This window comes from Petromyzon marinus, chromosome 36 (genome assembly GCF_048934315.1).
Source record: "Petromyzon marinus isolate PM22_M1 ecotype Great Lakes invasive population chromosome 36, UKy_Petmar_22M1.pri1.0, whole genome shotgun sequence".
NCBI lineage: Eukaryota > Metazoa > Chordata > Hyperoartia > Petromyzontiformes > Petromyzontidae > Petromyzon > Petromyzon marinus.
Window position 1 is genome coordinate 2,646,092 of NC_133702.1, and position 72,089 is coordinate 2,718,180.

Genomic DNA, 72,089 nt, shown 5'->3' on the forward strand with positions numbered 1-72,089 from the left:
GATTTTCTTCAGGCGTCCTGCGCTTGAGCTTGGTTCCTGCATGGGGCTTCTTCCCTGTGCGTGTTCCACCTCTAGGGGCATCTGGGATGGTGAAGACCCCATCTTGCCACCAGTGCTCTCCGCATCTCCCCCAGGCGTCGGTGCAATGTCCGACTCCAACTCTGGGAGAGCTTTAAAGGGACTGACCTCATCCCCACTTGACTCTGGAGACAACGAAGCCGAATCCTCCATAAATTTCCTCTTCAGAGGTCCGGCTTTCAATGAGCCTCAGTCTCCATAGCAGTAGCTGGTGTTGGAGCGCGGTCTAACGCCATCTCCCACGATCTCTGTGGTGAGGGACCCTCTCCTGAGTCACTTGTTGGGTGTGCTTCTTTAGCACCCTTTTCCACCGCTGTTGGATTGGGCATTTGCTGTCTTTGGACAGTGTTTTTATAACATGCCCCTCTGCTTTGCATAGGTTGCATTTTAGCACGTCCCTGCAGTAAAACAGCCTATGGGCCCTTCATCCATGCATGACCACAAAGGAGCCCTCCTCAAGCTGCCCATTGGACACCAGCATGTAGACCTGTCTTCTAAAAGACAAGACATGCCGCAAGGCAGGATTTTTGAGGCCCAAAGGCACACGCTGTAGATTGGAAGTCAGCGTGCCCATCTTAGCCAGGTTATCTTGGATGTCTTTATCGGGAATGTAGAGGGGGACGTTGGATACGATTACGCGTACCGATGGCGACGACAGTGGCTCCAAAATGAGGTGACAATCGTCAACCTTCAGCCCCTTCTCCATGGCGGCGTTTGCCACCTTTTCGGACTCCATGAAGAAAACCAACCCTTCCGCTCACCTTGGAGTGCGTACTTTATCGAGCCTCCAGGCACAATAGCGCCCAGCGCTTCCACGTAGACTTCGAGCGGGACATCGGTGGAAGCCGGGCAGCGGATCCGAGCCTCGCGTGGAGGCTCCAGCTGCTGCTGCTGCTGTGGGCGCCTTGCAGGCCCCAGAGACCGGCCTTGCGTGGAGGCTCCAGCTGCTGCTGCTGCTGCTGCTGGCCCCTTGCAGGCCCCAGAGACCGGCCTTGCGTGAAGGCTCCAGCTGCTGCTGCTGCTGGCCCCTTGCAGGCCCCAGAGACCGGCCTTGCGTGGAGGCTCCAGCTGCTGCTGCTGCTGCTGGCCCCTTGCAGGCCCCAGAGACCGGCCTTGCGTGAAGGCTCCAGCTGCTGCTGCTGCTGGCCCCTTGCAGGCCCCACAGACCGGCCTTGCGTGGAGGCTCCAGCTGCTGCTGCTGCTGCTGCTGTGGGCGCCTTGCAGGCCCCAGAGACCGGCCTTGCGTGGAGGCTCCAGCTGCTGTGGGCCCCTTGCAGGCCCCAGAGACCGGCCTTGCGTAGGCGCGGCAGCTTTCTCGTATGTCGTTGCGGGTCGGGTGGACATCTTCACTCGTGTGAGATGCCACACACAACTACTAAAGTAAACCTCTCTATTTTATAAAACCAATAATTTTTTTTACCGAAATTAAATTAAAAAATAAATATATAAAGATGGTCAATCCTGTGTTATGACCACCTCCACTTAATAGAATTACTGCTGTTCACTCAAAGCCCCACTGGAGAGAGGGTGACATTATTTAAAGTCCTCAGTATTTTACAAAAAGGAAAGAAAACGGAAAAATGTAAAAAAAAGCGCAGAAATAAAAATAAAATAACGTCAACACGCTCACAGCACAAACCAAGAGGGCCCTAAAGGGGATGTTAGCACTGCACTCACACCGACTCGTGTGGTAACAGTGCTAACACGTGGTGTCAGTTGAACACGTCATTATGACGAACACGGGCGTGTCACACGTGGAAGCACACCAGACAAAGGAACGAAAAAAAAATCCACGAAGCTCAAAAGTTGCTTGAGGAACAATGGAACTCAAAATCGAAATAAACACAAAGAAAAGCGTGATCATGAAATCAACTAGCAAATTAAAGTGGAGGATTGTGCGGAGAACAAAGACACCAATGGACTGCAGTGAGCGCAGCCACGCCCCGAACTGTGAAAACAACAGGAAAGAACAAAGAAAGAAAAAGGAAGTCTAAATAAGCAAACAAAGTGATCACAAACGTGTATAAAGCAAGACACTTACTGTTGGAGAAAAGAAATCCCGAGAAAAGGGTGATAAAATAAGGTTGTCGAGGTAAGCCCAGGAGCTCTGGGTGAAACACGTCTCTCTCTCTCTCCCCTGCCTCCTATTAAATCGTCCTCTACTAAACTGGAGTGTTTTTTTTTGTAATCTGCGGTCTAATGAGCAGTGTTATATCGCACTTTTCCTGAAAATTGCATTTGTCATTTATAAAGTCCAGGCAAGTGATGAAGAAACGTCTTCTTGAAATGCCTCTCGGCAGCAAAGACTGACTTTGCATCAGAACATGGCTCTAGAAGAGAATACCTCAGTAGGTGCATCTTCAATAAGCATGTATGAATGCATAAACTATAACACAGCATTTATGCTTGCCATGTAAAGAGTATTTTGCCGAATTCCAATCGTCCAAATAATATATGCCCATCGTACTCTTAAGGGATTATTGTTTGGACTGACTTAAGTGGAAACGTCTAAATTAAATACATATTACCGTAAAATCATTGGTAACTGGGCTTACAAAGCTTTCTTCACTGACGAAGGACGTTGAATAACAAAGAGGAGAGTGAGCAATATTTATACTCAGGGTTCATGCAGTACTAGTTCTGTACTTTTTGTTTTGTTGTGTGTACCGTACGTATATATACTCGAAACATCTTTGTCTAGGGTGATAAGTGCCACAAACATAGCAAACACGCAATGGGGCATATACATGTGAAATCTATAACATCTATAACCAAGTAAAATACTTACATTCCTATATTATTCAATCATTTGCTAATATCTCGTGTTGATGATAACGACGATTACGAAGCTGCTGCTGTTGAAGATTATAATATTTGGTGGATTACTTTTCAAGCAATGACCACTCGGGATCATGGGCACATGTCCAAGTTTTGCGAATGCTGACTTTTTTTGTTTAACTCGCCACACTTCTGCGTGAAACCAGTCACTCGTTTGAGAAGCTGCGCGTTTCCTCTGACTGCCGTTATTCCAGGAACTGTCGCCCTCTCGATTATTCACGAACCAAGGTTGCCACGGACTCTTGGTGATAAATAACGCTGAACCGGAGTCCGTCCTCATGGGGATGATGGATGTGAGTGTCGGGGCGGTAAAATTCCCTGCTCGCCGGCTGTGATGCACGTCACGTCATTCATCTCTGCCTCGTGCCGTTGCGCACACGTGGTGAAGATTTTTGTTTTATTCATCACAGAATTGGCCATAGTCATGTCTCCCACTCTCCTTGCTAAATCTGCACAGACGATGCCCCCGGTTTCTTGACTAATGCGGCTGTCTGTGGCACAAACGCGGCGTGTTCATCATTGGCTGGGTTTTGTTTTTACTGATGACCTGCTCAGTATTTTTATTATGCGTGATATATATTTAGTCTATCAAATTCAGCTTGTCTTAACACTGACTGCAAACCTCTTCCTGTACAATGATACAGGTAGCCGCCAGCTATTTATATATACTCGGAAAAAGCTGTCATATTTTTTTTTAATTCATAAATGCTTTCGCGGTTCAATTTTAGCAATGACCAGCCAAATCAAATTAGAATATTAAATCATACTTTGTGTGCATTATGTATCACACATATGAAATCAAAGGAATGTTATTATGGAAAGACGAAATGACAAACTGACTTGCAAACTCGCACATGATTAAATATGTATTGGCTATCGCTGAATCATATCAAGGAAATATGAGCACAAATATATATATAAAAAATCGATGTATTTTTTTTTACAGATGGTATGCACATGAGCAGTGGAGTTACCTTAAATGTACAATTTAACTTAACTCTGCAACACTTCATTTTTGGAAAAGTTTTGTGTAATAGGTTAAATATTTGACGTATATCAGTGTAAGACGCTGCCGTGTTGTGTAATGGTCAGCACACTGCAGAGGTCAGCACACTGCAGAGGTCACCGGTTCAAGCTCCCAGCGTGGAAGTTGAAACATTGGTCACGTTTTTTTTTGTTTAAATTACGCTGCCTCTGTCCACACAGCAGTATGAACTAAACTCTATATTTTTTATTTGACCAGGTAAGGCCCACTGAGCTATATAGCTCTTTTTCATAAGCAAACCTGGCCAACAATGTTGCTCAACCAAGTGGCTTATCATCGTGTGGACATTTATAGCAGCCAAATACTCTACACGCACGTCGATTACAAATGTGGAGGGCAAAAAAACCCGGAGGACCCAGAGAAAAATCCACACGACCACGGGGAGGACATGCAAACTTCAAACATACAGGCGTCATGTTTTGTGTTTAGTTGGTTGACCTTCCCCGCACCTCCGATGAGCACGGTTGGCTACGTACGGTGCAAAAGAGGTTCAACATACTTACCATACTGGCTTCAGGGGTTGGGACCGAACTCACGACCCCCTGGCGAGCGAGTTAACATCTCTTCTCTCGTCTTGCGCTGGTATGAATAGGTGCGGCACGCTGAGTCGACCCGCATGTCACGTGCCTGTTGGCGTAAAGTGGTGCTACTCCCGCCTCTTCCAAAACGTCTGGCCAGCAGGAAGAGACGGCCACACGATCATTGAGAGGAGCTCTCCATCGATTTTTCTGGTGGAAGGGCTTCCACGTAAGCAATACTTTGCAGGGCTGCACCTCCCCTTTTTATATCAGTATTAATTATAGGTAGTTGGACGAAGGCATTTTTTTTTCGTTATATAGGCGCTAAATATAAATAATACATTCAGAAATGTTCACGTCAGGCTGCTGGCAAGATGCCAAATCATGGAAACAGCTTTTGAAAACAAAAAAAATCTCAATCTGCCAATACGATTCTAATTCCCGAAAATAAACAACGACGAATAAACCACGAATAAATCACGAAAATAAACAAATATTGCTCCACATCTCGACGATGAGCGCATTCAGCAATTCCCCGGTGGTTTCTTTGTCAGCCAATTGTGCCCGTTGGGGAATACATCCAGTTATTGTAACCGGCGGGCACCGGGCAGTGCAACGACGCACGAATGCGCTCTCGCGAAGCACGAACGAGGGAAGAGCTTCCGCACATTTTCTGTAATTGATACTCGCCGAGCGTCTCAACAAGAATTACAGCTCTTGGAGGTCGTGCGATTTCATTGTTCGTGTACTGTGATGTAATCTGATTGAGTTGCAAGCACGCGTCAGCTTTTCCTTTTTGTTGCCCCGGGTTTAGCGCGGTAATGTGTCGATGCATACGGGGAGGTCAGGGTGTCGCTAGCTGGTGCAGAGAGAGAGGCAGTGAGAGAGAGAGAGATTGAAGCCTCGAGGTGTCACGCACACCGATCGGCATCTATCCCAGGGATATCTTGCCCTTCATAAGTAGCACCTTACCTGACCTTATCCAATCGCTACAGAACTCGTGGGTGAGACGTTGAAACCAAGATACTGAGCGCAGATAGCCATAAACCAATGTTCACATCCTGATATGTGAGGCTGATAGTAGCCTGAGGTTGTTTCAAAAGACACAGTGTGTCATTATTTTGTAAACTCTTGTAACAGCAGTCCGGTTTGGTCATGCTCCATCAGGGGACTTGACTCACAGTCAGAAGGTTGTGAGTTCAAGCCCTGGTTGTGGAGTCGTGGATAGATAAAGGGCTATAAAGCAGTAGTATTATTTTATTGTTATTGTAAACTGTTATAACTATCAAAAGGGATAAATTGCCTTTGACTGTGGGTCGGTTCCTTGACTAGAAATCCTGCCATTGCCGTTATCTAGGCAGCCTGTCCTTACAGTCTTTATCACCGTATTTGATGTTTGCCTTGATCTTTATAATAAAAACAGTTATTAATTTACTAGCCTTTGTCAATGTACTGCCTTTGATCTTCGAATATGTCTGGAGCGGTATGACAGTGGCTTCCACTTTGGTGGTAGTGATAATAATAATTCAGACTTTTTTTTTTTAGTGTGCGCTAACACAAGTCAGAGGCTCAGGGGAAGGCCCAAGCATCACTCGAGTTCTCTTCCACGCAGATGCCTCTTCAGCTGTCTCTGGGAGGTGGCAGTGGATCGCTCATTGTGTACAGCAGGAAGGCAGTGCATTGCTCGCATGGTGAGCAGAGATAGCAAGGGGACGTTCAGTGAGCACGTTGTTTTTGTGTGTGTGTGTCGGTGTCACCATCGACCTTTGTGATGTCGTTTCTGTGTGTATGGCGCACTCCTCTGGGTTCGGGAATCGTCCGTGACGAATACAGGGTGCCTCGAATTTTTTTAAAGACTTATATGGGGGAGGGGGGGGGTCAGACATTTGTGACGCCGTGTGACGAGGGGGAGGGGGTCAAAAATCGTCCAAAATCGCGTGACGTCATTTATGGACGGCCATAAAAAAGTATATTTAATGAGGTAGAACGTGTTGTCTATAATTATTTAAAGTTGCGTATTTTGATGTGACGTTACATTTCTCAACCTCCCCCCCCACCTCGTCACACATCGTCACAATTGTCTGACCCCCCCGCCCTAGGTGCGTGACGTCATTTATGGATGGCCCCCAATGCACTGTAACATGATAACAAATTCTAGATTTGAAGCTTTCGTGACTGCAAGGATTCATACTCTGGTTTGTTTCGGTAAAGTCACGTAAGTAAAATAAAATAAAACAATTAAATTGCGACGTTTCAGAGGCAACACAAGCTTCCGTCTTCAGGTGGAACAGTCACAGCAAGATCGCTGCATCAAGTGGGGAGGCTCTGAGAGCCTCGAGCTTAAATACAGGTTAAGGGGGGGGGGGAGGAGCCAAGTAGGGGACATTGATGGGGTGCGGGGCTAAGTTAATCCGTCTTTTGTTATGTTGAGGGTGCGGGGTATGCGGTGGGTCACTGCACGGGGGCAATGTAAAAATGGAAACAAAATGGGGAAAAAAAATTGACTTGGTTTATGACATCTTTGCAGTGGTTACTGGAAGGATGTCATAAACCAAGTCAGAACTTTAGCTACCTTATAAACGCACAGCATACTCTTTCCGAATTTTTCCCATTTTGTTTCCATTTTTCCATTGCCCCCGTGCAGTGACCCACCGCATCCCCCGCACCCTCAACATAACAAAAGACGGATTCACTTAGCCCCGCACAATATCAATGTCCCCTACTTGGCTCCTACCCCCCCTTAACCTGTATTTAAGCTCGAGGCTCTCAGAGCCTCCCCACTTGATGCAGCGATCTTGCTGTGACTGTTCCACCTGAGGACGGAAGCTTGTGTTGCCTCCGAAACGTCGCGACTTAATTGTTTTATTTTATTTTACCTACGTGACTTTACCGAAAAAAAAAACAAAGAGTATGATAACAAATGTAATGTTAATAGCTTCAAAAAGTCAAAGAGTCTCCACTTGTTCACCATCGTTGTCGACACAAACCTGGAATCTTCTCCAGGTGGTCTCCAGAGCCCTGAGGCAGCAGCACATGTCACGTGGTATTGTTGCAAAGTCTCAGGAGTGTTAAAAAAAATAATTGAATCACCTTGTACTTTGACTGATGACACAGGAGAACAATCTTGTGCTCAATTAGCTGAGTTCAATTCCAGGCAATGGGAAAATATCAGCGGCGCCTGTTGCAAAGCATACCTCCGGCAACTCATCCCTTCGTGTGCTGTACCGGCCTTCATAGGTGCTCGCTGACAGTACTTGTCGCAAAAGTTTGTTCAGGTTTTAAGGGGGAATCTTTGTCTCGTGTGCAAGATATATTTAGCTTGAATGGTTGGCTTTGTCCATTGGCGGGGAGATTATCCTTGGCACTGCGGTTTTGTGTGGAATGAGACTGGACCGACTCTCTGGGGAGAATTCGGCAAAAGGCCTCCGCACAAATCAGGGCCCGGTGTTTTCCTTCTCAAATGGCACAAATTGGGTGTCAGCCTCGAACCTGTTTCAGAAGCATAACATTGCCACGGCGGAAGCCAGTCTATGCATAGAATGGACGCTGAATTCAAATAAATACAGCATTGCAAATACTCGATTGCAAATGTTGATGAAAACACAGCATTGCTTCAGTGTAAAATTAGTGCAGCCACTACGTTAGTCACCTGTCATTAATTAATGGCAAGTAACTTGTAGGATATTTATATTTTTGCTATTTATTTCGTGGAAGACACTGGCCTTGTGTTTTCTAAGCAACGGTCTAACGTGCTCTCTACATTGAGTCCATACAGAGGAATGCAAACATAATTTCTTAATTGAGATAGATTTGATCATTAGCACAACAACCCAAATTGACTTCGCAATGCAACCTTTGTAAATGCCACAAATCATCGTTATTGTTTTTATTATAACAACTATTTTGCCAAAGATACGCTAAAGTTGCAAGGAGTTGAGAGTCTTTGGCTTTTACTACGGTGATCGATCACATTAACGGCACTCTTCAGCGCAAGTCGAGTGGAAACAATTTAATTACATTTTGAAGCATTTAAAATACTCCTTGTGGCCTACTACGGGCACAACACAACTTCCCGGCACAAGACTTTGTTGCACAATGATGTTGCAATGTTCCTTCGCATGGCCCAAACCTAAATAAAGCCGTCGGGTACTGCCTTTGCGTGTTCCTATCATCGTGTTCAAATGGCACTTGCTATTTCCGGTGTTATCTTCCGTCGCGGTTTAATTACCTTTTATAACTGCAACGGCGTGAAAACGAAACGGACACCCACAGGCGTGTATGCAGACATCAGGATGAATGCGTGCATTAGCTTGGAGCGAAAGTTTCAAGTGAAGTTTTGCTGTGGTTGCTCTTTAAATGGTGAAACTTTGGAGCCATAAATGTAACTCACCTCCATCGCTTGGCTGCATTGAAAAAGAAAAGCATTTCCCTGATAAATGTCGATGGTGTATAATACTTATTAATGGTGGAATGGTACATCACTTATTTTGCTTGCTCTTATTTTTTTAAAATACTTTTATTTAGAAAGATAAAAACCTCGGCTCGTACTTGTAGAATACTTGTAGAATATGGAGAATGTCAGAGTCATATGTTCCATAATAGAGGTTTTTGGGTTTGATCGCGTAAATATATAAATGTGTCGTTAAAACCCGCCACCACCCGACACAGCCAACTAGTAAGGGTTGTCACGTAAACAGAACGTGGCCAATTCGTCACTAGTACAGCACACCGGTGTGTTGGAGAGCAAATTCACAACATTTACAAACTGAGTACGACGTTTTGCCAATAATTACAACTAGCTTCATCAGGCGACAGCCAGATTTGTGGAGAAGTCTTATTGTTTCGTTCCTTATATAGAGGCGTAGACGTGTGGACCACGCAGCTGCGCTCTTACACAATATGGGGGGGGGATTACTGAGGCAACGTTAATTATGCATGTGCATTATGCGAGCCCTTTGAACTCGTTCTTCCTGTCTATTGTGTGGATTAAAATAGCCCTACCAACGGTAATCCCTGTTGAAGTACGCTGCCATTTGTAGGTATGCATTTATATAATGTATTATTTGATGATTCGCTTCCACGCAGCACTAAGGCGGTAGCTATCCAAACAGTTGCCCTGTTAGGTGCCTCTGCATTGACGGGCTGGGGTCTCACTAACATGGCCACCTCTGCTCTCGATGCTTCTGGCTGTGTGATGGGCTGTGTGTCTCACTGGCGCGACCACCGTTGTGGTGGTTCTCTTGCGTGGACGCGCTTGCCTCTCAGAGCGCAGTTGGCAGCACGCAGCTTGTGTTATACAAAGACATGACATCAACTTGCTAATCCCCCTAATCTCCCTGCCTAATCTCTCCCATCAACATAGTGCTAATTTCCCATTAACACTGCTGTTGTGCGCATATGCGGGGATGATACTCTTATGCGGCAACGGAAGCTCATTTCATGCTAATCTCTCTCCCTAATCTCTCTCCCTAATCTCCCCCATTAACACAACTGACGTGCTTGCGTCCGGGGATGGAATTCCTTTCTAGCTCAGACCCCGCTTGCTTGCCCATCACCACATATATACTCTTGTTGTAACAGCTCTCTCGCTGTGTTTCTTCCTGGTTCAGCAGTTCCACTGCTGGATTATTTTTTTCCACCTGAGGACGACCGCTTATGTTGCGATCGAAACGTCGCGAAATATTATTTTTTATTTTATTTTTCTACCTACGTTACTTTACCGAAAGAACCAAAGAGTATGGATTCCTGCAGTCACGAAAGCTTCAAATCAAGATTGAATATTTTTTATTGTTAATACCATTTAATTCTAGCTGGTACCAAATAACCGTTATGAATAAACAAAATATACAGCTGAGAAATATTTTATTTTCACCACACTACATCCAAAACATAGAAAGTTGTTTCGCATAAATATGTAACTCATAGTTTTTTTTTAATTTCCATTTATATGTAGACTTTTAAATAGTTAATCGTGAAACGGCATTTTTTTATTGCACTGTGTCTCTATGCCAATACAATACAGTGGTAGTTTTTTAGTTTGCACGGTATGTATGGCCACAAAGATGAGCCATTGTGTGCATTGCTAGACGAAGGCCTCAACATATAGTGTCAGCCACGGGAACTGTTTAACCATGCTTCACCAACCACGCTAATCAGTGCGGTTTGGTGAAAGCGGCACCGGGAATCGAACTTATATGACTCATCTTCTTTGGTTCTTTCGGTAAAGTCACGTAGAATGAGAATAAAATAATAAATTGATAAAATAAAATAACACAATAATATTCTCACGACGTTTCGGCCACAACACAAGCGGCCTTCATCAGGTGAAGGGAGCGAGACTGTCTGGTAGGACAGCGCTGGAGTGAGAGAGCCACGTTCAGATCACGGCTTTTAAGCTGTGTGAGAGGAACAAAGAGCCTTGACGAAGGAATTAGCATAAAATTTAGCATTGAAAAGGCTGAATGATTAGCTTGTGACTGGTCACAGAAATAGCTATGTTAAAAGTTACAGCATACACATCCGCAGAGGCACCCATTGTTAAAAGGAATTAGCATAGAATTTAGCATTGAAATAGCTAAATTAAGGCATTCGCTTGTAACTGCTACAGAAATAGTTACGTTGAAGTCAGAGCATACACATTCACCGAGGCACTTAGTACAAATCAAAACAGGAGAATTTAGCATTGAAATAACTAGGCGAATTTAGCATTGAAATAACTGGGTGATTTGCTGGTGACTGGTCACAGAAATGACTACACTTCTCAGCTATTCACAGTACTATATAGTGAACCAATAAAAACTAAAATATAAATTACCTTCATGTTATCAATAAACTCTATATTCTCCAATCAGCTAAGCTACCAACCATAAGTCGTTATATATCACAATGCTATATGGCGAAAAAATGGGTGGATTCTTACCCTCAAATTTCCGTACCACGGATAGCCACGGGCCCCGTTCAGACGGACGAGTTCGTCCATGGTCGGAACAGAGGAGGGGGAGAGAGACAGCTGCGAAGCCCTAGTATACTCCATGTTGTAAACCATACCATTAACCGTGGTGTGAGAGGTATTAAGAGGCAATGCTGGCGAAAGAGCTGCGGTCTGAAGGTCATCGTAAAATTACAATTAATTAAGAACAGAAATGATTTAACACATCTTTCCAGTGGTTACTAAGCCTGAATCCATCTTCTCGGTTGAAATTGTCTCTGTGCTTGTATATGTGAATGGCCTCATGAACGAATCTCTCATGGTAGCCAGTTGGTTTGCAAAGAACCTCCGTCTTGGAGAAGTCAATGTCATGTGAGCCCACTGAATTGTAACAGTGATCTGCCACGGCCGAGGAGTTCGTCTTACCGTGTTTCAAGTCTGCTTTATGTTCGCGGATGCGGTCCGAGATATGTCTTTTGGTTTCTCCAATGTAGCTACTACCACAGAGGCACTTTAGTTTGTAAACGCCCGGGTACTGTATGTCTGGAAGAGCATCTTTTACAGATGGAACTAAATCACGGATTTTGTGTACTGTGTTGAATCGGACCTGGATCTTGTGTTTATTCAGGATTTTGGAGATTTTTTTAGTGACCCCTGCAATGTAGGGTAAGGTGATGGTTTTGAGTGGCTCCACAAGAGGATCCTTCTTCATGACTGGAGTGATGGCTTTGCGGATTGTGTAGTCGGAGTAGCCATTAGCCCTGAGAGCCTGGTGTACGTGCTTGAGTTCACTGGTAATGTGTTCCTGGTCGGAAATGCATTGGGCTCTATGGTATAGAGTCTTGATGAGGCAGTTCTTCTGGGATGGATGGTGGTGGGAATCCGGTTTCAAGTAAGCATCTGTATGGGTAGCTTTCCTGTAGACAGAGTGGCTCATTGAACCATCATGTCTCCTTTTAATTAAGACATCCAGAAAGGGTAGTTTGCCATCTTTTTCGACCTCCATGGTAAATCTGATGGCTGGGTGTATGGAATTGATGTGGTCGCGGAATTGGTCTAGAGCAGGCTGGCCATGTGGCCAGATGACAAAGGTGTCATCAACGTACCTCTTCCATAAGGTCGGGCGTAGAGTGGCAGTCTGGATGGCGTCAGTTTCAAATTTTTCCATGAATACGTTGGCTACAACCGGAGATAGGGGGGAGCCCATTGGGGTGCCCTCAGTTTGTTTGTAGAAAGTTCCATTCCAGGTGAAGTATGTGTTGGTTAAGCAATGTCTCACCAGGGGGGGTACATCAGTATGCAGTCCTTGATGAACCAGGTCTTCAATGATAGCGATGGTGTCAGGTACCGGGACTTTGGTGAACAAGGACACCACATCAAAACTGACAAGCAGGTCGTTTGGGGACAGGGAAATGTCTTTGATTGTCGATACCAGGTGAGTAGAATTTAGTACCGCAGAGGTGGTTTTTCCAGTGAAAGGTCGCAGTATATCAGCCAGAAAACGTGCCAGTTTTTAGGTGGGGGAGCTGATAGTAGAGACGATGGGACGAAGGTGTGTATCTTCTTTGTGTATCTTTGGAAGGCCATATAATCTTGGTGGTCTGGCAGCAGAGGGTTTCAACAAGAACTGTTTGTTCTCATCAATTAATGCTGTTGAATCAGAGATAATTTTGTTCGTTTTGGTGACCAGGCTGTTGGTGGGATCTCTTTTTATTTTTGTATAGCTGCCATCGTTGAGTAGTTCTTGAATTTTGTTGTTATATTCTGTTTTGTCCATGATGACAGTGGCATTGCCTTTGTCGGCTGAGAGAACGACAATATCATCCCTCTTTTTTAATTGAGATAATTCAAAACGTTCGTCTTTGCTGATGTTGCTAGGTGGCAACTTAGCGTTTTTGAGGGTTGCAGCGATTTCAGATATTGCTACGTCTGCAGAGATGTGACTCAAGCCCTTGAGTGCAACGTCGACATGGGCAATGATATCATTAACCGGTAAGTGTCTCGGTGTGACAGCAAAGTTTAGACCTTTAGCTAAAACGGATTTCAGACCATCAGAAATGGAACTGTTACTGCGATTAATTACGACTTTGTTGACGTCTATCTTTTCGGTGTGTGGATCCGATTTTTTGCTGGAGAGGTGATTGAATTTGGAAATCAAATTGTCCCTACATTTGTTCGACATAGTGGCAGCCGAAGAGGTAGTCATATTGTCTGCATGTTCCCAATCCGATGTAGACATTGTTGCTGTCAATTTTAAGTGTGATTTGTAGAGTGTCTTGTCTAACTGATCGAGTTCGGTGCGTGTAAGTCTGATTTTTTCCGAGATAAGAGCGAAGCTAGTTCTAGCTAGAATTCGTTTTGCATTGAGAGAAGTTGCAACAGCAGAGGTTAGTGTAAATGCGGTTGGTATTACCTTAGAGTCGCGGCATCTCTTCAGAAAGGTGAGAGACTCGATTAGTTGAGCCTTCTTATCCCGAAGTCTGTTGAATGATCTTAAGGATGTGTGGAATCCCTCCCCGTAGAGGCGGTTAAATTTCGATTTAAAGCTTTCGTGACTGCAATGATTCATCTTCTTTGGTTCTTTCGGTAAAGTCACTTAGAATGAAAATAAAATAATAAATTGATAAAATAAAATAACACAATAATATTCTCACGACGTTTCGGCCACAACACAAGCGGCCTTCATCAGGTGAAGGGAGCGAGACTGTCTGGTAGGACAGCGCTGGAGTGAGAGAGCCACGTTCAGATCACGGCTTTTAAGCTGTGTGAGAGGAACAAAGAGCCTTGACGAAGGAATTAGCATAAAATTTAGCATTGAAAAGGCTGAATGATTAGCTTGTGACTGGTCACAGAAATAGCTATGTTAAAAGTTAAAGCATACACATCCGCAGAGGCACCCATTGTTAAAAGGAATTAGCATAGAATTTAGCATTGAAATAGCTAAATTAAGGCATTCGCTTGTAACTGCTACAGAAATAGTTACGTTGAAGTCAGAGCATACACATTCACCGAGGCACTTAGTACAAATCAAAACAGGAGAATTTAGCATTGAAATAACTAGGCGAATTTAGCATTGAAATAACTGGGTGATTTGCTGGTGACTGGTCACAGAAATGACTACACATCTCAGCTATTCACAGTACTATATAGTGAACCAATAAAAACTAAAATATAAATTACCTTCATGTTATCAATAAACTCTATATTCTCCAATCAGCTAAGCTACCAACCATAAGTCGTTATATATCACAATGCTATATGGCGAAAAAATGGGTGGATTCTTACCCTCAAATTTCCGTACCACGGATAGCCACGGGCCCCGTTCAGACGGACGAGTTCGTCCATGGTCGGAACAGAGGAGGGGGAGAGAGACAGCTGCGAATCCCTAGTATACTCCATGTTGTAAACCATACCATTAACCGTGGTGTGAGAGGTATTAAGAGGCAATGCTGGCGAAAGAGCTGCGGTCTGAAGGTCATCGTAAAATTACAATTAATTAAGAACAGAAATGATTTAACACATCTTTCCAGTGGTTACTAAGCCTGAATCCATCTTCTCGGTTGAAATTGTCTCTGTGCTTGTATATGTGAATGGCCTCATGAACGAATCTCTCATGGTAGCCAGTTGGTTTGCAAATAACCTCCGTCTTGGAGAAGTCAATGTCATGTGAGCCCACTGAATTGTAACAGTGATCTGCCACGGCCGAGGAGTTCGTCTTACCGTGTTTCAAGTCTGCTTTATGTTCGCGGATGCGGTCCGAGATATGTCTTTTGGTTTCTCCAATGTAGCTACTACCACAGAGGCACTTTAGTTTGTAAACGCCCGGGTACTGTATGTCTGGAAGAGCATCTTTTACAGATGGAACTAAATCACGGATTTTGTGTACTGTGTTGAATCGGACCTGGATCTTGTGTTTATTCAGGATTTTGGAGATCTTTTTAGTGACCCCTGCAATGTAGGGTAAGGTGATGGTTTTGAGTGGCTCCACAAGAGGATCCTTCTTCATGACTGGAGTGATGGCTTTGCGGATTGTGTAGTCGGAGTAGCCATTAGCCCTGAGAGCCTGGTGTACGTGCTTGAGTTCACTGGTAATGTGTTCCTGGTCGGAAATGCATTGGGCTCTATGGTATAGAGTCTTGATGAGGCAGTTCTTCTGGGATGGATGGTGGTGGGAATCCGGTTTCAAGTAAGCATCTGTATGGGTAGCTTTCCTGTAGACAGAGTGGCTCATTGAACCATCATGTCTCCTTTTAATTAAGACATCCAAAAAGGGTAGTTTGCCATCTTTTTCGACCTCCATGGTAAATCTGATGGCTGGGTGTATGGAATTGATGTGGTCGCGGAATTGGTCTAGAGCAGGCTGGCCATGTGGCCAGATGACAAAGGTGTCATCAACGTACCTCTTCCATAAGGTCGGGCGTAGAGTGGCAGTCTGGATGGCGTCAGTTTCAAATTTTTCCATGAATACGTTGGCTACAACCGGAGATAGGGGGGAGCCCATTGGGGTGCCCTCAGTTTGTTTGTAGAAAGTTCCATTCCAGGTGAAGTATGTGTTGGTTAAGCAATGTCTCACCAGGGGGGGTACATCAGTATGCAGTCCTTGATGAACCAGGTCTTCAATGATAGCGATGGTGTCAGGTACCGGGACTTTGGTGAACAAGGACACCACATCAAAACTGACAAGCAGGTCGTTTGGGGACAGGGAAATGTCTTTGATTGTCGATACCAGGTGAGTAGAATTTAGTACCGCAGAGGTGGTTTTTCCAGTGAAAGGTCGCAGTATATCAGCCAGAAAACGTGCCAGTTTGTAGGTGGGGGAGCTGATAGTAGAGACGATGGGACGAAGGGGTGTATCTTCTTTGTGTATCTTTGGAAGGCCATATAATCTTGGTGGTCTGGCAGCAGAGGGTTTCAACAAGAACTGTTTGTTCTCATCAATTAATGCTGTTGAATCAGAGATAATTTTGTTCGTTTTGGTGACCAGGCTGTTGGTGGGATCTCTTTTTATTTTTGTATAGCTGCCATCGTTGAGTAGTTCTTGAATTTTGTTGTTATATTCTGTTTTGTCCATGATGACAGTGGCATTGCCTTTGTCGGCTGAGAGAACGACAATATCATCCCTCTTTTTTAATTGAGATAATTCAAAACGTTCGTCTTTGCTGATGTTGCTAGGTGGCAACTTAGCGTTTTTGAGGGTTGCAGCGATTTCAGATATTGCTACGTCTGCAGAGATGTGACTCAAGCCCTTGAGTGCAACGTCGACATGGGCAATGATATCATTAACCGGTAAGTGTCTCGGTGTGACAGCAAAGTTTAGACCTTTAGCTAAAACGGATTTCAGACCATCAGAAATGGAACTGTTACTGCGATTAATTACGACTTTGTTGACGTCTATCTTTTCGGTGTGTGGATCCGATTTTTTGCTGGAGAGGTGATTGAATTTGGAAATCAAATTGTCCATACATTTGTTCGACATAGTGGCAGCCAATGCATTTCCGACCAGGAACACATTACCAGTGAACTCAAGCACGTACACCAGGCTCTCAGGGCTAATGGCTACTCCGACTACACAATCCGCAAAGCCATCACTCCAGTCATGAAGAAGGATCCTCTTGTGGAGCCACTCAAAACCATCACCTTACCCTACATTGCAGGGGTCACTAAAAAGATCTCCAAAATCCTGAATAAACACAAGATCCAGGTCCGATTCAACACAGTACACAAAATCCGTGATTTAGTTCCATCTGTAAAAGATGCTCTTCCAGACATACAGTACCCGGGAGTTTACAAACTAAAGTGCCTCTGTGGTAGTAGCTACATTGGAGAAACCAAAAGACATATCTCGGACTGCATCCGCGAACATAAAGCAGACTTGAAACACGGTAAGACGAACTCCTCGGCCGTGGCAGATCACTGTTACAATTCAGTGGGCTCACATGACATTGACTTCTCCAAGACGGAGGTTATTTGCAAACCAACTGGCTACCATGAGAGATTCGTTCATGAGGCCATTCACATATACAAGCACAGAGACAATTTCAACCGAGAAGATGGATTCAGGCTTAGTAACCACTGGAAAGATGTGTTAAATCATTTCTGTTCTTAATTAATTGTAATTTTACGATGACCTTCAGACCGCAGCTCTTTCGCCAGCATTGCCTCTTAATACCTCTCACACCACGGTTAATGGTATGGTTTACAACATGGAGTATACTAGGGCTTCGCAGCTGTCTCTCTCCCCCTCCTCTGTTCCGACCATGGACGAACTCGTCCGTCTGAACGGGGCCCGTGGCTATCCGTGGTACGGAAATTTGAGGGTAAGAATCCACCCATTTTTTCGCCATATAGCATTGTGATATATAACGACTTATGGTTGGTAGCTTAGCTGATTGGAGAATATAGAGTTTATTGATAACATGAAGGTAATTTATATTTTAGTTTTTATTGGTTCACTATATAGTACTGTGAATAGCTAAGATGTGTAGTCATTTCTGTGACCAGTCACCAGCAAATCACCCAGTTATTTCAATGCTAAATTCGCCTAGTTATTTCAATGCTAAATTCTCCTGTTTTGATTTGTACTAAGTGCCTCGGTGAATGTGTATGCTCTGACTTCAACGTAACTATTTCTGTAGCAGTTACAAGCGAATGCCTTAATTTAGCTATTTCAATGCTAAATTCTATGCTAATTCCTTTTAACAATGGGTGCCTCTGCGGATGTGTATGCTGTAACTTTTAACATAGCTATTTCTGTGACCAGTCACAAGCTAATCATTCAGCCTTTTCAATGCTAAATTTTATGCTAATTCCTTCGTCAAGGCTCTTTGTTCCTCTCACACAGCTTAAAAGCCGTGATCTGAACGTGGCTCTCTCACTCCAGCGCTGTCCTACCAGACAGTCTCGCTCCCTTCACCTGATGAAGGCCGCTTGTGTTGTGGCCGAAACGTCGTGAAAATATTATTGTGTTATTTTATTTTATCAATTTATTATTTTATTCTCATTCTACGTGACTTTACCGAAAGAACCAAAGAAGATGAATCATTGCAGTCACGAAAGCTTTAAATCGAAATTTAACCGCCTCTACGGGGAGGGATTCCACACATCCTTAAGATCATTCAACAGACTTCGGGATAAGAAGGCTCAACTAATCGAGTCTCTCACCTTTCTGAAGAGATGCCGCGACTCTAAGGTAATACCAACCGCATTTACACTAACCTCTGCTGTTGCAACTTCTCTCAATGCAAAACGAATTCTAGCTAGAACTAGCTTCGCTCTTATCTCGGAAAAAATCAGACTTACACGCACCGAACTCGATCAGTTAGACAAGACACTCTACAAATCACACTTAAAATTGACAGCAACAATGTCTACATCGGATTGGGAACATGCAGACAATATGACTACCTCTTCGGCTGCCACTATGTCGAACAAATGTAGGGACAATTTGATTTCCAAATTCAATCACCTCTCCAGCAAAAAATCGGATCCACACACCGAAAAGATAGACGTCAACAAAGTCGTAATTAATCGCAGTAACAGTTCCATTTCTGATGGTCTGAAATCCGTTTTAGCTAAAGGTCTAAACTTTGCTGTCACACCGAGACACTTACCGGTTAATGATATCATTGCCCATGTCGACGTTGCACTCAAGGGCTTGAGTCACATCTCTGCAGACGTAGCAATATCTGAAATCGCTGCAACCCTCAAAAACGCTAAGTTGCCACCTAGCAACATCAGCAAAGACGAACGTTTTGAATTATCTCAATTAAAAAAGAGGGATGATATTGTCGTTCTCTCAGCCGACAAAGGCAATGCCACTGTCATCATGGACAAAACAGAATATAACAACAAAATTCAAGAACTACTCAACGATGGCAGCTATACAAAAATAAAAAGAGATCCCACCAACAGCCTGGTCACCAAAACGAACAAAATTATCTCTGATTCAACAGCATTAATTGATGAGAACAAACAGTTCTTGTTGAAACCCTCTGCTGCCAGACCACCAAGATTATATGGCCTTCCAAAGATACACAAAGAAGATACACCCCTTCGTCCCATCGTCTCTACTATCAGCTCCCCCACCTACAAACTGGCACGTTTTCTGGCTGATATACTGCGACCTTTCACTGGAAAAACCACCTCTGCGGTACTAAATTCTACTCACCTGGTATCGACAATCAAAGACATTTCCCTGTCCCCAAACGACCTGCTTGTCAGTTTTGATGTGGTGTCCTTGTTCACCAAAGTCCCGGTACCTGACACCATCGCTATCATTGAAGACCTGGTTCATCAAGGACTGCATACTGATGTACCCCCCCTGGTGAGACATTGCTTAACCAACACATACTTCACCTGGAATGGAACTTTCTACAAACAAACTGAGGGCACCCCAATGGGCTCCCCCCTATCTCCGGTTGTAGCCAACGTATTCATGGAAAAATTTGAAACTGACGCCATCCAGACTGCCACTCTACGCCCGACCTTATGGAAGAGGTACGTTGATGACACCTTTGTCATCTGGCCACATGGCCAGCCTGCTCTAGACCAATTCCGCGACCACATCAATTCCATACACCCAGCCATCAGATTTACCATGGAGGTCGAAAAAGATGGCAAACTACCCTTTCTGGATGTCTTAATTAAAAGGAGACATGATGGTTCAATGAGCCACTCTGTCTACAGGAAAGCTACCCATACAGATGCTTACTTGAAACCGGATTCCCACCACCATCCATCCCAGAAGAACTGCCTCATCAAGACTCTATACCATAGAGCCCAATGCATTTCCGACCAGGAACACATTACCAGTGAACTCAAGCACGTACACCAGGCTCTCAGGGCTAATGGCTACTCCGACTACACAATCCGCAAAGCCATCACTCCAGTCATGAAGAAGGATCCTCTTGTGGAGCCACTCAAAACCATCACCTTACCCTACATTGCAGGGGTCACTAAAAAGATCTCCAAAATCCTGAATAAACACAAGATCCAGGTCCGATTCAACACAGTACACAAAATCCGTGATTTAGTTCCATCTGTAAAAGATGCTCTTCCAGACATACAGTACCCGGGCGTTTACAAACTAAAGTGCCTCTGTGGTAGTAGCTACATTGGAGAAACCAAAAGACATATCTCGGACCGCATCCGCGAACATAAAGCAGATTTGAAACACGGTAAGACGAACTCCTCGGCCGTGGCAGATCACTGTTACAATTCAGTGGGCTCACATGACATTGACTTCTCCAAGACGGAGGTTCTTTGCAAACCAACTGGCTACCATGAGAGATTCGTTCATGAGGCCATTCACATATACAAGCACAGAGACAATTTCAACCGAGAAGATGGATTCAGGCTTAGTAACCACTGGAAAGATGTGTTAAATCATTTCTGTTCTTAATTAATTGTAATTTTACGATGACCTTCAGACCGCAGCTCTTTCGCCAGCATTGCCTCTTAATACCTCTCACACCACGGTTAATGGTATGGTTTACAACATGGAGTATACTAGGGCTTCGCAGCTGTCTCTCTCCCCCTCCTCTGTTCCGACCATGGACGAACTCGTCCGTCTGAACGGGGCCCGTGGCTATCCGTGGTACGGAAATTTGAGGGTAAGAATCCACCCATTTTTTCGCCATATAGCATTGTGATATATAACGACTTATGGTTGGTAGCTTAGCTGATTGGAGAATATAGAGTTTATTGATAACATGAAGGTAATTTATATTTTAGTTTTTATTGGTTCACTATATAGTACTGTGAATAGCTGAGATGTGTAGTCATTTCTGTGACCAGTCACCAGCAAATCACCCAGTTATTTCAATGCTAAATTCGCCTAGTTATTTCATTGCTAAATTCTCCTGTTTTGATTTGTACTAAGTGCCTCGGTGAATGTGTATGCTCTGACTTCAACGTAACTATTTCTGTAGCAGTTACAAGCGAATGCCTTAATTTAGCTATTTCAATGCTAAATTCTATGCTAATTCCTTTTAACAATGGGTGCCTCTGTGGATGTGTATGCTTTAACTTTTAACATAGCTATTTCTGTGACCAGTCACAAGCTAATCATTCAGCCTTTTCAATGCTAAATTTTATGCTAATTCCTTCGTCAAGGCTCTTTGTTCCTCTCACACAGCTTAAAAGCCGTGATCTGAACGTGGCTCTCTCACTCCAGCGCTGTCCTACCAGACAGTCTCGCTCCCTTCACCTGATGAAGGCCGCTTGTGTTGTGGCCGAAACGTCGTGAGAATATTATTGTGTTATTTTATTTTATCAATTTATTATTTTATTCTCATTCTACGTGACTTTACCGAAAGAACCAAAGAAGATGAATCATTGCAGTCACGAAAGCTTTAAATCGAAATTTATATGACTCAGTTCATAGTGCAGTGCCACCACCAAAGACAAATACAAAGATCCCCCGTATAGCCTTAACATACTGTAGGGACAAGTGCTGTTAGCGAGCACCTATGAAGGCCGGCACGGTACACGAGGGGGTGGGTGGCCAGCAGAACGCCCGACCGCCTTTGTCTCCCCAGTGGCGATGTTTACACACCGCACCGGGTACTCATTTGAGGCTGAGTCGAACTAGGGGAGGCTCAGTCCCGGTTCAGATAATCGTCACTGGTGTTGGCCGTGAGCGGGAATCGAACCTGTGTCACCGGGTTCATAGCGCAGCTTAGCGCTCACCGCTCCACCGCTCCACCACCACCACCCCTACCACCACCCCTACCACCACCCCTACCACCACCCCTACCACCACCCCTACCACCACCCCTACCACCACCCCTACCACCACCCCTACCACCACCCCTACCACCACCCCTACCACCACCCCTACCACCACCCCTACCACCACCCCTACCACCACCCCTACCACCACCCCTACCACCACCCCTACCACCACCCCTACCACCACCACCACCCCCACCCGCGATGCTTTTATGCTGCTGTTTCTTTAGTGATGTTGCACTGCAAGTATTGGGGTTGACTTGGCCCATAATCGCTCTGGGTTCGATAAAACGAGAACTACTTCTTTTTGGGGAAGTCATCGGTGGCTGTCCTATGAATAGGCTCAGCGCTGTTAACGCGAAATGAGCATCAATTCCACAATGCACATTTGAGCATAATTTCCTTTAACTCAACCAAATTCCCCTCTCTATTATTTATGTCATGAGTATGATAAGGTGTCGCTTCAAAATGTCGAACATTACATCGGTGCACATTTAAAAAAAAATCATTTTTAAAAAAATGATGACCGCATCTTGTATTATACATTTTTTTGTGGATTAAGCAAAAAGTAGAAAATATATACTCTTTGGTACTTTCGGTAAAGTCACGTAGGTATAAAATAATACCTACGTGACTTTACCGAAATAACCAAAGAGTATGGATTCCTGCAGTCACGAAAGCTTCAAATAACGTAGAAAATGTCTGTGAAACAGTTTTCCACTGTGGGAAAGTTGGAGTGGCTTTCAATACAAAATAAAAACAACAAAAATTTAAGTGCAAACTGCACAGGATGGATATGAAGCACGTGTCTTTCACCTCCTGCCCTCCGATATTAACACGAGGCTGCAGTGTCTAGAGTGCCTGCTGTAGTCATTCTTTAGAAGCGAGCCCCTGTAGGATACCGCACTTATTAAAATTGGCCAGTGTGTGCGCAATAGTTTGTGCACGTCATCTGGGGGCATATGTTATCACGCACGTTACCACATTTCATCCCCGTGTTATGAGTGTGAATCCCCGTTGGATGCCACACTTATTTATAAATGATTATGTTTGCAAGTGTCTGTGTGTGTTTGTTTAAGGGCAGTGGCTCTGCAGTGGTTATCACACTGTACAAAACATATTAGAGACATGGGTTCAATTCCTCATCACTGATATCATCGGTGTAAAAGTAGCACCTTCACCGCTTGCCACTGATGTTGCTGTCGAGGTCTTTTTTGCGGTCGTGCTGTGCGGCTTTCCGATGGATGTTCGGGTTGTACCGTGCGATGTTTTGGAGCGATGTCCAACGTTCTTGAAGAGACTCACGGCACGGAGAACGAAACGTCATGCCCTAATGCGTGCGGTACAACCCGAAAACACATCGTCGAGCTCGACTTGCCACCGATTGTTATTTTCTGTGGCCATCGAGTGGCAACTGGTGCCTTAAATTGGCCTCGAATCAGCAGCTGTTGCAATGTGTAACCATCGTCAATGATGAAACAAAGGTGGCCGGCCACAGTGTTGACCACACCACTCCTTCTTGTGCCACACTGGCCTTAATATGTGCTTGCTAACATTTGGATTTTAAGGCGGAACAGGGATTGTTGGTTTTGTGTGTGTACAGAGAATGGTGTATTAGTGTTTGGCACATCGCACCATAAATCCCAACCACCTGGGGTACAATTCCTGGCCATAATTCAGAATAAGATCAGCGAATGTAATTTAAACCTGGCCTTTGACTTCCCTTGGTCAACCTAAGATGAGCACTGTGTTGCGAGTGAAAAATTACCACTGGGGGAGGCATTGGTGGTCAGGAGTGAACGATATTGTGCCCAACACCCCTTTGTGTCCGTTCACTTGTGCACATAGCAAAGACACAAGCTAAGCAACATATAAAAGCCACACGCATCCGCCACATTAGGATATTCTTTATAATTGACTCCTGTATGTCCATTTATTTTGTTTGGATGAAATTGCTATATCGTATGGGCTCGTATATAGCAACAGCAGGAGCAAGCAATTATAAACAATTTCAAATGATTATTAAAAGCATTGCCCATCTTTTGAAGCTCTCTGCTCTTTAGTGAGTGTGCATTGGGCATCAATCTCATTATAATTATTACAGACCATGCATCATTTTGAAGATCATTGGCTTCAGTTACCAGGATTGACATTGTTCACTTTATCCCCTGCATGGGCGTCTCTCAATCACGAAACAAGGGGCTCACTTTTATGAAATGCACTCCGCATTGACGTTTTACTCGTTTTCCAGCAGCCTATGTGTAAATGGGAAAAATGAATGGAAATTCGAAATAAGTTAGTCAATTGCTGCTGAAGAACATGAGTTACTTCGTTAATAATTATAAACAGACATATGTCTGTTAAATCCACTGATAGCACGTCATACTTTTTGTTTAATTTGGCTGTGCGGCACTGAGCAGGTTTCACGCAGCCCACAAAGCAGCTCACACAGCCCAGGAAGCCCGCGCAGCCCAGGCGGCCCAAGTAATGCACGTAGCCCAGGTAGCCCAGGCAGCCCAGGCAGCCCACGTAGCCCAGGTAGCCCAGGCAGCCCAGGCAGCCCACGTAGCCCAGGCAGCCCACGTAGCCCAGGCAGCCCACGTAGCCCAGGTAGCCCAGGCAGCCCACGTAGCCCAGGCAGCCCACGTAGCCCAGGCAGCCCACGTAGCCCAGGTAGCCCAGGCAGCCCACGTAGCCCAGGCAGCCCACGTAGCCCAGGCAGCCCAGGTAGCCCAGGCAGCCCACGTAGCCCAGGCAGCCCACGTAGCCCAGGTAGCCCAGGTAGCCCAGGCAGCCCACGTAGCCCAGGCAGCCCACGTAGCCCAGGTAGCCCAGGCAGCCCACATAGCCCAGGCAGCCCACGTAGCCCAGGCAGCCCACGTAGCCCAGGCAGCCCAGGCAGCCCAGGTAGCCCACGTAGCCCAGGTAGCCCAGGTAGCCCACGTAGCCCAAGCAGCCCACGTAGCCCAGGCAGCCCACGTAGCCCAGGCAGCCCAGGTAGCCCAGGTAGCCCAGGCAGCCCAGGCAGCCCACGTAGCCCAGGCAGCCCAGGCAGCCCACGTAGCCCAGGTAGCCCAGGTAGCCCACGTAGCCCAAGCAGCCCACGTAGCCCAGGCAGCCCACGTAGCCCAGGCAGCCCAGGTAGCCCACGTAGCCCAGGTAGCCCAGGTAGCCCAGGCAGCCCAGGCAGCCCACGTAGCCCAGGCAGCCCAGGCAGCCCACGTAGCCCAGGCAGCCCACGTAGCCCAAGCAGCCCACGTAGCCCAGGCAGCCCACGTAGCCCAGGCAGCCCACGTAGCCCAGGTAGCCCAGGCAGCCCAGGCAGCCCACGTAGCCCAGGTAGCCCAGGTAGCCCAGACAGCCCACGTAGCCCAGGTAGCCCAGGCAGCCCACGTAGCCCAGGCAGCCCACGTAGCCCAGGTAGCCCAGGTAGCCCAGGCAGCCCACGTAGCCCAGGCAGCCCACGTAGCCCAGGCAGCCCAGGCAGCCTAGGCAGCTCACGTGGCCCAGGCAGCCCACGTAGCCCAGGCAGCCCACGTAGCCCAGGCAGCCCACGTAGCCCAGGCAGCCCAGGCAGCCCACGTAGCCCAGGTAGCCCAAGCAACCAGGCAGCCCACGCAGCCTAGGCAGCCAAGGTAGCCCAGATAACCCAGACAGCCCATTGCACTAGGAAAGATGAAATGGGTTCAGCTTAGAAAATTCTGCTGGCAAACACTGGTCCAGAATACCCACGGGATGATGGGCCAAAATGTAGTTTTTATTTGCACATGGTAGACAGAATCCTCGTCTCTATATTATTGTATTACCCATAATCCATCATGGGGTGATGCTGCTGTTGTGTAATGGTTAGTACACTGGTCTTGGAAACCAGAGATAGCTGGTTCGACCTCTTGACGTGGCAGTTGAAGCCATGAAGCACATTTCTGAAAAGATGAAGTTTGATACGATATCACATCGTAAAAAAAAAAAATCTGTCGTGGCAACGCTATTGGTTGAGTCAATTGTAAGTCGTCACTCGTTCAGAAAAGTTGAAACTGCAATTCATTCACGCTGCAATAGTTTTTTTTCCTTATAGTACTTAATCGATTGACAATTAGTACTGTATTATGTGAAAAATCCAGCAAAGGTAATTTGAAATAAAATAACCCCAAAAATATGGTATGGCTCAGTCTGAATATGCCCCATGATATGTTTTTTGTAGATACCTCCCATCATTTAAATGGACTTTGGTAGCATGAGCATTGAAAAAATGGTAAAGTTGCAGCCCTGCAATTGCTTGCTCACACCACTGCTGGTGAAAATACCTTCACTGGAGGAAGCTAGACAGCCCCTCTCGAGGGTGTATTTCGCCTACTCTTCCACAGTGGGCAGACACTATGAGAGAGCTGGTGTACCCACACTTTATCCCACCACAAACGATCTGCTGATCGACCAACTATGGTGTACCCATGAATACTGGGTGGATAGAGTTTGGGGGGGGGGGGGGTTAAGAAACTTGCTCATTGCTTCAGCTGCCACGTCATGATATTAAACTCGTCGTTACAAAACAACCACATCCATACAAGTAATGAGCATATGGGTGAAATGTCTTCTGTAAATTAAAGTTCACGAAAAATACTTGCCAAAATTTTACTTAGATATGGGATGTATGCTTTATATTTTCATCATTGTCAACTGGGATGGATATTGCACATCATTCATCCAATGCATCGTTACTTTTCATAATTGTATCCCATTGATGAAACACTTTTTAAATCAAAAGCAAGAGTGCTAAATAGATGCTCAACAATATAAATAGGCAACATTTTTTTAAATATATAATCTGTCTTTGTTGAAACCTTACGATGCATTTTATTTGCATATTTGCTGTACTCCAGCAAAAAACATGATTTTACTTACTTAGCATTTCTAATATAGAAGTAGCAATGCAAAAGCAAGCAACATTTTACAGAAAAACAGCTGAATGAGTGGAAAGCTGGTCATAGTAGACACACCTACAATGGATAAATGAGGAACGGAAATAAAGTGAAACGCACGTATGGAATGAAATAAACAAATCCTTATATATTTTTTTTTTATGAAAGCTGCTCCTTGTGGCAGGATGTGATCAGCAACCCTTATCAAAACGTATCGAGAGACAACAACAACAACACATTGTTTGCCTTCCACATTCTGCTCTTTTGCCATGCGAATATTTGTAGGTGAGCATGTACGTGTGTGTGTGTGTGTGCACGCGTTGTGGAGCGGTGTCGCAGGAAGGGAAGGTGTGGTGTGTGACCAGGCGGCCTTAATAGGTGCTCACTCATAATACTTGCTCTTACAATCCGCATGACTATATAGTCAATCTTTTTATTTTTATTTTTTTTATGCGCACGGCGATATGGTTCATGCACTGCTCTATAAACCAGTCAACCTCAGCTGGATTCCCAGCCGTCACTAACATCGTTGGAGAGTTGTATCTGAACACGTGCTGAGTCTGTTGCTGGGTTGGTACTGGGCACTTATTTTGCCATGGGCAGCTCGTGTAGACAACAACATTGTTTGTCAATACATCGTGTTGTTCGTTTATATCATGGACACAAGCAGGTTCGTGTGAATCGTGTGAAGTTGTTAATGGACTGACTTTCCCCCAACTTTGTCTCACTTTTAAATACACTCTAAAATGACACATTCACTTTTACTTTACCAATGACCCTGAATCAAACCTTTCACGTATTCACAACATGTAGCAACACAGTAATGCTGTTTGGCTGACGTAAGGCACATCTCAGTTAAGGTAATTGATTTAACCTCACATACGCATTGCTTGTTTGCAGCAATACAAGGGCAGTAATCCATAAAGCCATTCTATTTAAATAATGGGATCTTTTGAATTTCATGTAACAGTCCTTTAATGCACATTCTACATAATTTACTCCACCAGGCACTGCGTTAAGGTAGGAAAATGTTCAAACTATAGCAGGCAATATTTAACAGTGAATGCAAAATAGTGAATTGATTTTACAAACAAGTCTTTTATACATATATATAAACAACTATGCAAACGTATATAACATTTGTATCTAAAAGCATCCAAATAATAGTCAACATATTTTTAGGATAAGATAAATAAAGTCTGTGCAAACTGAAACTTATTACAATGTTTTATTTAAATACACCTAAAATATCAAATTATATATAATGGTATCAACATTGCGTAACATTGGTGCTTAAAAATTAACTCACGCGAACATCGCATCAATCTATGACAAAGTTTCTATGAAAACGTTTGGAAAAATGGCAAAAATGAAACATCCACATATACAATTGAAGTGTCGTGTCCTCATAATGGCCTAAGTGGTCATCATTGAATCAACATTAACCTAAGGTGGGGGACAGCACTGGGGACTCTGAGCCTGTGGCGTTACATTTTACATTCCTAGGGGGGAAATATATCCACAGGACAACTCCTTTGCTTTCCTACAATACGGTTTCATCACAATGCAGTGTTGCGATAATATACTATAATTGGTATCAAACGGGTGCGCATATGATATGGTAATATATGCAAATTCAGAGGTCAGTGTGAGTTTGGAGAAGAGGTTTCGCAAAAAAAATGTTTGAGACGTGAACGGGAGAGATGGAGACAGTGCAGCGCGGTTGGGGGAAAAATTCGTTCGGGAGCGAATGGAGAAATGAATTTGCTTGGCAAACCCATGGGCATCTCGAATGAAATGAAATGAGCGATGATGTCGTGAAGAGCCCATGAGATGGATGGTGGGAAAGTTACATAAGTGAACGACTTGTGCCAAGAGTCCATTACAGCAACACGCAGCACCAGGGGCACCTTACATTCACTGCCTCTGTGGCACCGACAGAGTGAACTTTATTATTAGAATGATCATAGCCTTGTCGCATGGGTGACATGCATTTATCTCTTTTAGTTGTTCCTTAAAGACAGGTTCACTTAATTACATTGATATACATTTTGATTTAAAGCTTTCGTGACTGCAGTAATTCATATTCTTAGCTCTTTCGGTAAAGTCACGTTGAAGGGAAACAATAAAATAATAAAATATATATAAAACAATAAAAATTCTCACGACGTTTCGACCATAACACAAACGGTCGTCATCAGGTGTGTCGGTTCGCATTAATTTATTTTTAAACAGTGCATTTATTTATTTATAAAAAACGTCAGCGCCACGCACAGCGATTTGGCAGTTTATTTAGAAGGACTAGTCCATCTATGTTCTGAAAAGAGGAGGGGGGAGACGACAAATTAATGTATGCTGTCTGAAAGCCACTTTAAGCGTGAACAATCAATTAAGACCTGAAATGGTTTATCAAATCTTTCCAATGATTGCTAAGCCAGAATCCATCTTCTCGGTTGAAATTGTCTCTGTGCTTGTATATGTGGATAGCCTCATGAACGAATCTCTCATGGTAGCTAGATGGCTTACAAAGAACCTCTGTCTTGGAAAAGTCAATGACTTTTCCAAGACAGAGGTTCAGAGCATAGATGGACTAGTCCTTCTAAATAAACTGCCAAATCGCTGCGCGTGGCGCTGACGTTTTTTTTATAAATAAATACACCGTTTTAAAATAAATAAATTAATGCAAACCGACACACCTGATGACGACCGTTTGTGCTATGGTCGAAACGTCGTGAGAATTTTTATTGTTTTATATATATTTTATTATTTTATTGTTTCCCTTCAACGTGACTTTACCGAAAGAGCTAAGAATACATTGATATAGTTCCAGGGGTGCAGCCACTATATGTGTTATGGGTTTCTGACCTATTCTCCATTGAACAAGGTGATATAAATGTTGACAATTATACTGTGAGGATGTAGTTGCAAAAAAGCCTTTTGGTGTAGAGAGGGAACTAGAAATGGATTGGCAGCCGAAGGAGGGAACACACCAGAGAGGATGTTCAACGCAGTATGAATATCTCCAATTATCACCAGGAACCTCGAACTTCCAATTAGCACGATTGGCTACGTACGGTGCGAAAGAAGCTCAACATACATACATACGAACCAGTGGGACACTTCTGGCTGTGTCCCTGCACCGTGATTCCTCGTTCTAACGCGGTGGATGCGTTGCTGAAAAGTGCTGCGTTAAGCGAAAAACACGTTCAGCTAAAAACATTTCCCCATACGATATAATGGAACGATAAAGTTTGTGTGACAAGGTACAATGCACGCATGCGCAATTAGATGGTGGGACAAAGAACTGAGATTAGGGTGCGCTGACGCGTACAATTATTATTCCTCGTACAGTTATTATAACGGTGTTCATTTTCCTCGCTATAACGGTGCTCATTTATCTTGTTATAACTGCGCTCTTTTCTCATTAATAACGGCGCGCGTTCCGCGTTGTGAAGAAAGTGTTCCCGAATGGCAAAACTGCGTGATCGCGAAAACACATCGTGTGCACACACGTTGAGTGGGAACTTGCCGTTGCCAGGAGTGAATGATTCATCATTCCACAATCACATGGAGCCATTGTTAATTGTATAACGAGTTTATTTGTTTAACCATGTGAGAACTCACACACAACCGCTGCAGTTTGGAATTCATTTAAGAACGGTGTTGTTTTTAATATAATATTGTTTATTCTTATTAATCTAGTTTAAAGGGATAAACTGCAATTAGACAGATGCCTTGCCTGAGTGTGGAGATTACCCACAAACTTAATACAGACGTTAGTTTGAATCAATTGGCTTACAGGACAACATATACAGTGAGGGAAAAAATTATTTGATCCCCTGCTGATTTTGTACTTTGCCCACTGACAAAGAAATGATCAGTCTATAATTTTAATGGTAGGTTTATTTGAACAGTGAGAGACAGAATAACAAAAAAATCCAGAAAACGCATGTCAAAAATGTTATAAATTGATTTGCATTTTAATGAGGGAAATAAGTATTTGACCCCTCTGCAAAACAGGACGTAGTTCTTGGTGGCAAAACCCTTGTTGGCAATCACAGAGGTCAGACATTTATTGTAGTTGGCCACCAGGTTTGCACACATATCAGGAGAGATTTTGTCCAACTCCTCTTTGCAGATCTTCTCCAAGTCATTAAGGTTTCGAGGCTGACGTTTGGCAACTCGAACCTTCAGCTCCCTCCCGGGATTTTCTATGGGATTAAGGTCTGGAGACTGGCTAGGCCACTCAAGGAGCTTAATGTGCTTCTTCTTGAGCCACTCCTTTGTTGCCTTGGCCGTGTGTTTGGGTCATTGTCATGCTGGAATACCCATCCACCACCCATTTTCAATGCCCTGGCTGAGGGAAGGAGGTTCTCACCCAATATTTGACGGTACATGGCCCCGTCCATAGTCCCTTTGATGCAGTGAAGTTGTCCTGTATCCTTAGCAGAAAAACACCCCCAAAGCATAATGTTTCCACCTCCACGTTTGACGGTGGGGATGGTGTTCTTGGGGTCATAGGCAGCATTCCTCCTCCTCCAAACATGGCGAGTTGAGTTGATGCCAAAAAGCTCAATTTTGGTCTCATCTGACCACAACACTTTCACCCAGTTGTACTCTGAATCATTCAGATGTTCATTGGCAAACTTCAGACGGGCATGTATATGTGCTTTTTTGAGCAGGGGGACCTTGCGGGCGCTGCAGGATTTCAGTCCTTCACGGCGTAGTGTGTTACCAATCGTTTTATTAGTGACTATGGTCCCAGCTGCCTTCAGATCATTGACAAGATCCTCCCGTGTAGTTCTGGGCTGATTCCTCACCGTTCTCATGATCATTGCAACTCCACGACGTGAGATCTTGCATGGAGCCCCAGGCCGAGGGAGATTGACAGTTCTTTTGTGTTTCTTCCATTTGCGAATAATTGCACCAACTGTTGTCACGTTCTCACCAAGCTGCTTGGCAATGGTCTTGTAGCCCATTCCAGCCTTGTGTAGGTCTACAATCTTGTCCCTGACATCCTTGGAGAGCTCTTTGGTCTTGGCCATGGTGGAGAGTTTGGAATTTGATTGATTGATTGCTTCTGTGGACAGGTGTCTTTTATACAGGTAACAAGCTGAGATTAGGAGCACTCCCTTTAAGAGTGTGCTCCTAATCTCATCTCGTTACCTGTATAAAAGACACCTGAGAGCCAGAAATCGTTCTGATTGAGAGGGGGTCAAATACTTATTTCCCTCATTAAAATGCAAATAAATTTATAACATTTTTGACATGCGTTTTTCTGGATTTGTTTGTTGTTATTCTGTCTCTCACTGTTCAAATAAACCTACCATTAAAATTACAGACTGACCATTTCTTTGTCAGTGGGCAAACGTACAAAATCAGCAGGGGATCAAATACTTTTTTCCCTCACTGTATATTGTGTTGCGAATATATAGGCAGGCATCTGCGTTCATCAAGTGAAGTTGCAATTTTTGGGGCATGTCAACTGAATATTTAAGTTGCAATTGGTATATATATAGGACGTATATATATAGCTGGATAATCAGTATTACAGTGGAGAGCTCACCATGTTATGAACCTTGCAAACAAAGTTTGAGACTGGCTCCCTCCCATCGCTGACCTGTACACTGACCAGCATTGTTCAAGAATGGTAAAAACAAATAAACATCGTCTCACTCACAGCGAATGGAGCGGCGGAGAGAACTTCACCCAGCGGTAACTTGACACAATGGGTCCGTACGCGTTTGACGTTAATGTAGCTACGAGCACACCTCTCGACATGTAGAAGGCGAGGGAGGTTTAACTTTGGCCACCCAGATATATCACCAAACGACTTCAAACATGTACCCGAATCAAGCAATCTCCCATTAAATTGCTAATGCACAAAATCCATATTAAATCCATTTGAACACACAGTCATCTATTCTAGGAAGGCTGCACACCGCCGTGAATGAGATGCAGGCATGTGGCTATTTTATGTTTAATCCAGGGTAATAACCGTGAGAGGAATTCATGCTGCCACTCACCATTGTTGTAATCCTCTGTGTGCAGACGTGGTACAGTTTGCACAAAACTTTCCCCAGCCTACCATCGCAGGGCACTTTCCAGAGAAAGCGAAAGGGGCTTTTGACACACCAATAAATAATTAAAAATGTCCCCTGTCGTTTCGAATCGCACCGATAATTGGTGGCACATCTGACAAGCTTCCGTGCAGCGCAAATGAATGCCGCTTTGTGCGCGGAGCAATTCCGTGACCCCAGCCATTCGTGTGCATAGCCGTAAAAAATACGGTTTTGGAGTGGTTTAGGGGAGATGCTGTATATCTTTTTTAATTCAAGGCAGGAATTTAGCACTTCAGGACAACGTGCATGTCATTTGCCACTCTTACAATAACGGCGATTGTATTTCATTGCTTGCTGTTATTGCCTTCCGGCCTGGTATCGCCTGCTGCAGAGTGGCCCCGTAATTTCTAAAACCCGGTTAGCGGGTTGAACCCAGCTCATCACTTCCTTTCTAATAACTTTGTGTTGTTATTGTTTCCTTACTTTCAAACTTTGCGACTTTGCCATATTCTCTCTTAACGCATTTCCATCATTAGGTGGACACGACAATACGGTGCGCTGGTATCGCTTCCAAGCACATGTACGCTCGCTTAGCTTGTGCCTACATGTGCCACGGAATTTAACCTCGGAGGCGCTCCGTCTCCTGTGTAAGTAGTACAATGATTGTTCACCTTGCCACGTTTACTTTTTATTTTCACAAGATCAGAACTTTTCTTACAAAGACACACACAATCGCACGCTCACTTGTCCTGTCATTACATTCAAGGGGCTTTAAGCGAATCTTCTCTCTTTGCTGCTAATCTGAAGAAAGTGAGCAAAAAAAAAGTTATTATCTTTACCGTGAATTGTACAAGCAGCAAAATAAATGGATTCTCTGTCTAATGAACAGCTTAGGGTGGAACTGCTTGGAGCTCAACAGGAATCGATCTTTTGTATCAACGTAACTCGATTGTTCAGATAAGTGTTACATTGCCAGTTTGAGTGTAGGTGCATATGTGTGTGTCACGGAGTCCGGCAAAAACAACCCTCTACCTCCTTGTGGTGCCGGACGGCGACGCTGTGGTGAGCAGTGCGGTGGGGGGAGGGCCAATTTTGGTTGGCCCTTCCCTTCATGGCGTTTGTAACCACCACAGCGGCCAAATGGGGGCTCTGGACGGGTGCGAGGGGCTGGTAACCCCTCCACCTTCAATTAACTACCACTAAACTACGAGTAAAAAAATGTATTAAGTTTGTGTCGGAGGCCCCGGGGGGACAGGCGTCTATGACGTCACCTGGACAACCCCATTTGGCGGAGCCAGGAGACTGAATCCTTACCCTCGGGGCTCCTCCAGAAATCACAAAAAAACCACTACGGATGGCCACGTGGAATGTTCGAACGCTCACTGCGGAGGAGAGGCTGCCACTCCTCTGTCAGGAGCTGGACCGGTACCACCTGGATCTCTGTGGTATTCAGGAGGCCACTATGAGGGGTGGACAGTCATCTACTCGGGGCAGGAGACTGTCAAACAACAGGGAGTGGCTCTTCTTCTGAATAAAATGATGAAGGGGGCGTGGAAGCGTGGCGGTGAGGTGTGGGAGGCTGTAAGCCCCAGGCTACTTTGGGCTCGCCTTCCCATCAACCAGAAGCGAGGAGTGGTGGTCATGGTTACTTATGCCCCCACCGAAGACGAACATCCGTGTAGGGATGCAAGCAAGGCCAATGAGTCAGATGCCTTCTATGACCTCCTGTCACAGGTGCTGGCTAAAGTTGCCCCTCGGGATAGAGTTTTCTGGTTGGGTGACTTTAATGCCCGAGTTGGTCATGATGCTAGCACCTGGTCTGGAGAGATTGGAAGACATGGGCCAGATCAGCTCAATAATAACGGTAGGAGGCTGCTATATTTTTATGCAGCCCATGGGCTTGTAATTACCAACACGCTGTTCCATATAAGGTGCATCCACACAACATCATGGATGCATGCCGGGTCCAAGCAAAACACATCTGCTGGACTACATTGTGACAGAACAGCGGATGCGGGCCCATGTCCTTGACACCAGAACCTACCGTGGAGCTGATCTGCCCACTGACCATTCATACACTCCGGTGGTGGGTGTACACTCAGGACCCCATTCAAATCCATAGTTGCATGGTCTCAGCTAGCTGATGAAAGTTGCAAGCGAAAATTGAATCATCGCTTGCGGCTGTGGTTGGCTTTCTCCCCCACTCCTCCTGATGTCGAGGGGAAATGGGCGAGGTTTAGGACTGTGGCTCATGCAGCTGCAATGGCTGCTTTGCGTACATGGTCCAGACCTCCCCAGAGACCCTGGCTGACAGAGGAGGTGTTCAGGCTGGCTGAGAAAAAGCAACAGGCCCACTCTCATCATCGACAGCATCCCACATCAGAGAATGAGGAGGCTTACCGCAGCCTTCGCTCGGAGGTTCGGAGAGCCATGAGGCACTGCAAGGATGGTTGGTGGACACGGGTTGCTGAGGAGATGGAGTCTGCCTCAATGGCCCGCGATCACAAATCACTCTTTAACTCTATTAGACCTCCCCAAAGACTCTGGCTGACAGAGGCGGTGTTCAGGCTGGCTGAGAAAAAGCAACAGGCCCACTCTCATCATCGACAGCATCCCACATCAGAGAATGAGGAGGCTTACCGCAGCCTTCGCTCGGAAGTTCGGAGAGCCATGAGGCACTGCAAGGATGGTTGGTGGTCACGGGTTGCTGAGGAGATGGAGTCTGCCTCAATGGCCCGCGATCACAAATCGCTCTTTAACTCTATCAAAAAAGTTGCCTGCAATGCAACACCTATTACCAAATTTCGGGAAAATAACGGTGATCCAATCTCCGACCCTCAGGAACATATTTGCAGATTTGCTGAGCATTTCTGTGAGATCCTGGGGGAGTGGAAATACCTCAGCCTAGAAAACAGTGGGAAAAAGGGGGGATGACCCCACTGAGGCTGCGGTGCCTCAAATATTGGAAGAAGAAGTCTGGTCAAGGCCTATGCTACCATCAGTAGGCCTGGGCTATGGGTTGTTCTTCATGCTTTCAGAGTCCCTGACCCACTGCTCACGATCATTAAGAACCTTCATGATGGTGAGCGGGCCCAGGTAAAACTACATAGCTGGGAGTCGGAGCCATTCCCTGTTGACTTTGGGGTGCGACAGGGATGTCCTCTGGCTCCCACATTATTTAACATCTATTTCGACCACGTAGTTCGTGAAGCCTTCAATAGCTGAACCGGAGGATTTTCCATCCGGTACAGATATAATGGGAGGCTGATCAATGCCCGCGTGCGGTCAAGGGATGGCTCCCTATTGCTCAACCATGTTATATATGAATCCATTGGCGGCAGCCCGGGTCACCGCAAAATATTGGTGGGCCGGGCATAGTTCAAGGTTTTTTTTCTGGGAGCATCGCTGGTACTATCACCCTGTCCTGCCGGAGGGCGACACTGGGAGCGATGATGACGACGATGTTGATCCCGCCAGCACGACCATGACCGCCGGCCGTACCAAGAGAGCGCCCGGTGCGCCATTGCCTCCAAGTGGTCTCGCTCACAAAGACAAGGGGGTGGCCGCCCCCGTAAGAAGCAGAACGTGCTGGGGAATGACCAGACCAGCATCCTGATGTACTTTCAAAACAAGCGATAAGCAGCCGTTGTCACGCACAAATCCCCAGCAGCCCCCCTTTTTTATGGGTGTTTTGCGTGTGTTTTTTATTTCCATATTTGGCGTGCGTATCGGGCTCAGCGACATCTCCCGTCTTCATAGGCCTTCTGGTTTCGGAGTTATGGAGGTTTTGGCACCCCCGGGTCACAATGGCGACCCGGGTCACCGCCAATCGATTCATATGCTGATGATCTGGTAATTGCTGCTCACTCAGAGGAGGAGTTGGAGGCGCTGCTGCTGAACCTGGATATTGCCACTCAGAGGTGGGGACTTACCATCAGCCCCACCAAAACTAAGCACCTGCCTGGGTATTTTGTACCATCGTACACTCCACTCCCACAACTCCCAATCGGTGATAGGGCAGTTGTGGAGAGAGTGGAGAGTTTCCCATACCTGGGCAGTGTGCTCATGACCGGTCCTAGGTCGACTCAGCCTCAAATGAGCAGCTGGTGCCATGTGTAAACATCGAAACTGGGGAGACAAGGGCGGCCGGGTGTGGTGCTGACCACCCACCCTCTCGTGTGCCGTGTTGGCCTTCATAGATTCTCGCTAACAGCACTTGCCCCAACAGTCTGTTCAGGCTATACGGGGGATCTTTGTCTTTTGTGTGTGACCATTGATTGCACTTGGCCTAATCGTCTTTTAGGTTATATATAAGGTGCCTTTGTGTGTATTTGAGACATAGTGGCAGAGTGGTTAGCACATTGTGCTTAGAACCTCGTGCCTGGCTTTCTCAGGCAGCGCTAATTGAGGCCTGATGCATACCTGCCGAGTGTGATGTTGAATTTGTTGCTTTTTTAGATATTATAAATAAATATGGTTTCATCGATCTCGATCCTCTCATCTCCTCGTTTAGAAATTGCAGCAAAACCTATTTTCAGTCCGCTACTGTAACACACGTTTAAGAGTTTGGAGCAAGGTTCTATGATGCAATCATGGGTAAGAGTATATCCCCCGTTTATCAATGTGGATGACACTGCCACACGCTCAATAACTCTACTTTTGTCCGCTGTGATGGTGCCATTGTTTTCATGTCACTAATGGAGCAGGAGACCTTCGTTTGAATCTAAAACCTATGCGAGTAACAACATTTTTTTTTTTTAGAATTCTATTCCACAAGAAAAGGCTTTAGCGAAGCCGATCCCACGACCTGCTTTCGATTCCTGGCCTTGGCTAATATGAGTAGCGAGTGATATTCATGCCGCTGCTGGGCCAACCTGCATGACAAGGTGTGGGAGAGGCCTTTCATCCAACAGTAGCTTAATAAAGCGCTGAAAATTATCATATTTTTTTATTATTACACGCTTTTATTTAACTCACTCTGTCTGTTGTTGTCGTATCCTCAAATGTTGTAACTCTATTTTAAGCCACTTCCCAATGGGGTATCGACTGCAAACTTCGTAGACTTGTGTCTTACTGATGACAATAATATATTCTATCATAAAAAATAAAATATTTTAAACAATGTTTTTGATATTTTTTGCCATTACGAGTACGGTACATTTCATTAAAGCGTGTTTTAAAAAAAAAGTATTTTTAAATCTAACTTATTTAAATTACCATTTGTACAAGTATCTGTATGTACAAAAAAAATCCCCAATAAATGTGCAACATGTGGCCAGCGTGTAGCATGTGGTTGAAACCATTGTATCAACGCCACGTTTGGGGCGAACGTTTCGTGTTTACTGGGTCGTTTCCAGAAATGACCTCCAAAATGCATTAAACATGCATCATCTTACAAGAACAGATGTGTCTGCACAGATAAGTACACCACTTATTTAAGATTCCTATATGTTGAATGTATGCACCTTCCTGCCAAAGTAAATTCCTTGTCTGTGCGAACTTTCATGGCGAATAAAACCCTTTCTGATTCTGATATTTAAGTTCGATTGTTTCATTATTTGGTATGAGAGACAAAGACATTTCAGGATCCATCTGGGATTGGGATTATGCCAGATGTTCTATATCCCATGTCTTTTATGCACTATTAATATAGAGACTAGCCAGATGTAAAAATATTTGGCAAGGCGAAGCAAAGTTTTTGGCTGTTGCATAATTAAACTGAATGTGAAGGTATTTGCACATGACAAGTGCAGGTCTTTATTTCCAAGAGAAGTGATCATTATTTTTTTAACATGTTACAAGATTCATGAGGTACGGAGTGGGTCAACATATCACGACTTGCAGAAATATTTCTTATTAAACCAAGAGACTTAAAAATATATCATTAGCCAGTGCAATCATTTGGGAATTACAAAATACATAACATGAATTCCAATTTGATATATTGTCAAATAAAATAATAGACTGTAGTCATGCGGGCATTTGGTTGTGTAAGTATATGAGGAAAATTTGTATTAAGTTTTATATTTTACAGCAACCCACAGTTGTTTAAAACACTTACATATTTTTGCAATAATGTCAGTTTGGCCGTCATCATTATCAGCGGTTGTCAATCCACTGATGTACGAGAAAGCAACCCTATGTTGTATTCCTGTAGTCCATATTTTGACACAGGAAATATTTTTCTCTTGATTTGAAGCTTTCGTGACTGCAGGAATTCATACTATTTGGTTCTGTCGGTAAAGTCACATAGTTAGAAATGTATTTTATTTCTTATTTTATTTTATTTCTAACTTCGTGATTTTACCGAAAGAACCAAAGAGTATGAATATTATATGTTTTAAGTAAAATAATCAGTTGTGAAATGGATGGTATGCATCACACATAGCATCATACATATGTGGCTGAGAGAGTTACACATATCATTCCTTTTGATCTTAAAAATGGCACGAAAACTGGCTTTCTGGCAGTTGATTTTATAGCCAGTGATCATGAAAAAGTGGCCTCAAGTTGCCTTATCTTTGCAGCAGAGTTAAAGTCCCCCATAATCCCCATTACCTTTGTTCATTTCCCCAATCCCAAGGCATTCATTCTTATGAGTGAATGTTCAATAAAGGTACATGTGGCTTGAAATGATCACTCACTCATTGTGTCTTACATGATCGATGAGAAATGCTGTAATGTCTTCAAGTAAATATAATGTAACTCACCGGAGCGTGTGATCTTACTGTTTTAATGTTTACCACCAGCCATAGCTCAAAGCACAACACACGATTTAAGGGTAATTATATATGATGACATTTTGGAAAATACCACATCCTGAATTAAATGTAATGATTTTATTTCCATAATTTAAATATTTTAAAACTATCATGCAGTTCACTATTAAATATAAAGATGTATTTAATGAGGAATAATTAAGTGGTTAAACTATTTAATGGAGGCTCTCTCCAGAATTACTATTCTCCACAAGGCTGCTACATTCTAAAATTGTCTGCAAGTATATTCATATTTCAACTTCCCCTCTTGTTTCTGTTCTAAAGGAATGCATTTGCCAAAACACGTTTCCCACTGCATAAAGCCAAAGGCAAAGTGTTTTTCCTGCTCAATCGAGCATTGGTGTAGCACTTATGTGCATGGGCAGACAAACTCCATGGAAAGTGGTCGTCCTTCCATAGGACCACTCTTAACTTTCCATTAATCGATAATTATCGATTAACCCTGGATGAACAATGGGACTATTTGAACCCATCGTATTATATCTCCTTGAGTCCTCTACCAAATGGTCGGTCTGTGGCTCAAACTCCTTCCATTCTCCATGTCACTGTACAGACCCCCTTCCTTCAGGTCGTCAAACAGCATATTTTCTCTGCTGCCTCTAAGCCTCTTTCCCAGCATCCACCCAGAACGTCATCAAACTGTCACAAGTGAGAATGAGCCCAATCACCACCCTTTTCCCTTTCGTGGATCGTTCACATTTAACTCTAATACTACTTACTATACCGGTACAGTATAAGTGTACCATCCCATAAGCATGGGTGTCTACATACGGTGCGAAAGAAGTCTGGTGTTCATTTGTTTGGTCATAGGCTTCAGCGTGCGTGAAATCGCAACAAAAAACAACGATTCTGGCAGCTGAAGATGTCCGTATTGCACTCCTTTACTTTCTGAGCCCGTTTAGCAACGTCATTTAATTTCGTCCAAATTGTTACTTCTTATTTATAGAGTGCCTCCGTAGGCATCTTATACATACTGTATATGTATCACAGCGTGTATGTATTTTTAGTTTTATCGTGCACACAGCCTGTTATACTCAACTATGTCAAACATAATAATAGGGGTTTTTCCCCTTTTTTCTGGCAACAAACCTGAAACCTTTTTACAGGGATTCATGTCTGCATTAACCACAATACCTGCAAGTCAAAATGCAAACAAAAAACATACTATGATAATATATGCATTGTCCTTGAAACTGATTGGTCCACACCAAGGGACGGCTTTCTTTTGAGACTCGACCCAATTGGTGATCGACCAGATGACGCCAAAAGGCATACAGCTAAAATACAATGCACTATCAAAGCAATGAGGGCTCGGGGTGAGCATCTACATCATTAGACCTCCTTTGCCAGTACCAAAATATAATAATAAGGTTTTTCCCCTTTTTTCTGGCAACAAAACTTAAACCTTTTTACAAGGATTCATTATAATATATGCATATATTATCGTATATTATAACATATGCATATATTATCAAAGTATGTTGCATTTTAACTGCAGGTATTGTGGTTAATGCAGACATGAATCCTTGTAAAAAGATTTCAGTTTTGTTGCCAGAAAAAAGGGGAAAAACCCTATTATCATATTTTGGTACTGGCAAAGGATGTCTAATGATATGTCATACATGTTTCATAATTCCGTATACAAAAATTATCTTTCGGAGAAAAGCGTGCACTTGTTATCTCGTGTACTTAAAAAATTACACCAGAGTGAAAAAAGTGGTTTGAAAACAGACTACATTAGTTTTAATAAATTTGTATCACAATGAAAACATTGATAGAACAATTTTATAAAACTGAAGCTTTTTATTTTGCTATAGCGTTTAATCAACTGAAGTTTTGAACAGTGCTGCTGACAATAACTCTTTATTCACCAAGGAAATTATAAACTGAAGCTCTTTTCGGAAGGTTCTTCTGAGTCCGGTATTCAGTAATCAACAGGAATTCGAGAAAGCTCCACGCAACGAGGGTGGACAAAGCAGACCCTTGCCATATCAGCAGTCCACTGGTTGTATTGCTTTCTCTGAGAATGTCACTGCTGATCATCTCTACAATCTCAGCAATGCTCCACCAACCCTGCATCCCCGAGTTTCTATATCATTGGCATTGCCAGCACACCCAGTGCTCGCTGTCAAACCCAACCCGTGAGCACAGATGTCGATGTTATTATAACCGTGGTATTTTGTAGATGTATCTAAACACATCATGGAATAACACAATCGATAAAAAAACCACATGAAAACATTGTACGATGTGAAAGCAACGTTTTCACATTGCAACAGACACAACCGTAGACTTCATGGTAAGTGTTGTTTGTATTCACTAGCAGTCCTGTTGTTATTGTTCACTACGGTTGATGACATACCATTGCAGGAATAATGCTTATTTTATTTTAGTCTCAGTTAACCTCGTATAGATAATGCATGGCTGCATACACACGTGCACAAGGCACATGCGCATTTTCAAATATCCCTAACGCTGACTGCAAGGCCTTCTAAATTACAATGGAATTTTTTTTTCAGAAATCTGTCGGTAATGAAAATGCACTCGTAATAATTCCTGCAACTAATAATGTATTTCAGGAATGCCATATTTCTATCCTGACCAAAAGTGATATGGGGAAAAAATCCCACAAAACCATATAGATTTTGTAATAGATTTTTCTTTCCTTCTGAATGTTGCAGATTCTTCTTGTAACCTTGTACCATAACATACTGTGTGGTCCATGTCAAACATGTGTTTGATTACATTAATTTAACGTGCTCTTATACTGACTACCACGCGTCTGCTTTGGTTGATTGCACAAAGACAAAGCTAACACAGTGCTTTGTGGAAGCAAATATTGCATTTCTACACGTCGCTGCTGACCTGGAGACAATAAATGGATTCATACAGTGACTGCCAGTGAACTTGATGTGCTCTTGTCAATAGTTTTGTGTTAGGGAGTAATGCGTTACAAGTAATTGCTCTAATGTAGTCAAATTACCAATGGCCAAGTCAAAGTGTGTCTACATTCGAATGAGCAGTGGACCATTGGTGGTTATGAGCAATTGGTCCAAATTCCATATTCCCTTACTTAGCCACATCGTAGGGATGTGATTTAGATTTTTAGATAAATTACGTATAAAAAAAATTCTGGTTTAGATACAAAATCATAGATTATCTGAAAGAAAAATGTTCTTCATAATTCATCCAAAAATGTAACATCAAGTGAATCGAATCGCATCACTTCCTTGGACTTTTTCATCAAAAGTGTCGTCACGTGACGTTCATTTGACAATGCGCGACATCAATAGTGCGCAAATAAAAAAATGCAATGATTGACATTGAAAATTCGAACAAGTATTACATTTAATAGACATTGAAAGCTATTCATATTGAATGAATTGGAAATATGTAAATTGGAAATTTATTAAAATTGGGTTAAAAAATATCCTATATCTGATAAAAAATTATATTCGGAATTCATTCGTACCATGTAGCATAACCATGGTACTGCTAATAATAGTGGGAATGCTGTATTATTACTCCGTTTTCATTGTGTAATTAGTAGATAACGTTCATTGACAAGTCCTGATTGACTTCTCGTTAAACATGTTTAAATGATGACAATAGTAATTATACACCAAACATGACAATTTTAGTAGCCTGGATAATGTAAAGACAACATGAGCCATTATGTCGGTCAGAATAGAAAGTCCAAAATCACAGCAAAGTGGTATATGTGTATTTAGGAAGTAAAATCTGCCATATACTGTAAATGTACAGAATGTGTGGGATAGAGCGGTAGCACAGTGGTTTGCAAGCTGCACCCATGAAAACAATTACCTGAGTTAATTTCACAGCCGTGGCTAATATCGGCGGAGAGATGTTTAAAAGCAACGATGACGATGATGACGACGATGACGATGATGACGATAAGGATGATAGCAATGATGAAGCTACTGCTGGACAGGCACTAATCCTGTACGTGATGGTCCTGTGTATTGCACATTGCGAAACAAAATTTGTACCTTATATATTATGTATTTGTTTATATTTTCCTTTAAATGCAGATGCTATTGACACATGTGTTTTTGAACATATTGGAATGAACCTTACAATAGTTCACTTGTGCCATCTTTGGCCTGTGAATCAACAACCCAGGCAATGTTCCCACATCAAAAGTTTTGCGTGTTACTGGCCAAGCCACCAGCCAGATTAGTATGCTGCCCTCACATTACCTTTTCGCTATTTTATGGTGATTCTTCAGAGAAGAGACTGTGTGTGTGTTGTCCTGTGACCGTCGACAATAACGTCTTGACAGCAACACAGAGAGATTCAAGAACACCCCGGCTGAGCGATATTTACTTTCGAATGGCGGCAGATGGAATTGCATAGTTTGAAACACCCAGGAAACAAAGAACCAACGTGGATGCGCAGTGGAATATATAAAGATTCACGGAGTATTCGTGCTTTGTCAAAACAGCATGAATTTAACAGCCTTGTTCAAATCGTAGTTGGGATTTTGTTGCTTTGTAAATGCCATTTTTTTCAATAAAGCTCGTACATGAGTATAGTAATGGAATAATTCATTTCTGCTGCTACTACTACGACTAATAACAATTATGCGTTTTTTTCAGTCAAGAAAGTAGCACTGAATTTCAAGACGTTTTTATCAGAAGGGTCATGAATTCAGACGGTCCGCATTGTGGCAGAAAACCTGCACGGACGCTCGCAAAGACGGTCAAAAATGTGCTTTTGTTTATCCCATTGGCTCTTTCTCTTTGGTGCACTTCACATCTCAGAATATTTATTCACACAGGAGGAATCCGATGAGCTATAAAGCTCTTTTTCACAGATGTCTATCTTCACTCACACGCAACCTCAAGCTTTTCAAACAGCCCCCCTATCGATTTTCATCTCTCAGCATTTGCTTTGTTTACAGAAACCGTGGGCACAATTTTGGTTGTGACATCACGGCCAAAATCAATTCTAATTTAAGAGACGTGCAGGCACACACCGACACAAATTGCATCTTAAACTTCCCACACGTCTTAAAATGTCTTAGTTTCCATAACCAATGCACAAATCAACAATACACTATGCAAAGGTCAATTATTACCTATATACATGTCCAGTATACGTGTATATTTTCACAGCTTCATGCCAAGAGACTACACAATGTGCTCATCACTGGTCCATTAAACCCATCATAATAAGCAATACAAGGTAATATCAACTTTGTTATAAATTATTTCAGGGAGTCCTCACTGAACACCAGGAGGGTCCTTCATTTGGGCAGTTTATCCATTGCCATTGGAAGGATCATTTGTGTGCAAGAGAAACTGAAGTACCTGGAAAAAAAACCCATTCTTGGAGCTTACAGTTCCTGAAAAGCGGATTGATGAGTCCACTTACTCTATCGCCAGCTCTTGGCATTGCACATTTTACATACATCATACAGCGATGGCGAGGTGTTAACTACCTCGCCTGGTATACAGGAGGTCTTGGGTTCGATCCCGATCCTGACGCCTGCTGCTGTATATTTGGACATTGCGTGTCTATCTCCCCGTGGTCTTGTGGGTTTTTCTCCGGGTCCTACCGTTTGTTCTCTCCACATTTAGAATCAACGTGCGTTTAGGGTTTTTGGCTGCTAGAAATGTCCACATGATGAGCCTCAATGTTGAGCTATCATTTGTGACCAAGCCGCTTCTAAACAAATGCTATAAAACTCAGCGGGCTTTGCCTGTCAAAATAAAATAAAAACATAATTAGTTAGAGCCCAGTAGGTTGTTAAATATGGAAATCCATGCGATGTGGAATGCTGAATTTCATATACTATACTGCACATATTAAACAAGAGATGCTGCCTGGTGTCATAATTAGCAGGTTTGCTTTGATCTCAGTTGAAACAATGGGCAAGTTTATTTAATTTCCAACCCTCTGGCCACGCAGCAGTATCAATAGAGACACCATCACCAGGTTAAAATCATGTTTGCCAGCATGGAAGAGTAGGCCAAATACTCTGTACCAGGGCTCTGTAAAGCTCCCTCGAGTGAATGTCTTTCTGCCAGCAGTGTTTAGCAAGCAATTGCGAAGCGGTACCTTTACTTGTACGTCTAAAATAAATAAATAAATAAAACACGACTTCCAATCACAATAATAAAACATGCTAAAAATATATATGTAAATGTTTTTGTGTTTTGCAGATCTCCCTTAGATATTGCTCATTTTGAAGAGTACGTACCTGGAGCAATCTGGAACCATCACAGCTTGCTTATCTTACAGCCTAAATCTCCTGATAGAGGCAGGCCGGTCAATGAAGAGCCTCTCTCGTGCCGAGCTGTAAATCCTCTGCTGAGGCACTAAACTATTGTACCGTTGTGGTCAAGGCTAGCGGTGGGCTTCAATGAAAAGAACGGACCCACATGGCTTATATATATATAAAAATATATTTCCCCTGTCTTTACAAAAAATGTTCAATATTGTGCGAATACAGCATTGTGTGTGCGAGAAGAGTTTGGACCCTGTGGGTCCGGGGAGGCCTCAGGTTTAGACTCTTAACCTGTGAAGCCAAACATAACGTGCTCGTATGCAGTAGTAAAATACAAACTAAGTAAGAAATGAGTGGACACTAACATTCAGGAATATTTTTGTATTTTACTTCAAAAGTAATGTATTAACCGTTCTGACTGCCATAACATGTTATAAAACAATTCCCTAGTGGTATATATTCATAGGCCAATAGTGTTAAGTGTATAGTACAGTATGAAAAATAAGAATAGGTATTACCCTGTCTGGCAATAAAACAGGTGTTAAGATGTTCAAACACCAAATAGACACCTTTTGCAAGGTAAAACCTATTCTTACGTTTCATACTTTGATATTAGCAAAAAGTTATCCCATGATATAGCTGATCACCCGAGCTATACGTACTCTGATACGTGCATTGTCTTTGTAATGCTCGCCTTTCGGGGGTTCTCTGGTCAAACATTGGTTGAGACTAGGCCCTAAAGAAGGCTGTCTCTGGTGTAAGACCATCAGCTTCAAAGACAATGCCCATGTATTATCAGAGCATGCTTGTTTGCATGTTCACCACAAGTACTGTGTGGTTAATGGAGACTTTATTCCTTGCAAAAGGTTTCCATTTGGTGTTTGGACATCTTAACACAACTTGTTTTTATATTCTTAGTTTTTTCGGTAAAGTCACGTTGAAGGGAAACAACAAAATAACAAAATATATATAAAACAATAAAAAATTCTCACGACGTTTCGACCATAACTCAAACGGTCGTCTTCAGGTGAAAGGAACAAACCTGTCGGGACGACAGAGCTTCAATGAACGTTGTTAAGATTCGTAGCGTCTTTTAAGCTGGTTTAGAGAAGTGAGGCACCTTGACAAAGGGGTTTACAAATCAAACAGGAGAATTTAGCATTGAAATAGCTAAGTGATTAGCTTGTGACTGGTCATAGAAATAGCTATGTTAAGGTCAAAGCTTACACATTCACAGGTCTATTCCTTTCACCTGAAGAAGGCCACTTGTGTTGTGGCCGAAACGTCGTCAGAATTTTATTGTGTTATTTTATTTTATTAATTTATTATTTTATTCTTATTCTACGTGACTTTACCGAAAGAACCAAAGAACATGTCTAATATTCTTAGTTTTTTTCGGTAAAGTCACGTTGAAGGGAAACAACAAAATAATAAAATATATATAAAACAATAATAAAATTCTCACGACGTTTCGACCATAACTCAAACGGTCGTCTTCAGGTGTGTTGGTTTGCATAAATGTATTTTTAAACGGCGCATTTATTTATTTATCAAAAACGTTAGCGCCACGCGCAACGATTTGGCAGTTTATTTAGGACTAGTCCATCTATATTCTGAAAAGAGGAGGGGGGAGACGAAATTTTTTATAATGTATGCTGTCTGAAAGCCACTGTAAGCGTGAACAATCAATTAAGACCTAAAATGGTTTATCAAATCTTTCCAATGATTGCTAAGATAGAATCCATCTTCTCGGTTGAAATTGTCTCTGTGCTTGTATATGTGGATAGCCTCATGAACGAATCTTCCATGAGAGATTCGTCTCCCCCCTCCTCTTTTCAGAATATAGATGGACTAGTCCTAAATAAACTGCCAAATCGTTGCGCGTGGCGCTAACGTTTTCTTTTATAAATAAATAAATGCGCCGTTTAAAAATAAATTTATGCAAACCAACACACCAGAAGACGACCGTTTGAGTTATGGTCGAAACGTCGTGAGAATTTTTTATTGTTTTATATATATTTTATTATTTTGTCGTTTCCCTTCAACGTGACTTTACCGAAAAAACTAAGATTATGAATTACTGCAGTCACGAAAGCTTTAAATCAAAACATGTCTAATGTTTGTCTTATTGACCACAACCAACATCTGAACATTAATATTTCAAAACAATGTAGAAATATATTCAAACAAGCATACGTGTGATGCATTGTGTGACCATTACAACAAATCATGTAACACAGTCATTTCTAAAAGTTGTTTTGGTGATATTTTCCATTGCCAAATAACAATTAATAAATGTTTCAATGCAGTCACAAGTAGAAAACATCCTCAAAACATACCACCCACCCACTTTGTGTCAATAATTTCCTTAACTCTTCTTTGGTTCTTTCGGTAAAGTCACGTAGAATGAGAATAAAATAATACATTGATAAAATAACACAATAAAATTCTCACGGCGTTTCGGCCACAACACAAGCGGCCTTCATCATTGAGAGTGGCTCCCACCATGGAAAAGTGGAATTTCCATCACTGGTTCAGGACCACCAACAGAAACGCTTATATTTGTGAATAGAGAGATGAGACGCTGTTTTTTTTCTTCAGCACAAATAAGCAACAAAAATCGCTAAGGCTATGCTATTTATTTCAACACAAGGCAAATATTTTAATTGTCGGTACCCTTTGCAATCATGATGTTAAATAGCTGGTGCAAACATTAATCCAGCAATATTACTTGCAATCTCGCGATTGTTGTGGCCGAAACGTCGTGAGAATTTTATTGTGTTATTTTATTTTATCAATGTATTATTTTATTCTCATTCTACGTGACTTTACCGAAAGAACCAAAGAAGATGAATCCTTGCAGTCACGAAAGCTTTAAATCGAAATTTCCTTAATTGTTTGTGTTCATTCCCACAACTCTGCTCTGCCGAAGTTTGTGCACAGAAGCATAACACTTTGATACTCTAACAAGGAGTGGAATTTTGTTGAAAAATAATTGCAAGGCTTTTCACAGAAAGTCTAAAACTTTTAAGTGCTAACTTGGGCTCAGTTACAATTATCATAATTTTCATAACTACTCTTGGGGTGTGCTTATGAGCTCAAATCTCTCCAATTTCCAGAGAGTGTGCTGTGAAACAAATCCTGATAAGCTCTTGGAGCATCAATTCACTGTCCACCCTAGATTGAAAAAAAAACCTTTTATCTAACGGCTGCCAGCAGACATTTGCAATGGTATGCATAATTGAGGGTTAACCTTTGCATTTACATGTTTAATGTGAAACATTTGTAACTGCTATATGAATTGGAAGCCGACATTACATTACAAGAGGCATTATGTTATAACGTGTAATATTGCTGGATTAATGTTTGCACCAGCTATTTAACATCATGATTGCAAAGGGTACAGACAATTAAAATATTTGCCTTGTGTTGAAATAAATATCATAGCCTTAGCGATTTTTGTTGCTTATTTGTGCTGAAGAAAAAAAAACAGCGTCTCATCTCTCTATTCACAAATATAAGCGTTTCTGTTGGTGGTCCTGAACCAGTGATGGAAATTCCACTTTTCCATGGTTGGAGCCACTCTCAATGATGACCACTGCCATCTGGCCACCTCCAAAATAATCCTCCGTTTATAAACCCCGCAGGAATATTGGGCTGTGCTGGCTCTTCACTCGCAATCTCGCGATTGCGAGTTGGGACTAGAAAATGTTAAAGATCCAATTATGTTATTCAAAATACGTGCCTGTAGCCCATTGTGTGCCAGCGTCATGGTGCCAATGTTTCTAAATTTGAAATATTATCTGCACAAAGATCCAATTACGTTATTCAAAATACGTGCCTGTAGCCCATTGTGTGCCAGCGTCATGGTGCCAATGTTTCTAAATTTGAAATATGATCTGCACATAATTCAATTGGGATTAAACATAGCAGGCATTGTTACCTACTGGAACACTAATGTCCACTTCCAGGCTGGTGTTGAATCACCTTATTCCACACAAGGAAAGCAGCCATTAGGGGTCCCCCTTGGAAAGAAAAAAGAAAACTGTGCTTAGACATCTCGCTACTTTACGTTATGGGTAGAATACAAATTACAAATGCGATTATATTATTGAGTATTTTCACTCAAGATGTGAGCCGAAATGTCAAAACATGACAATGTATTCCTATTAGAATAAGGGATTTCGAATGGGATGTTGTTCACGTAAATCATTCAGAAAAAAACTTGTTAGAAGGAAGATTCGGATGCTAATTAAAGCTTGCCTTGATGCACAGGTAGATAATGATGTTAATCCTGATGGATGGGGTCCTGTTTAATGCAATCACCCCCTTTTAAAGAGTCCGGTATTTGACATTTAATGTATCACAGAAGTGCACACCATGGCAAGTAAGGAATATTAACTCTGGCCGCGTGCTTCCCATCACTATCAGTTCAAAGGGGTGGCTCCCATCAATATTGAATGATTCCCAAGTGTTGATCTGTTTTCTCCATTCAACCACAGCCGTGTCCACCCGGGATCATCTTATTCCGGAAGAGAAACAAAGTGTAAATGTAAAAGCACTAATAAACAAAAGTTGTGGTAACTCTCACCACAAAATTGTTCTTGTTGTTTTAAGGTGATGAATTTAACTGTGATTAAATGGGGCAGTTATTATGAATCTATTTCTGGGTCGAACATGAATACGACATAATCGACACCAATTACGTGCGATTCGTGCCTGGTTTATGATGGGTCCCCAATATAAATCATCCTGTCTTGCCTCCTTTAGTTGTGGCTGGTGACAGCATGGGACAAACGTACAGCGATTATATTGAATCGCCAGTAATAATAATACGGAAATCATATGATGCTGGTTCATGTGACTGTCGTATGTGTCTAAGCATCATCTGTATGTGATGAGTGGGAGAAAAGTTTATGGTGTGCCACACTGCAATCCCATTGACCTGGGTTTATATCCACCATACATCTACAGAAAATACTTTAACAAATTCGCAAATGTCTTTGGCCTGGGTGGAAACTTTCGTAATTTCATTGTTATAAGAAAACAATACATTGTTGATGTATTTATTAGATTGTTTTCATTAATGCATTGCTGGATGAAAGTTGCACGCGAGTCAGCTACGTTGATGAAGGAGAGCTGAGGAACAATGAAGATATGACTCTTATCCATGGCCAGGTATCAAGCTATTACTACTGTGCCAAAGTTACACCTCACTGTTCTTACGTAAATTATTGACGTGAATAAACACATGCAATATCGGTGTTTAAACAAAGAGCAGCCAAAGCTAAGTTCTGGAGCGTGTGGCTGTGTCCTCTGCATTGATAAACGAGGGCATACTCTTACCCATATTCGCATCATAGACTTTGTTCAACATTCTTGTACGTGTGTTGTAGCATCGGACTGAAAAATAAGTTTTACTGTACACACATTAAAAAAATGGGTTTTTTGATATATTATGCTCGTTAGAACTGCTTCAAGAATCAATAAAAGCCAATAACAAACATGTACAGAATTTAAATGTGCATCTCAGGGCAAAAACAAAATGTAATTACACTACATTTTAGTGTAGCATCTATAGATTTTTTTTTCTCCGAAAAATCTAATCTAATTTTGATAAAGGCTTGATATTATGGGTAATTCCAGGGTGAAATCTCAAGTAATATTTCCGTAAATTAAAACCATTGAGCCATATAAGCTAATTATATAAATACAGTATCATAAAATGCAATTTTGATGCGGAGAAATGTGATTTACAAAGCACAATTTTAAAACGTCTGCTTTTTCCATATTGTTTGCTTGAACCTTAAAACAGCCAACTATAACATAATGTATGCATGGCATGAGTTATAGGCTATGACACCTATCATGCAAGTTGACTGCCCATCTAGGCACTATCCAGGCTCAACTCTGCCTAGCTTCTGAAGTCAGATGGAATCGGGCACATTTTGGGTGATTTTTTTATCGAAAGGAAAATCATGATAGTCCAGTATTCAGAAAAAAAGCCATAGGGGCATTAGAAAGTATTAATCAATAAAAGCCTTTGTTTCATAACGTACACTGTGTGTGTATATATATGGCCGCAATATCTGATCTCTGTAACATGAATAAGAAAGTGTGAATTATAAATCATCCGGACGCAATTTTGCCAACAGGGCTTAGGGATATGCCTTCGGAGGCCAGAAGGACACTTTGAAATATTAAAAATAAAAGAAATGTATGATTTTATTGGGAATGGCTTGCCGTACGTTAGTACATCTGTTAGTCACGTCATGGGGCGGCAAAGATCATTGCTTGAATGAGAAAAATTCCTGCTCTTTGATACCTTTCCCTAGCCGTGTGCCCTCCAGTTTAATGTTATTGTGTTTCTCTACTCGGCATGTTTTATTTCTCTCTGTCAAGCAATCATTCAAGCTAATGATGCGATGAATCAAATTCTTTTTTTGAGATCAAGTAAGAAGCCAATTGTGATCAAAGTAACCCTGTTTCAAGAGACCTGGAAAGAAATTCAAGGCATAGATGACCTCACGTGAGCACATAGTAAAAGAACGTATTATAACGATGCGTGTGGTGGTGTAAAAGGCTTAAACGTTAAGGCGCAGCCTTGAAATGTCTTGCTTACGACACTGCTGGCGGAAGGCCTCCACTAGACGGAGCTCCAGAGAAACCCCTCTGGAAGGTTTTTTTGGCCTTCTATTCTGGCCAGACATCTTGGAAATTGTGAGACTAGCCACACTTAAGCCCACCAAACGCAGCCCGTCGATCGCCACTGCTGTACCCAATTGTTGTACCCTCTGTTGTACCCATTTATACTGCTGGGTGGACAGCGTGGGGGCTGGACGGGGCATTTGAGAATCAGAATAGTTTTTTTCACAATCAGAACCAGAATCTTTATTTTAATTTGAAGAATCCGATGCGCTGTGAAGCTCTTTTTCACATGTCCAGTAGGGGCGCGTCCAGTAGGGGCGCGATTTCATACACTTGTACCATTGATTCACTTCGCTTATCGGAAATCGAACCGGTGGCCTCTGGATTGCAAGTGCAGTGTCCTTACCATTACAACACAGCAGCATCCTGTGTAAAAAAAGAAACATGAGCAGAAAACACTTGAAGTCTGCACAGACTGGTGAGAAACCTTTTCTAGATTTGAAGCTTTCGTGACTGCAAGGATCCATACTCTTTGGTTCTATTCGGTAAAGTCACGTGACTTTATCGAATAGAACCAAAGAGCATGGTGAGAAACCTATTTGCTGTAGCCCTGTAGATGGGAGTCTAATGCACACTTTGATCTCTACATTATCATCCAACCCTCTCTTTAACTCGTATCTGTTTCAACTTGTACAGTGCTGTTCACTGCTGGCCACTTGGCGTTATTAGGCATTTGGGGCCTGTGTTCGGCAACCGTGATACAAAAAAAAACCCAACTATGATAGGTTTGTGCCAGAACAATGCTAATAAATGTTTCTTAAATGTCTGTCCAAGGGAAATTGTGCTGGGGTTTCAGTTAGCGAATTCCATTCCTCAGGCCCAGGTGAGAGGACATTGAGATAAACCATCTCTGCTCTAATAAACTGAAAAGTAACTTTTTCCATAGGAATATTATGTATGGAGTCATGGAATTTAACAAAAAATATGTTGGCAAAGGAATTAACAACTGCAAAACACTGTGAGCATCATGAAGATATGTAATGAAACAAGCTTGAATGAGGACAAACGAATAAACACAAGATTAAAGTTTAAATTCCATTATTTTACATTGCACAGTTGTAAGCAGTTTACCATGGGGTAGTGGAGGTCATTTAAAATAATAAATATTGAGAAGGGTAAATATGTTTACTGATGATAAATATGACATTGCAACATAATTGTTTATGTAAACAAATAGATTCGTGTACAATATAATTTCCCATAGGGGAGCAGATAATGTATCCACAATGCATTCAAGAATGTTATTGTTGCGTGGGTCTTTGTGCATGCACGCTTATGTATGTGTCGGGGGAGCAGTAGTGTGGTGGTTAGTGCACTTTGCCACAAAGCTCGCTACCTCAGCTGAATTCCCACTCACAGCCAACATCAATGACAAACATCTGAAATAGTGCTGGGCCTCCTCTATGTCTGTGTAAAACACTCTCATTGATAAAGGTGGACAAGCATCGTGTTGGCCAGACCACCCACTCACACAATATATCAGCATTCAAAAGGTGTTCACTAACAGCACTTGCCTCAGGGATGTTTGTGTTTGACTTTGCATGCATGGTACATGGGGGGGGGGGGGGGGGTATGTGTCGTACATCTTTCAGTTGCCTCTTAATCCATGACAAGTATATCTGTGCTGTAACCAACCAGCAAGTTTTCGCCACGTCGCATGGCCTCAAAATTCACCTAGCCGGGCACAAAAATGCCCTCGTGACATTACTGACACTTTGGCAAATGGCGGCTGCTGCGATCGACGAAAGAGATGTGGTGGGGTTGAATAAGGAGTCCAATTGCTCTGCAATCTCGGCAAAAACCATACAATGCCAACGTGCATACCATTGTCATATAGCATCAACACCTTGAAATGTTTCTCTTGTGCAGTGATGCGTGCTAAGCATGAGCAAATTAAGATAAACCTTAGGGCTCAAGTAGCTCAAGGGAGCATGGTTTCACTTGCGTTCACCGAATACTGTTTTGTATCATCTCTCATGTCTTAATAATAAAAAAAATGCTTATAATTCTCATAACACTCCTAATATGAGTTATTATTTAAAATGAGTCTACGGACTTAGTACTTTCACGCAAATTTGTTATTGTCCCGCATATTTAACATTTGTTGTGAGGTGATGCACCAACAATATCATTCCGGCTTAGATCCTCAACGACCTTCCACCACCACTATGCGAGCATAGGCCAACTGATTCCTGCTCGGCTATAACATCACAAACGCTTGACTGTAAACAAACAAAGCAGCCACACTACCCACTTGTACATCGCCACTCATGAACAGGAGTTTTTTTTGCTCGCGTCTACAGAATTGTCGGAGCATCTTGCGCTTGCTAATGCCTTGGATAAGCCTCACGGCACGGTGAGTTCTGGTGGCTTTCAACGGGCCAATCTCTCCTATCCGTGTGTGCTTGGCAAACGGCTGACTTTCCTACCCTGCTCGGCCGTAATTGCAAGCCACGAAGCCAACTTAAGCCAAGTGTTGGATGTGACCACGCGCGGTGATGCACGGGTACGGCGACGCGGGTCACATTCGCCGCATGCAAAATTGGATTTCACAGATGCACTTGCAGTCCCTGCCAACTTGTAAACTACTTAAATAGGCAGTGCTGTATGCAAGCATATGGCCTTTTTTTCTGTTATCCCCATCCCAGGAGGAAAGATCTATGGGAAAATGTATTGCAATGTCTTGGTCGTGTTAGAAGTTTTTGCTTTCTTTATTTCCATCTAAGACTTAACCCGTTTACAGCCTAGGGAAGGTTACAAATCTGATTGTACATGTCCTAAAAGTAAACTTGAGGTTATATCTTTTGCCTGTCTGTAGTTTATTGATGTGGCCTGTGTGGCAAGAAGTGCTTTAGGAGATGTAGGATTAGGGAAAGTGAAGACACAACAATAACACAGATTCCTATCTGAAACCTGATTCCCACCACCATCCGGCCCAGAAGAATTCCCTCATCAAAACACTGCACCATAGGGCCCGCTGCATCCCCGACCAACACCACCTAGCCAGTGAACTGGAACACGTACACCAAGCCCTCAAGATGAATGGGTACTCGGACCGCATTATTCCCAAAGCTCTTTCTCCAACCATGGAGAAACAATATCCTGAGAATCCAATCATAAGCATCACTTTGCCATACATAGCAGGTGTTACCAAAAATATTTCCAAAATCTTAAACAAACGCAAGATCCAGGTCCGATTCAATACAGTATACAAAATCCGTGATCTAATCCCATCTTTTCATTTAAAGCTTTCGTGACTGCAGTAATTCATATTCTTAGCTCTTTCAGTAAAGTCACGTTGAAGGGAAACAAAATAATAAAATATATATAACAATAAAAAATTCTCACGTTTCGACCATAACACAAACGGTCGTCATCAGGTGTGTCGGTTTGCATTAATGTATTTAGTTGTAAAAGGTTTATTTATTTATTTATTTTAAAAAAACGTCAGCGCCACGCGCAGCGATTTGGCAGTTTATTTAGAAGGACTAGTCCATCTATGTTCTGAAAAGAGGAGGGGGGAGACGAAAAATTAATGTATGCTGTCTGAAAGCCACTGTAAGCGTGAACAATCAATTAAGACCTGAAATGGTGTATCAAATCTTTCCAATGATTGCTAAGCCAGAATACATCTTATCGGTTGAAATTGTCTCTGTGCTTGTATATGTGGATAGCCTCATGAACGAATCTCTCATGGTAGCCAGATGGCTTACAAAGAACCTCTGTCTTGGAAAAGTCAATGTCATGTGAGCCTACTGAATTATAACAATGATCTGCCACGGCCGAGTTGTTGGTCCTACCGTGTTTAAGGTCTGCTTTGTGTTCACAAATGTGGTCCGAGACATGGCGTTTGGTTTCTCCAATGTAACTACTACCACAGAGGCAACTTAGTTTGTAGACGCCAGGGTACTGTATGTCCGGAATCACATCTTTTACAGACGGAACCAGATCATGGATTTTATGTAATGTGTTGAAACGGACCTGGATCTTGTGTTTATTCAAGATTTTGGAGATCTTTTTTGTGATCCCCGCAATGTAGGGTAAAGTGATGGTTTTGAAAGGCTCCTCAAGAGGGTCCTTCTTCATGGTTTGAGTGATAGCTTTGCGGATTGTATAGTCGGAGTAACCATTAGCCTTAAGAGCTTGGTGTACATGCTTGAGTTCACTGCCTATGTGTTCCTGGTCGGATATGCATTGGGCTCTATGGTACAGAGTCTTGATGAGAGAATTCTTCTGTGATGGATGGTGGTGGGAATCCGGTTTCAGATAAGCATCCGTATGGGTAGCTTTCCTGTAGACAGAGTGGCTCATTGAACCATCAGGTCTCTTTTTTATTAGGACATCCAAAAAAGGTAGCTTGCCATCTTTTTCGACTTCCATGGTAAATCTGATGGCTGGGTGTATGGAATTGATGTGGTCGAAGAATTGGTCTAGAGCAGGCCGGCCATGTGGCCAGATGACAAATGTGTCATCCACGTACCTCTTCCATAAGGTTGGGCGCAGAGTGGCAGTCTGGATGGCGTCAGTCTCAAATTTCTCCATGAAAATGTTAGCTATAACCGGAGATAGGGGGGAGCCCATTGGGGTGCCCTCAGTTTGTTTGTAGAAAGTTCCATTCCAAGTGAAGTATGTATTTGTTAAACAGTGTCTCACCAGGGGAGGTACCTCAGTGTTTAGTCCTTGATGAACCAAGTCTTCAATGATTGCGATGGTGTCAAGTACAGGAACCTTGGTGAATAAGGAAACTACATCAAAACTGACAAGCAGGTCATCTGGGGACAGGGAAATACCCTTGATTGTCGATACCGGGTGAGTAGAATTTTGTACCGCAGAGGTGGTTTTTCCAGTGAAAGGACGCAGGATTTCATACAAAAAACGAGCCAGTTTGTAGGTGGGGGAGTTGATAGTAGAGACGATGGGACGAAGGGGTGTATCTACTTTATGTATTTTTGGTAAGCCGTATAATCTTGGTGGCCTGGCAGCAGAAGGTTTCAACGAAAACTGTTTAGATTGATTAATTAATGCGGTTGAATCAGAAATTATTTTGTTGGTTTGTGTGACGAGGCTGTTGGTGGGATCTCTTTTTATTTTTGTATAACTACAATCGTCGAGTAATTCTTTAATTTTGTTGTTGTATTCTATTTTATCCATGATGACAGTAGCATTGCTCTTGTCAGCTGAGAGGACTACAATGTCATCCCTCTTTTTTAAATTATACAATTCAAAACGCTCATCTTTGCTGAGGTTGCTAGCTGGCATCTTAGCGTTTTTGAGGGTTGCAGCTATTTCAGATCTTGCTACGTCTGCAGCGATGTGACCCAGGCCCCTGAGAGCAACGTCTACTTGGGCAATTATATCATTAACTGGTATGTGTTTAGGTGTGACTGCAAAGTTTAGACCTTTAGCTAAAACGGATTTCAGACCATCGGAAATAGAACTGTTACTGCGATTAATTACTCCCTTGTTAACGTCTAACTTTTTGGTGTGTGGGTCCGGTCTTTTGTTGAAGAGGTTAAATTTGGAAATCAGGTTGTCCTGTGTGGAAAGAAGTGGAAAGATTTGATAAACCATTTCAGGTCTAAATTGATTGTTCACGCTTACAGTGGCTTTCAGACAGCATACATTAATTTTTAGTCTCCCCCCTCCTCTTTTCATAACAAATAAACTGTCAAATCGCTGCGCGTGGCGCTGACGTTTTTTTTAAATAAATAAATGAATACACCATTTAAAAATACATACATTTATGCAAACCGACACACCTGATGACGACCGTTTGTGTTATGGTCGAAACGTCGTGAGAATTTGTATTGTTTTATATATTTTATTATTTTATTGTTTCCCTTCAACGTGACTTTACCGAAAGAGCTAAGAATACTAATGCCATCTGTGAAGGAGGTCATTCCTGACATGCAATACCCTGGAGGCTACAAACTGAGTTGTACCTGCGGTAGCAGTTACATTGAGGAAACAAAACGAGATGTCTTGGACCGTACTCGCGAACACAAGGCAGATCTGAAACACGGCAGAACCAATACCTCTGCCGTGGCTGACCACTGTTTTAACGCTGTGGGCTCGCGTGATATTGTTTTTTCCGAGACCAAGGTGCTCTGTAAACCTTCGGGCTACTATCAAAGGTTTGTTCATGAAGCCATCCAGATATACAAACATAGACATAACTTCAACCGAGAAGATGGATACAAATTGAGCAATCATTGGAAGGATGTTATTAACCAGGTAAAGTCTTAACTGGTTGTGGTTGTTTCCATCCTACCTGCCGTTTACTAGTATTTTTTTCCGAGTTACTTTCCCCCCGTGTCCCACACTCAGCTTCCCACTTCTAGCCCCACCCACTTCCCCCCCCCCCCCCCCCAGCCTCACTTCTTCTCCCCCTAGCGCTCACGCAGCCCCCCTTCCCCTGCCCCCCTCCCCTCTCTCTCCCCCCTTGCCTCCCCCCTTTCTTACCTATATAACCTCTTGCCACGGCAGCTCTCTCGCCTACCTCAGCAGTTTTCTTGCTGTGGTTGTTCCACCTGATGAAGATTGCTTGTGTTGCGATCTAAACGATGGACCCAATTTCAAAGCAGTATATTTCACGATGGCAACATGTTACAATTACACAACAAGTTCCAAACGGTTTAATGAGTTATCAAGATTTACTAACCATTTTATAAATGCTCTATGTGCCCTCTACCTGCTGTACGGACAACATCGAGACGAAAGTTGAATTCGTCCCAAACGCCTCTCTTCTCACGTTTTCCTCTGAGGTGCGTGGTCGCCCTTTGCTCTTCCCCTTACATAAACAATGTTTCAGTACCAACGACGAATGCTCCCTGACATTGGCGGATCAATGCCAAAACGCCATTGAAACGCACGCTGCACCGCAATTACGGATTCAGTCTTGCTGAACTGCAGAACGCAAAACGCCCCTTGTGTTGCGGGGTCACCATCTTGCGAATGACTAAGGCTCGGGGCTGTTTGTGCACTGGGAGAGGCATCTAGTGGTAATAATTTGAAACTGTATGCCCCGCCCTTTCATGTGGTAAGAGTTTCGTTCATGGGCGGTTCGTGGTTGCAGAGATACAGCGATTTCAAATCGGGTCCATCATTTTAACACACCCTGTATTTTATTTTATTTCAACCTACGTGACTTTACCGAAAGAACCAAAGAGTATGGATTCCTGGAGTCACGAAAGCTTCAAATCAAGATTGAACAGAAACAATGTTTCACAAGCTCTTCTCAGACATGAATAATGTCCCTTATGTCAGCGGCCATTGTGTTTTTTTCGGCTAGGTCAGAGTTGATCAAGAGTTTCTTAGCCCAATGGGTCTTAGCTGGAATAAATTAACTTACTGACTCATGTGAAATTGTGGAAGTGGTGGTAATTCGTTCGACCACTTGCCGGATAGAGCTGTCATTGGAGTGCAGGTTCAGTTGGCCGTCGAGTGTTGGTGCAGTCCTGATGGAGTTGGAGTAGATGAAGTCAAAGTGGTTGTCCTTTGGATCGACTCATTACTCATTCTGCCCGTTTAAATGTGGCCTGTGGGTATACACAGCAGATGGGCATCCCTCCACACTCTTTAGAGCGGGAATTTTTATTTTATTTTGAGGTTTTACGATTCTGTTCCACGTATTTAACACTTCTTACTTCTTACAAGGCCATATATCGCAATGCAGGACCCTCCTGAAGTCTTGAGACTCAAGAGACCTTCCTGTAAAACACATGGCATATGTTAAACCTATTTAGCTTATGATAAAAAAATTTATCTGCTTTGTCAAAAATAAAATACATGTATGCTGTGATTCATCTTGTCATGATTTTAAAAGTTACAGGCCCCTGACAATTTAGCATGTTGTTTTGTTAAAGATCCTCAAAATGATATCCCGGTCCCTTGGTGCTTGTGGCTGTTGGGGCATAAACATTTCTCTATTAAAATATGCCAGAGAGACTCAGAAAGTGGAAACAATCCAGAGTTTGCTCACTTAAATAAATGCTGTTTAAAAATAATAATTTGGAAGGCTAATAGGCTACGGGACAAAAAAATTGTGTTGTTTTACTTAGCGAGATGGACTTTGATTTATGAATGTTACCCATGACCCTCTGGAGGGTGACTAGCTGCAAGGAATGGTAATGGAGGGGACACTTAAAGACGCTTGGGGAAGAGGAAGACCACCATCTGACTGGATGCCAAACATTGGACAGGAATGGAAGCCAGCGATGGACATCAAGAATTGGAGAGAGCCCTGCAAAGAGATATCAGTGGAGGAAGTGTTTGTGCCCCAACGGCCCAACACACTAAGGGACCGGGTTATAATGTTTATGATCCTTCGTGATAGTGGCATGATGAATTGTCTTAACCTGTAACTTTTAAAATCATGGCAGGATGGATCCCAGCATTCATGTATTTTCTCTTGACAATGCAGACTTAAAAAAAAATCATATGACAAGCTAACAAGGTTCAACATATACTATATTCATAATAAAGGTTTTTGGGTTAGATGGCGTTATTTATAAATGTGTCGTAACCCTCCACCACCCGACACGGCCAATCAGCATAAAAGTGTCACGTTGACAAAAGACATAGTTCACTACCTTAGCCCACCGGTGTGTTGAAGAGTGAATCCACAACATTTATAGTTTGAGTACGACATTTTGCTGGTAATTACATCCAGCATCATCGGGCAATTCGCCAGAATGGTAAAGCCCTCGCTTGCTCCCGATCTTAAATTGAACAGCAGGGTGACGTCATCATTTAACGCATTTCAGGTGCAGTGATAGCTATATGTTATCCAGAAAGGCCTCTTGAGTCTCAATTCTTCAGGAGCATCCTGAATTGTGATATATGGCCTTTTTTAAAATGCTATATACGTGTAATGGAAGCACATAACCTCAAAATAAAGTTGGTTTCCCGAATATCATCACAGGATATTTAGAGACCACTGTGAAGCAAATGGCAAAGCTTGTTCATGGTTAATTCGCCCAGCAGTAATAACCAGGGGGGGGCTGCTGGTTTTGAACCATGAACCTCTGCTCCAAGTGGCCAATGTGCTACCACTGGGCCAAGCTATTTCCCAATTACATCTTATAAATATATCTATAGATATCTTGCCTCCAATAATGAGCAATAATTCATGCTTTCATTATATCAAACTATTATTGCCACACACAGTCTAAAATACTGCCCCGAAGCTTATCGCTGCAGCCTCTTAAAACAGGGAAGATATTGTACTAAATATACCTCTCCAGCATCACACACTGTACGGAATGTTGTATATGCGGCTTTCTGTACAGATACACATTCAGAACGCGGTCAGTTAATGTAAATCTGTGGCAGAATCCTTCAGTGATTGATACGCACCGCATTGCATGTGATTAATTTGTCACGGGCAGACAATGGGAACGTTTCAATCAATCAAATCAATCAATTTCTTTATTTACAAGCCGGTCAAAGCCTATTGAGATACAACAATGAAGTGAGGTGAATAACAATCATAAGTCCTTTGCTCCGTTCAGAATCGAGTGAGAGCTTGTTATAATTCTGTCGCAACAACACAACGGGACCTGCTGTTTAATTTGCTAATTTCGAGCAATGCTTCTAGAAGTCAGGGGTTCACGTGGCCTTACGTAACCTCTGGGGTTAATAAAATGAGCCCCACGTTTGTAGCGCTTCAACTGTGGCTGTCCTACGGATAGACTCACTCCAGCTATGGGGATTTGAGACTTTTCACCAATTGCTCCAACTAACACAGATGGCTGCAACCTCAGTTGCTTGTTCAAACGGAGATACTGATCATGATTTGACTTATGCACAAAAGCTCGATGTTCAAATACTGTGACAAATGACTCTTTGTATCTACGTCAAATTGTATGGTTGATGAAGTACCGCATGCTTACGAAGATGGAATGTGACCTGTCAAATCCTTGTAACCTACCAACGCATTAGCCTTAATGTGTTGGCAGGGTGGGGGACTAATTGGTGCAATCGCCCACTACACGTTGAGAGCCTAAAACAAGCAGTTGTGTTTAATTGACGTTTACAAGAGAAAATGTTGCGGTGACGCCTAGAGCCTACAATATTTTGAAGTCTAAATAGAGTGGTGCTGACCACACCACTCCCCTCGTGTGCCGTGCCGGCCTTCATAGGTGCTGCTCACTACCGGCACTTACCCCAACATTATGTTAAGGCTATTCGTGGGATCTTTATCTTTTGGTGACTGTCGACTGATGAAGCTAGTTGTAATTACTGGCAAAACGTCGTCCTCAAAATGGAAATGTTGTGGCTTGGCTCTCCAACACACCGGTGTGCTGTTCTAGTGACGAATTGGCATGTTCTGTTTAAGTGACAAACCTTACTAATTGGCTGTGGCGGATGGTGGCGGGTTTAACGACACATTTTAATATTTACACGATCTAACCCAAAAACCCTCTATTATGGATGATATTGGTCGCGAACGCCTATGTGTTAAACTGCGTGTATTCCTGTATGTGTGTAGGGAGCGACAACGCAGTGAGTCACACACTGTGTCATAAATGCGGATTTAGTTTTGCGCTTTTTATTTTTAATGTTGGGCCCTCTTTGAAAAAACAAATCCTGAAATTTCGGGACCGTCACCACCCCAGGGAAGCTGCTAGATTCCCACCTTGGCTTACGATTACGACTCTGGAGCCCGCTTTAGGGAAATATACCGATAGACTGATTCGGTAGGTTACTAAATGAACGCCTACATAGAAAACACATCTTCTGATGCATTGCTCCATTGATGTCATTTCGGTTGTTTCGATATAAATAACAGTGAGGCTACACATAGCAGAATGAGCGGTTTAAGTGGCTACCCTGCTCTCGTTTTAACCCTACTCTTTTGAAAGCTTACTGTTAAAGGAGACGTTCCACAGCATGGGCTTTTTTGCGGGCATGTCGGTTTCGCTCTGCGATGTTTATTCGGTGTTATACACAGTGGCGTGTTGTTATAAGGCGTGAATGTCTGAATCGTGACTCGCGAAGAACGCGTTCCTCTGAAACGCAGAAGAGAAGACAGCTGTTGCTTTCAAACTCATCTCACAATTCTGTTTCTCACAACACTAAAAGTAGTTTTTGTTATATTCTCTTGGACTTAAAGAATATTCATCTAGTGTGATCATAAGGTACTATACTGTGGGGCGGAGTGGTGCTACAGTGGTTAGTTCACTGCGCAAGGAACCCGGTTATCTGTGTTAGATTTTCAGCAACAACCAACATCTAAACTAGGCCTGGACCTCCCTCTCACAACCCACACTGACCAGTGCAGTACGGTCAAACGACCCGTATGGCTGACATAACATGGGGATGCCTTCATCAAGCAGTGGATTAACAAAGGTCTGTGTGTAATTCGACTATTACACGCAATGCATATGTAGTGACTGACTCAGAGACACTGAAAGTGTAGGAGCACTCTTGTTTATTAACACGGCCTGACAGTAACACTTAGTAACTAAAGTTCCCACGTCAGGACAGCTGGTAGACTGCCTGACCGGTGACGCCGAGATGGCGAAGACTCCAGCAGCAGCACGACGCTGATCGCACTCCACACGACAGCCACGAGGTCCCCTCCCAGGGCCCCTCTTGCACTGTCAGCGTGGCCTGGCTCCGCCCCCAGCCACGCCCCCAGCCACGCCCCCCTTCTGGAACCTACCCGCGGGTTCCTGGTGTGTCCCTTCCGTGACCTTTCTCCTACATCCCCCTCTGGTTTATCACGTGACCTGCCGTCACTCAGGGCTACTGTAAGCTGCAGCTCCCCTTCCCTGCCAACGGCCAGCGCTATGCTGTTACGTGACCAATTCCATGGCACTACACATATACCTAAAATGTGAACAACATAATTTTTCAAAAGCACTTACATCAGCACAGATCGGATCTGGCAGAGGACAATTCCATTGAATCATGCATATTTACATATTCATGTGCACTCATGTCGTAGAAACACATTGATAACATTTGACTTGATGCCACATTAAATTTGCATTGCAATCTATAATCACGTGCACCTGCTCACACATGCCAATGCATTTTTTGTTGCAGTATTGTTTACACCGTTTTGATAATGTTGTTGATTAGTATGCTTTATTTATATAATTGTGTGCACAGTCATCACGATTATTGTACCTGATACACAGGAGTTTTCATCAGAACCAATTTACAAACAAATATGGCCAGATTCACATGGTGATGAAGTAGCCAACGCAGGTTACATTGACAATTTCCCCCATTGTCATGTTTTTTAGCCATACATCTGACAAAAAGGAAACATATAACGACACGTGAATCTCATCAACTTCATCAACCCACTCTGATCGGCATGGTGAAGTTTGGTCAGACAACTCCCATGAGCGACAGAGCTTGGGGAGGCCTTCATCCAGCAGTGGATTGACAAAGAGCTGCCAGAATGGAAATTAATGACGTGAGTCTGACCCATAATGTATATGCAAGTGATAATAATAATAAATTACAGTTTAACACGTAGGCTTTTGCGACCAAAATCATCCATAATACAGGTTTTTGGGTTTGATCGCGCAAATATATAAATGTGTCGTTAAACCAACCACCACCCAACACAAATCTGGCTGTCGCCTGATAAAGCTGGTTGTTATTACTGGCAAAACGTTGTACTCAGATTGTAAATGTTGGCTCTCCAACACACTGGTGTGATGTACTAGTGACGAATTAGCATGTTCTGTTTACGTAACAAACCTTACTAATTGGCTGTCGGGTGGTGGCGGGTTTAGTGACACATTTATACATTTACGCAATATAACTCCCAAAAAATCTTTATTCCGAATAATAATATTAATACAATTTATAACGTGTGCGATGTTTGCCGACTGAACACGCAATTCAGAGGTGCGCAGCACGAAATCACTAGATTTTAAATAATGTTCCTCATATGTGTCAACCTACTGATGGATTTAAATTATGTATTTATTCAATCAGAAACAGCTCATTGAGTCTTCAGACATCCACAATATAGGTTTTTGTTGGGTTAGATCGCACAAGCATAAATGTGTCGTTAAACCCGCCACCACCCGACACAAGGTTTGTCACGTAAACAGAACATGCCAATTCGTTACTAGTGCAGCACACCGGTTTGTTGGAGAGCATTTATATATAACACAATCATATTTATGCGCTCTAACCCCGCAAAAATATATATTATGGATGATATTGGTCGCAAAAGCATGTGCGTTAAACAGAGTCTTACGTCACTGTTTAAGACAGGTCCTGCCGTTTGGGATATTTGGTCCATTTCAGCATCCGAGAGGAAACTGGATTGCCTCGAAAATAATCCACGCATACGAGGCGCTAACAGTGAGACTTGGCACAAATAGATCAGAAATCTATTTGCGGTACTGCCTCTTACAGCTGCCACCTCATTGACCTGCAGCTGGGTGGCTTGCACATCATGGCACCACGCATGTATGTACGTACGTTGAACTTCTTTCGCACCGTACGTAGCCAACCATCCAAATTGGAGGTGTGGGGGACCTTCATGCGGTTGACCATTTCCGGTACTCCAAGTGGCTGGATTACAGATGTGCAAGGGAGTCTGCACGAGCCGTCCTCGTACGTGAACTTCTTTGTCGCAGCGACAGCAACTCACATCAGGCACTCCGAGGAAGCTCTCTTCACCCAGACGAGCCTCGCGCTGACGTCGAACCCTCCTCATCAATCATCCTCCCCGTTACTTCTAGAACCTTACGGAAGCTTCTTCTCACACTCTTCCTTCTCTTCCGTTCCACAAATCCTGCCCCTTGGTCTCTTTCCCCACCTCTTACGTTCTCATCTCCCTCGTGTATCTCTCTCTCTGTAAACCCTCAGCCATTTCCATGCTTTCTCCCCCCTGGATGTCCCCCCTCCCCCACCCCTCGCTTGCTTCAGGTGTCCTTACACGACCCTTACAGATGTATAACACCACTCCTGGCGTAACAAGAATGTTGAACACTTCACAGCACACGGTCCAGCAGTAGCGTATGTGTTGCCAGTTGCAGAGGTTCACTGCTTGAGCCCAGTGACTGCCCTGGTGAACAATGCGGGTGAATCAACCGCAGACATTTGCACCGTCAGCTTCACCGTTGACATTAAGATCCTATCCATTTATTCTCAAGAGTAGACACTTTTTGCATTCATCATGGTCCACATTTGTAATATTACAAATTGGAAAAGCCAAGTAGCAACATTGCCCCCCGGTCCATAGTGGCACTCTAATTCCCACTTGCAAGCCAGTGCTGCATTCACCTTGTGCCACACAGGGACAGTTGCCACTGGGGGTCCCCTGCCGCAGGCCGCCTCGAAATGCATTACGTTGGAGAAGCCAAAGATGTTAATGGCTGATGATGCTGAGCTCTCGAACATAGAAGGACTCACGGCTTTCAGTGGGCCAACGATTAAAAAAAACTGCTATCATGAGTGTGCCCAGTTTTATTAATGGCCTGCCTTAGAAATGCAGGCATACTGAACAAAGTGCTCTTCCGGGAGCTGCACTGCTGCCTCTGATCATGCTCAGTCGCAGCATATGTATCGATAAACACTTCCCAGCTTTTTACATTCAATACCCTCGATTTACTCATAGTACCCTTTGCCAATTCAAATAGACGTACACATTCATTCTCCCAAATTCCATACACAATATAAATTACATTTCATCTATTCGTTTTTTTGCATCGCGACATGGCTGGGTACACTACTGGGTTAACACACTTTCTCCTACTGAATTGGCAGGCTATTGTAATGAATAAGAGTTCAAAATCTTCTCCCAGGGAGGCCTCTTTAATGCTTTCTCTTCCACAAGAATCCTTTTGCGATGTAAGCGTATTCAGTAGTTCAATTGCTACTCATCCTTTGTAATTCGTTTAGGTGATATCAGAGAGCACTTGCTGCTGTGAAGTGGATGATGGTGGTTGCGTAACTGGACATTAGGAACGGCAAGTCACCGGGTATGAATTTAGTTGATACAATTCGGAGAAGTCTTAAAATACTCTCAATTATATTTTCTACTATTTAACACGTAAGCCTTTGTGACCAATATCATCCATAATAAGGTTTTTTTTTCGGGTTAGATCGCATAAATATATTAAAAGGAACGAAACAGGAGGATTTCTCTACAAATCTGGCTGTTGCCTGATGAAGCTAGTTGTAATTACTGGCGAAACGTCGTACACATATTTTAAATGTTGTGGCTTTGCTCTCCAACACACCGGTGTGCTATACTAATGTAACGTAGCTCCCAGAGACACCTTCTTGTTCAGTTGTATGTATATTTATTATGAATGAAGTCCACCGACTCACTGGTAATTCAACGAGTAACCACGAGTTGACTATATACAGCTGGGTAACTTCCGTGACTCGACGCTCCCCATGTAGTTAACTGGCTACACAGTAGCGGACGCGCAGTCATCACGGAGACAATATTAACTCTCGCCTTCCAATACTACAAGGTGCCAGATCCAAGATGATGAAGACGACCCGCTCCAAGACAACATCGGCGGCGGTGATGACAGTTTATTCGTTCCTCCACAGCAACAGCCCAGAGCCCTGTTCCATGCTGGCTTTTATCCACTCCTCGACCCGGCCACGCCCCTTTTCCCGAACACTCTCTCACCTCATCTGGGGCTGCCTGTCCCTGTCTCAATTATTATTAATGACCGCTTAGGTCCCGTGCTTATCCTTACGTGACCCTGTCAGTGCCCGTCACGTCAATTAGTAACCACGGCCATGAGGAGCCATACTGTCCTTACACTAGTAACGACTTGGCATGTTCTGTTTATGTGACAAACCTTACTAATTGGTTGTGTCGGGTGGTGGCGGGTTTAACGACACATTTATATATTTACACGATCTAACGCCACAAAAGAAACCCTGTATTATGGTTTTCTACTATTTTATTTATATCCGGCTAGTCGGCATTGTCCAAGCAAGTGCGTCATTTGCATACAGCCATCAGTGCAAAATGTGGGTGAGGATCCACTCAGCCTGCCATTATTCTCATGGTCTATCAAAGAGTCCAACTTTGTTGAAAATCAAAACTGGTTATCCTATAGAGAAGTTGGCCTTTGATATATTAACTTTAAAAAAATGCAACCACAATTGCTCAAGCTACTGCTGGTAGAAGGTGCTACAATAGAGGGAGCTAAAGGGAGGTATTTGGTCTCCTCTTCCACGCTAACCAGACATCTTGGAAGAGGTGGGTGGACTCACACTTTACCGCCAGCACACTTGACATGTCATTTGGCTCACTGTGGTGTACTCATTAATACTGCCGCGCCGGGAGATGGAATCGAACCGGACGACCTTTGGATTGCAAGTCAAGTGTGCTGACCATTACACTGTGGCAGTTCATTTTCTGTAGGAAATTGGAATGTTCTATTCCGGCTCAGGGTTGCCAAGTGAGTTATTTTGCCATTAGCTTTCACAGAGTTAATAGTTGCAGTTGCTGAATGATTTATTGATTTACATGATGATCACTTTTCGTAAATCAAGCAAAATTATTAACAGAAACTTTAGGTCCTGTTTCCGTGAGCAAATATAAGTCGAACAAGGGCACAGTGATTGAGGTAGGGTGTTCTGTACTCATTGTAGAGAGCTCTTCATAAGCTGGTGGTTGCTTTTATAAATAGTTTATTACCTCTAAATCGATATCAAAAGGAATGGGAGATGGGGAAGATGGTTGATGCTGGCTGTGTATGTTCAGCCCTCTTGCATGGGGCTTGTCTTCTGCGGCAGAGCTCCTGGGGATTTTGACGATGTTGCCGTGGAACGCAGGGGACGACTTCGAGCACAAATTACCAGCACACCTGCTGGAGCACGAAAAAAATATTATAAATAAATGTTCTTTTCCCATCTAAGGCGCCTGTATTTATATGGCTTTAACTTTCCACTGTGGTCACAGCAGCGTGCACAGGAGACAATGAAAATCTCAGTGGGTGGTAGACTACTTTGAAGAATAGCGGGGATAGACCTGGAATATCAAGCAGTGCCTAGTGTGGTAAGTGAGGCACATGTGTTGGATTGGGACCAGGAGGGGTGAGCGGAGAACACCGAGAGGTTAAGTGGGGTTGTCCACCGCAGTGGTGAAAATGAAGGAAGTGGTCTTTGTGTAGTCTATGCCGGTCGGTTATATTTGCTATCTAGCGAAATAAATAACCATTTAACTGATTACGGAACTTAGACACTCAAGTGCACACACAGCTTAAAATCTACATTTTAACCACATCAACTTTCAGATTGAAAGTAGTTTAGCACGCACATGTTAAGTATGGCGTGAGACACAAGGATGTGGTTTGGCCAGTCCTTCACAGATCTGCCTTTGTTTGATATACAAGCTGTCGATGGTGTGTGGTACATCATCTCCGCTAAATCTGATGCTCAAAAATAAAGTTGTTGTCATGCTCCAAATGAACGTTTTTGTGGTGCTCATCTGCTGTTTACAACCCTGATCCAGTGGTTTAAATTCCTCATTCTGTGGTGGGGGTGAAGTCTGTTCATTGGACAACCACTGTTGACTTTCCCACAAAGTGGTACCAATTTTATCAACCCCAGAGGGAGGATGCAAGATCCGACCATGTCCGTCCAGTGCTCGTCGAGCTGCGTGTACTTCCGGTTGCCGAACGAATACATTTATAAGATCGCATTATTAAACGAAAAGTACTTACCACAAAATGAACCACAACACCTTGCTGACCTCGTTAAGGAGCATAAACCATCAGGCGCGAACTCCGGTCATCTTCGCAGCGACTTTTAGCTAACCATCAAACAAAAACGGTCACTGCCGCCGTCTGGAACGCCTTTTCCTTCCGGTATTAGGAAGCCGCTGGAGCTATGTGCTTTTACATCTCGATCGAAAACTCATTTCTTTCGAACTCCTTTGTGGTTTTCTTTTGTTGTCCTTGCCCCTGCACCTCCGATTAGCACGGTTGGCTACGTACGGTGCGAAAGAAGTTCAATTACACATACATACAAACCAGGATGTTGACCTGGCTATTTTCCGATTGTGAACCACTTGCTCTACTGCCGAGCCACAACTGGCCCGATGCATCCCTACCGATGTAGAAAAGGCTGTACATGCAGTCGACACGTGGCGCTTGCGCGCACTGTGTTTTTCCGATATTCCGCCATTGTTATTGTCGTTTAAAAATAACGGTGTCTTCTGTTAAGGCACTTCTCGATCATAATGTAACAGCAGAAGGACACTGCTAAAATACGGATGGTTGCTGTGTGTTTTAAGATTTGAAAACGTGCTACAAAAAAAACTATAATAAGTTCTCAGTGAAAGTGAATCCCTCTGGATATTCCCTCAGACATCCGAAGCGTATGAAGCTCTGGGATGCCACTCAGAAGGGGGCATAGATTAATTCATGGAATAATTCTCAGCATAACTGTAGGGAAGCTCAGTGCTTTAGAAAAAAAGTTGAATTGAGTGCTGATGTTTGACATTAAAATCATGAGGTGGTCTTCTTATTCTTCGTCTTTAAAGCAGGGACATCTTGAAGTCAAGTTCGAGGAAAATTAGGGTCCAAATTACTTGACCCGAATTTACGGGAGGTCATTGGGAGTGATTTAAAACTGTGAATTGCGTGAAGAGATGGCTTTATTATGTTTGAAGAATACATCTGTTCAGTGTTGGATAGGACACATAGTTACGTGAGAAGATGTAAAGAGCGGAAGGGGTTCAGGTTAATGGGTGTGTGTGTGTGTGTGAATGCAAAGAGATGTACACATTAGTTGGAGGCCTGTACAAAGATGTAGTCTTTGCAGTTGACTGGCTTGTTGCGATGTTTGGATAAAGTGGTGCGGTGGCATGTTTTCAATGTGTATCATGGTGCAACCATAATGCAACAGCATATAATTTGAGTAGAATCATCAAGGAGGACATTCCACAGTCCTCCGTGTTTGCTTTTCGTGATGAGAATCTTACAACATCACAATGTATGTTATTTAAGTTTGTGTAAGTAGTGTGGTGGTCCGGTGGTTTTTATGTTTAGATGAGAAAGAGTATTTTTATTCTGTATATATACTTTAAAAAAGTAAAAAGTTATAGACGTATAACATTTCTGATCTGTTTTTACAAAAGTGACCATTTTTGGTGGTCAAATGGCGTAAAGTGATGTCACTGTGCGTTGCATCATTTCCCTTTTATAAATAATCCTAAACAATCTTTATTTTCAGATTTTCCGAAGTTTCATATCTAGGCCTTATTTTTTTTATTCT

At 43.1% G+C, this 72,089-nt stretch overlaps 1 protein-coding gene across 1 annotated transcript; it reads right to left on the bottom strand.

Annotated features, from left to right (window-relative positions):
• Window positions 1-22,868: 22,868 nt before the first annotated feature.
• On the bottom strand, window positions 22,869-27,468 carry LOC116949473 (uncharacterized). The gene is made up of 2 exons (XM_076071972.1): window positions 27,460-27,468; window positions 22,869-25,760 (listed from the first exon to the last, which is right to left on the bottom strand). The coding sequence occupies exons 1-2, from the start codon at window positions 27,466-27,468 to the stop codon at window positions 24,519-24,521; spliced, it is 1,251 nt and encodes a 416-aa protein (XP_075928087.1). The 3' UTR covers window positions 22,869-24,518.
• Window positions 27,469-72,089: the final 44,621 nt, after the last annotated feature.